Below are 72,089 nucleotides of genomic sequence, written 5' to 3' on the forward strand. Positions count from 1 at the left end.
TCAAGCAACATTTCTGGTCCAGTTCCTGTTGCATTTGTGATGGTAATGGGTGGCCCCTCTGAATTGTGCTGTTTATGAGTGAGTCCCTACATCCAGCTCTTGCTTTGTATGCTAACTATTCCAAGCCCTTTTTATACTAACTATGCCCTGTGTCCCAAGACCTTCTTGAGAGATAGTTAGCAGGGGGGCTGTTGATGCCTTTCCTCCCTCAACTACCAGAGCCATTGGAGCCAAGAAATCTCAGATGGTTACCCTAGATAAAGAAATAGGCCCCAGAAAAGTGATATCCCATCTCTGCAGGATCTTCTTTTGTGACCATATCTTATCTCATTAGTGAGATAACAACTTTTCTCTGCAGAGTGTTTGAGACATCGTTCTTTTTTGGCTCTCCAGTTTCTTACAGGTCCCAATACCAACCCCGGATGAACACCAGTTGACACTGATCTTGCAACTCTTTGATCGTGAACATCCAGCCAGTTTCTTTCCCACTGAGTGGTCCATCCATCAAATCCATGTCTCTCCAATTTAGAAACAAGGATGTCATGCGGGACAGTAGCGAATGCTTTGCACAAGTTCAGCTAGATAATGTAAGTTGCTCTTCCCATATGCACTAGTGCTGCAACCGTATGGTAGAAGGCCACCAAATTTGCTAGGAACAATCTGCCCTTAGTGAAACCATGTTGGCTGTCACCAATCACCTCCTTATTTTCCATGTGCCTTTCCAGGAGGATCTGCTCCGATCTTGACAGGCACAGAGGTGAGACTGACTGGCCTGTAATTCCCCAGGTATTCCTTCTTTCCCTTTTTAAAAATGGCGGTTATGTCTCTCTTCTTCCAGTCATTGGGAACTTCACTGATCTGCAACAACTTCTCAAACATGGTGGACAGTGACTTAACAACTACATCTGCCAATTCACCTCCGTAAACTAGTACATGCAAATACTACTCGAAATTTTCAGAACCCATAGACTGCAGAGAGAGGAACTTCTAAGCATATTTTAATTTAGCACCCTTTAAAACAAAAGTGCATTCAGGAGAATTCATCCTTCTCACAGTAAAGCTGCAGAAAGAGAAGCTGACTTTGCAATAGACCTGTCACAACTACTTTATAAGAGATGATCTGCTTTCCATCTGATATGAAAGCTTACATCAAGGACACTGTCTAGCTTGGCATTTTTCTCAAAGGTTCCAAAGAAAAAATGACTTTTAAAGAAAAGTGAGCTTCTTTGTCAGATTTTGACTTATACTGAACAACAAAAGTATTAAACATTACACTGAGAAAGGTGATAAAAAACTGTCCTCAGTAGGTTTGGTTTTGTATGAGTCAGATAGAAAAACAACCATTGATGTGTTTTTCTTTTTCACAGAAATAAAAAATGAAGTCAAAGACAAATGATGTAACAAACTATACTGCAAGGTTTGAATTTGTATTATTTCTGCAGTTACTGAAATGCAGTGATATGCCATGTCACAGAAGTGTTAAATGCTGATGAGAGTGAACTTTGTATATAAATATATATGTACATGTAGCTAAACTGTCTGAATTTTCAAATCTAAATCATACTGGTGACCAAATTCTGATTTTATGATTTTGAATCATAGAATCATAAATGTTGGAAAAGACTTCCAAGATTATCTGGTCCAACCATCCCCCTACCACCAGTATCACCCATTAAACCATGTCCCTAAACACTATGTCCTTAAGCACCCCCAGGGACTGTGACTCCACCACCAATTTTGTTCAAATAAACAAGCATGTTAGAATCAAATCCTGGATGTAATTGTTCTCTTTTTTTATATTCAGGACACTATTTCAGATCAGGAACATGGCTCAGGACATTGTATCATATTTTATTATTCAAAATTTACTGAGTAGAATACAAATAGTTAAGATCTCTGATTTTTTTACATTGGCAATGTGGTATCTGAAAAACTGACCATATCATTTCAAAACTAATAAATAAATAAAGATAAAAAGGAGTAATTATTGACTGAAATAAGAAAAACAACTTCCTTCTGCGTGGATATATATTGTAGTTTTTCTGATTCTAGAGCCTGAAAAATTCTAATCTTTTCTATGAACATGTGTGTACACATGTCATATATCCATGTTTATGTATAGTCACACTTTAAAGGACAAGAGTTTTTGTTTGTTATAACAATCAGAAAAAAAAAAAAAAAAAAAAAAAACAAAACAAAACTGTATTTATTTTTAATTTAAATCAGTAAAGTATATTAATTTTGTCTCATCAGATCTGATGTTTCATTATAGTTAAACCTTATTGAATTCCATCTTGAATTATGGTCTGAGAGCATATGAAATTTTTGTTCTCTTAAGAGAACAAGGATTTTTGGAATCTGTAATAATAATGCTGCAAATTGGGTTAATGACAGTAATCATATAATATATTTTAATTCATTGATAAGATTTTGATAAGATAAATCTTAGCTCATTTACATGGTGTGTTTGCTACATCCTGTAAAAGGATTTTTGGTGTAATAAATGAAACTGTCATCTTTCCTAGGTATATAAAGTCTGCAGATTGGGAACTTCATTCACAAACAAACTTTAAAGTCAAGAGTAATATGTCTGAACAACTGTTTCTGTGTTCTCCATTTTTATTTAATATTCTATAGCAGAAAAAAATCGAGTAGTTAATTTGCAACTTTATAGTCTTTAAAGGATATTTGTGCTGATCCAACCTAACTTAAACCATCCACAATTCTCTGTAACACTTCATTATCATGGTCACAGGGGCTATGGATCAAATCCTTCTTACATCTCTACAAACTCACATTAATTTTGAGATTAACTGTGGAAAAGGATACTAATATATTCATCTTTATGATAAAAAATGAAAAAAAATGCTTAAGGGCAAGAATTAAGGGAAAACTGGTAGTCAGGAATTAGTCAGCTTTGTTCAAGCTTTGATGTATATCTGAAAAGATTCTCTTACTGTATATTAGAGTTAATCAGAAAATTAATATGCTGGTTAGTCCTCAGGCTTCAGAACAGGAATAACTAAGCATGTCTTGCTTTCTCTAGGCACTGTTTTTTAGGGGCTTTCATAGTATGTTTGATAGCACATAGTTCTGCTCTTGAGTGAGATCAGTATTCTTAAAACTTTGCTTCTGTAAAGCATTAAATACTATTGCCAACTTGGTCAATGTTGAAATCATAAAGAAATCACAGAATCACACAGAATCACAGAATTTCTAGGTTGGAAGAGACCTCAAGATCATCGAGTCCAACCTCACAGCTAACAGTCCCCACTAAACCATATCCCTAAGCTCTACATCTAAACGTCTTTTAAAGACTTCCAGGGATGGTGACTCCACCACTTCCCTGGGCAGCCTGTTCCAATGTCTAACAACCCTTTCGGTAAAGAAGTTCTTCCTAACATCTAACCTAAAACTCCACTGGCGCAACTTCAGGACTTACACTCTCACAGCTCCCTCAGATTAAAAGTAATCTTCTTGATTTAAACCAATTTGCAACTTTCTTCCTACTTCCTCAGAAAGGATGTTGAGAAAACCCCCACATAATTCAGCAAGGACTCACTCAATCCAACTGTAGCTGAAAAGGGAAATTAATTCTGGTTGGACTGTCAGAACTTTATGGACTACAAGATGTACTTTTTTGTTGTTTACATACAACTGCTCATCAAATATTTGAAAGCACTTAACAGACTTGATGACATGCTTTCTTTGAGATGAAGTTAAAACCAAACATTGATCTTCTAATTTGATAAAGAAATATGAGTGATTTTTTTTTTCACTATACATTTAATGGGTTACATGTAGTACCTGATAACTACGTCAGATATGTGATAATGCTCTCTTTCCTTGTATAGTACTATGATTAAGTAGTGTTATTATGAAGTGATATACTTTCAGTGATTTTATTAATATTTTCAAAAACAGTGCTTGAGTATATAAAGTGATTTTGCAAGAATGAAGTCCTATGTCTGCATCTCCCAAAGCTTTATTTTCCCCCTCTTACTGTGCACATTAAAACAGACAAGAATATCCATCTGTTGTGCTCACTGTTTTACATGATTTTACTTGAGTCTGCACATCAAGAAATTACAGTATAAGACAAGACTACAAAAAAATCAGGTATATTTTACAGAAGAACCTGAATATGTCAAAAGGCATGTAAGAGGTTTTCAAAGCAGCTAAGCAGATTAGATACATAACTCCCACTGACTTTAGGACAGTCATGTGTCTTTGGGAACTGTGAAATTGAGAATATGACAAACAGAAAATATGACTCCACCACAAGTGGAGTGACATCTCTAATAAAATATCAGAAATCAGATTTGTTTTCCTGATGTGGAATAAAAGTTGGCTGGAAAGAAGTGAAAAAGCTGTGGAAAGACAGAAAATAGTGGAAAAATAATGAAATCTGTGGAGTGTAAGGGGCTAATCAAACTTCTTAATATTTGAAATATACTATGAGAAATATCATGGCAACTGCATAAAGCTGGGATTCAGGTCCCTGAGAATCTCTTTCATCCAGTAGGATTTACTTCATGAAAGTGTATAAAAAATACCAATAGAGAAAATTAAACAAACAGGAAGAAAAGCTTATGACAGGTAACACACAAGTTTTATTTATTTATTTATTCATAAATAAGAAAAGAAAACCTATATAAAGAGAGCAAATCATACGTGGTGGAACACTCAATCCAAGAGAGACATGAAACACGTCCTGTATGCTAGCCCCACAGTCAACAAATTATATCTTCATTTTAACAAAGAAACCTGTTATTCTTGCAAAATAAAACAAAAGCCTAGGACAGAAACAAACTAGAAATGGGATAAATGCAAGGTGTTGTCAACAAAGAAAGTGTTCCACCTGACTTTGAAAGGACAGACTCTTTTCACTATAATAGGTCTCATTTGCAAGAAAGCTTCAAAGGTATAGCTTTTAAATAAGATGTGGAAAAGAGAGGTTCATTCCCACTCCCTGTTACCCTGCAAATATGTTCACATCTGCATCACCTCATCATGACCAACCTTTCCCTAATCCCATAGCTACTGATATTCTGTGAGTATCTAGGGATATCTGGGAGGATGGAGGTTATCATGATCCTCTTACTTAAAGCTCTTTAATGGCATAGTGTTTCCTGGAACACAATCAGAACCCAGATGTGCTGTAGTTTAGGCAAATATCCTAACTTTAGAGTGAAGAATCATTTCACTTTCACCTCCCCCTCGATTTTTTTAAAATAACATAATAAGTTTTTGAATTTTGTAAGTAAATCCATAGGATTTTGGTTACTGTCTCTCATTTAAAAAACAGGATCCCTGATTTATGCTGTCACTATTTCCCTTAAATAATATCTATCTGTGATGTTTCTATATTGTGTCAAGGTTTGGATACAGATCCCTAAAGAGAAGGAAAGACTCATAGAACTATCTTGGAAATGTTGCCATACATGTTTCTTCGACTTTTATTTTATTTTATTTTATTTTATTTTATTTTATTTTATTTTATTTTATTTTATTTTATTTTATTTTATTTTATTTTATTTTATTTTATTTTATTTTCCCCACCTAGAAACAGTCCAGAGAGAAGCAGGAATTTTGTCATTCACTTGGATTTCATTAGATCTTATTGACCTACCAAAGTCTGTAAACTATACAAAAGGCCATGACACCCACACAGGTCGTCTGTACGGTATGGTGCAGTAAGAGTGATGATGTATCATGTACTGTGGACTTTTTGAAGCAGCAGCTCTGAATTTAGTGTATATGAGCAAAATAACGAAAACATGGTTACTGCAACACTTTGCAATGATGAAGATAATTTCTTTCATGGAAAAAAGCCAAAGGGGCCAGCACGTATCAAGAGCAAGCAGGACATTGTGCTGTGGATTTCATCTTGTCAAGTCTAAGGATGTCCTTCCTATGATTTATATAATTCCTCTTGCCTTTTTTCTGTACTGAGCATGCCCCTCCATATTTTCAGTAGTGATATATATAGATAATGCATTTGAGGGAAAGGGATTCCCCAAATTTTCTTATTCTGTCACATTCTCAACCAATAAAGCATATTAACAAATTCTTAAATACCAGAATATCTACAATCTGGGACATTTTATAGATTTCTTGTCTCTCCTCTTTCCTCTCTCTCACACCACGGCCAGTCAGGGTCTCAGGACCCTTTGTTTACTTTTTATTATTATTATGTTTATTATGTTTTTTTTTTTTTTGTTTGTTTGTTTGCTTGCTTGCTTTGTATTAATGATCCTGATGTAGCCATAAAATTATGTTTTTCTTTGTATTTTTTTTTTCTTTTTTCTTCTGGCTAATTACCTATCCTTAGCAGGCAATTAGGTGACCAAAAAAATGTGCTTTTATACTTAATGGTACCCCAGCGGAGAGAAATACAGATAATAGCTGTTTAACAGTTTAGAGATCAGATGCTATTTTCCAAGTAGAGATTCTGCTAGCAAAGGTAGGAATAAGAAAAAATCTATAGGCTTTTCTTTACAGTTAATTGAGCATCTTCAAAATTTTGTTTTATTTTTTTTCTTGTTTTTGTCTCAGAAAATTCAATATAGCTGTGCAATGAAAAGTTGCTCACTGGTATATTTTTTATTTGTGCTCCCTTCCACCCATCTGTATGAAATAGGGTCACATTTTTTGTTATCCATTTCAGATCCTTCAGACTTCAGAATAGCTCTCTGATGCAATAATTAATAGTCAATTTAAATATAAATATCAGGCTATCTCCAGTTCTGGCTAGAATCATTGATTTAATTTCCTAATGACAGAAGAATTAAGTAATAGGCCCTAAGTAGAAATGCAGGCAACCATGTGAAACCATGTGCCAAATTGATATTTCAGCAACTCTGATAACTTATTAGGATGACGGCCATGGAATGTCACAGAGCTGAATGATAAATCTTCAGTCTGTTTCTTTCATACTTTAAAATTACTTTTGTATTGCAGAATTAATTTGCACTTGTGTTGGCAGTCAGTGTTGTCTTTAGTAACACTTAAACTAAAAAAGCTCACAATGTTACTAAATTCTGTTAAAAAAATTAAAACAAATAATCTTGAACAATAAGCAGGCAGATAAAGAGGCTTGGAATCCATTTAGGATAGGGCTAATCCAACTCTGACACATCATTTAATCTCATTCATGCCAGGATGCAATACTTGAGTAGCACATGGACCTATAGACAGGGAGAATTTCACAAAAGAGGAGTAAATTGGAAAAGTGGTTTTGGAGTTGCAGCACTAAATGCCAATAGGAACAGAATAAATATATATGAAGGCTGAAATAATCTTCTGGCTGCCGTGAGGATTTGGAAGAGGAGAGGTGGAAATGTAAAGTAGTGAATCTCCTGTGAAATACTCACATGTTTTCAAATAGATCAGATCTAAAAGGATCAGTGAGATTTTAATAATAAAAAAGGTCAGTTATGCATATAGGTTAGGTTTTATGTTTTAAATAAAAGAGAACTTATTGAAATAAAATGTATGCAGTTAATAACTATGCAGTTAAATTATCTCCTGTTATACACAGTGGCAGCTTTACACCTGATTTCAGAAGGACCAAAAAATCCTACCTCAGCTTCTTCCAACAAAATATCACTGATCCCATGCAGCCTTAACGGAAATTAACACTCTTCTCCTGTTCTTTCACTGTCCTAAATACATACAGAACTGTAGAGATTTCAGGTAGTAATATCCAACTCACATATACTTCACCATCCTTCCTTATTCTAGATTTTGTTCTGGAAAACTACTAAGGATATTTTTCTATTTCTAAAGCCCAACCAAAAGATGCAGACTGCAAATTGAGTAGCAAACAAGCTAGGAATCTTCCATGGTGCCAAAGCCCTATTCTGGCCCTGGGTTCTTAAAACAGATTATGCATTAGTTGTTTGTAATACTTATAAAAAGAGTAAAAAAAAATAAATAATATAGATAGACAGACAGACAGACAGATAGATAGATAGATAGATAGATAGATAGATAGATTGTACTCCTGAACAAAAATAAGATTCAGGATCAGCACTCTGAAAAGCATTTGCTAAGCAGTGTGTGAAGGCAATACTTAGCAGAACTTTGCTGCTGTTGTTTTTCTTTTCTCTACTAATATTACTAGTGATTTTCCACTGTGCCTAAGGAGTCAGTTCGTGGAAAAACAGATGTCTTTGAAAGTTAACACAAGGTAGGTGTTTTAAAAATTACACTCTCAGGTACAAAAATAGGGTGGATAGACCATAAATGTGATGTGAACTTTCCCTGAAGCATTTCTGACTCAGAGCTCATTTGCAGGTTTACAACAAGCCTTGTGTAAGGGGAACACATATTTGTACTGCTTCAGGAAGAAACCAGGAACCTGAATTGTGAGGATGTACATCTCACTAAATTATAATTGCTAGATTACACAAAGAAAGAACACAAACAAGCAAAAAATGTCACACAAACAAACAAATTGACTCAAGAAATATGAGTTTCTCTAATGCTGAATTTCCAAGAGGTCATGACATTTCAATAAGTTTTGGAAAAGTTAGCCTTGTAATACAGCAATCGGGTATTTTTAATATACCAGTTATGAAGCTTATGCTTTCAGGCATTTTTAAAAAGAGAAAATAATACAATTCAAGATGGTGATCTCCCTATGAGCTAAAAAAGACTTCTCTAGAAATAATAATAATAATAATAATAACAATAACAATAACAATAATAATAATAATAATAATAATAAAAAGATACCTAATGCATCCAAAATAGCTGAAACCATTTGCTGCATTAATTCTCTCCTCAAATTATGAAATGGCTGTATAAGATTTTTCTCTGAATATTAGAAAAGTTTAAGATTTTCAGAGAAAAAAGGACACATTCATTACAAGTGAGGTAATTTTAAATAAGCATAGAATTATTCAAAATGTAATCAAAAGAACTGGAGACTTAACCTTACTAAAAGTTCAAACTTTATATTCAGATACATGAACTTTGAAAGAATGCTCATGGGCAGATTTTAGGCCCTGATGTACATAGTACACATTTAGCAAATATATTATTGAATCTATGATTCTGTAAAGAGATTTCAAAGTCTTGTGTGTTAACTGTACTGCACAGGGAACAGGCCTTTGTGAAAGAACTCAAGAGGACTGAAAATAAATTGCTATTGGAGGTAATGATAGTCCTGAGAATTTGTGACAATTTAAGGCTACATGACTGAAATAATTTATTAGTATATAACTCACAGTTACATTGATGAAAATATTTTTAGTGAGGAATTATATGGAGAGTTGCTGGTGCTCTGATATTGAAGTTGTTCAATTTTCCATTACAACCTACCATTTTAAATTGTGTATTACATTGTCAGACTTCGAAAAAGTGGTTTTAATTCTTTGATACTTTCTTTAAAATATTTTTTGTTTGTTTCTTTTGTTTTGTTTTGTTTTTAGAGTTCAGCAAAACTGTAAGATTTTTTGTTTGTTTGTTTTTGTTCTGTTTTGTTTTGTTTTTGATGTTTTGGGGAGCAAGATTAGCAACAAAGGTACTTTTAAAATAATAAAATAATCAGGTAAAGGTACCTGATTTTTTTTTTTATTATTTTTTTTTTTATTTTTTCCCTACTACTGTGTAGAAAAAGTCTCCTGTGGGAAGGTGGGAAAAATATCAGATTTAGCAATAAAGGTTCTGGGGTCTAAACAGTGCCATTCTAGAAATGCTTCCCTATTCAGCTTTACCTGAAAAACTGTAAACTGCTATTTGAAAATAAAGAGAGAGAGAGAGAGACAGGGAGAAGACAATTGCTCTTTTTGAGTGAGTGTTTCAAAGTGTTTGAAGTGCTTCAACATTGATTTCTGATATGTGTGTTCAGTTTCCTCATCAGCCTGTGAGGATGCACATCCTGAGCTCTTTAGCCAAAGAGCTGCAAACAGTTTTGTGTGTAAGGAACTAAGGAGGAAGAAGAAATGAGTATCTCCATTTGAAACTCTTCCATTGTGCAGTGAAGACAATTTGGTTGACCCTCAGTTGCTGGTTTCTCTTATGAAGAAACCCTGTTTTTTCTCCCCTCTAACACACACACTGAAAACTTAAATGAAGCTATTAAATCACTTGTCTCTGAAATGAAAATTAAAATAGAAGTGTAATTGTAATATTATTATATTCTTTTTCTCAGAATGATCTCTCATCTGAAATTGTGTATGCACTTGTTCATCATCATCCATTCACAGCAGCTAAAGTTAGGTGAGTTAAATATTCTGCTTATGTATTGTGGATGTCACTCACTGTAGTGGTGATACTCAAACTCAGTATACTTTAAGATGCTCAAAATGGTTAGCATTAGGAGAGATTCACCTGCCTGCAGAACTGAAAACTTTTATTCACGCATAGCAATGTCATTATGACTTTTTTTTTTCTTTTTTTCTTTTTTTAAAGTATGTAGTCAATATGTTTTAACAATGCAGCAATGTATTCAAAGCAATGAACAGGTTCAAATAAAATAACACAGTTCTTAGAGCACAAATTCTTCTTTAAAGTATGAAGAAACCAAAGGAAAATTCTCTGTAGAGATCTATGCTTTGATTTAACAAGAGCTTTTAAGTTGTGATGGTTTTTTACCTGCTATGTGATCTTATCAAAATTAAGAAATATTCTTTTCTTCTTTTTTTTCTTGGATTGCATTTTTTTTTCTTTTCAAATCCTCATCAGTGACAAATGGGGGCATAACTAGGTATTAGAGAAGATCTTATGCTATTAGCAGATTCCTACTACCTTACTTTACTATTATCTTCTATCTTGGTACTGATATATTATTTCTTTCCATAGATTCTTTATGTGACAGAATCATTACATCCTGCTTTCATAAGTGTTTATTGATCACACAGAAAATTAAGAAGGAAAAGGTTAATTCTAAAAATTCATTCTGATAATTAATCTATTGAGACTTTTACTGATTTTATTTTAACTTGACTCTGTCCACAATTTGGTTTATCATGCAGCAACATGAATACACAAACACCATCTTTTATTTGGTAGAATTAGAAGCCTCTGGTAGGTATATCTGGTTTCATTCATCATGTTGGAAATTATGTATTACGTTTCCTGGCATAATCTTTTCTCATGAATAATGAAAATATTAAAGGAACCCTAACACACAAACTATTGTGACAGTTGTTTAAGCAAACTTTTCCATATTACTAAAAAATTGGAACCTGATGACAACTAACTCAACTATTGGTGTTTTTCTGTGAACTCTTACATATCATGTAATGGTTTTCTGTATAGGTATTCTACGCATTCTAAAAAGCACATTACTCAGTTTGTCCTCAACATCTTCATAAAACAGTATAGCAATGTGTATTGATGTATATGTATGTACTCATCTTCATTCATTAATAATAATGATTTCACTTTATTTTTTTTCATCACATCATTTCATATCTAAGATCTCAAGGCCCTGGATAAACTCTAGGAATAACTAGTTAAACTTGTTTTCTATCTTTTATAGTTTATGTACAGAAAACAGCTGTAAATATTACTGGAAAGTCTTTTATTTCTTTGTGCTACAGTTGTTAAGAGGCTTAAATAATCTCTGCCTGCTCTACAATAAAACAAATTTTCAATATTTTTTTATTCTACTAGAAGATCTGAAACAAGTGGATTAGCTATAACCGAACCACTCAGTTTCTCTTTAGAATCCTTGTAATATCATCTAACATATTGCATTCATTCTAACTACCAGATGCAAGTCAGAACCTATGTTTATATTTGCTATTTTATGTTATTTTGCCTGAAACATGTTGCCACACTTTAAAAGTATCAGGTATCACGTTGCCTGTCACTCCACTGACTTGCATGCTGAAGGGACATCTCCCCCTTCTTATGTCATTACATTACTGAGAGTAGTGGTTTAGGAGAAAAATACATGTATATTGTGCTTATGCTATAAGCCTGATTATTATTATTTTTTTAATACTGTATGAAAAATATTTTAAAATATTTTTATATGTTTATTCTGAAAATATTTCATTTTTGAAACTTTTGAAAGGTGTTGTGACAGAAAAAAAGGTACTATTACTTTATAATAGCTCAGTCATTTCACAGGAAAAATAAAATGGCATGAACTGCTAGTCATTTTAGTTTACAGAATCAGTATTTTTCAAGTATCTTCCCAGTTCCATGTAATTATAATACATTTTGTTGTACCTGAAAGTTCCATCCCTATATTGTCTGTGAAAAGATGGAAACTCCTCCAGACAAAAATGCAGTCAGTGCTGTTGAATTATGAATTTTGCTTTCAAACACACAAGCTACTAACTTTTCCTGTGTGAGTAATATTAATCAAAAACTACATAAAGATTCAAGTTTCACCCAGATTCACTAATAAAAGAAAATCAATAGGAAGGAACAAAGGAGAAAGACTAATAGATAAACCTTAGGCTGGGAATGTGCATTGCTGTGATTTCAAATCACTTAATTGAAACTTACAAAGTAGCACGTCTGAGAATATATGGAAAATCATTGTCAGTTTTTCCATTTGTCAGTGTAATTGGGGAGCAAATTTGTAGAATACCATTATTCATATAGACTTCTAAATCAGCAATGCAGACTAAACAAAAAACAATTAAAGCTTCAGATTTTAGTTAAAAAATGTGGTTTCCATTGTTTAGTCATATAGAATCATAGAATCATTAGGGCTGACAAACACCTCCAACATCATCTGGTCCAACCATCACCCTACTACCAATGTCACCCACTAAATCATGTCCCTAAGCACCATGTCCAACCTTTCCTTGAACACCCCCAGGAATGGTGACTCCACCATCTCCCTGGACAACTTGTTCCAATGCCTGACTGCTCCTTCTGAGAAGAAATGTCTCCTAATTTCCAACGTAAACCTCTCCTGGTACAACTTAAGGCCATTCCCTCTAGTCCTGTCATTAGTTATCTGCGAGAAGAGGCAGATAACTAATGAGCCCCCAGCTCCCCACACCTTCCTTTCAGGTAGTTGAATTGAAAAGCTTGTGTCGAGGGCTGACTGTCAGTAGATCACAGGAGGGAGCTGCTCTACTACGTACAAAACCCTGACCCAGAATCAGGTCATCTATGAATGATTTAGCACTGCAGTGCATAACATGCAGTATGTGACGGGGAAAAGGCAGCATCACATTCATCTGCACTCAGGTCCCAACCACGAGCGGCACTCCACACCAGCCGCCAGAGTGGCCAGTTATCATGAGCCCTCTGAGTCACCCTGGAACTGCGATATAGCTATGTTTAGGGGGGATTCTGACTTAGAGGTGTTCAGTCATAATCCTACAGATGGTAGCCTCACTCCAGTGGCACCTCAACAATGCACATACACCAAGTGTCTGAACCTGCGATTTCTCTTGTACTGACTAGATGCAACATATCAGTGGGGTAAAACTAACCTGTCTCACAATGCTTATAAGAAGCTATGATCTAAATCCCACAAGAAAAAAGTTTTTTTTTTTTTTTTAAATATATATTATTATTATTAAAGATGCAAATAAGCAATCAAAAACAAGTGTTTCTTTGATTATAGTGTATCTTAAAGGTCATTGTGCTGGAATTCTACTAAAATATGTTGTTTCTTACTTTGATGGGGTTTTATAGATAATTAAAAACAAAATATAAAACTGGGGTTATGGAATATGGCCTTTTCTTTGGTGCCACTTCAAGATTTTGTGCAATGACTATCTACATAAAGTAAAATATATAAATAATGGATCAAGTTCCGACTCTTCTTCCTCCCGTGAATATTTCCTCCCTTTTGTCCAAAGAAAATGCTGATATGATACTTTTTCTCAGTTTTGGTTCAAGGAACTTGACTTTTTCCAGCAGAGTGGCACACATTTAAAAAAGGATGCCCTTTAAGCGCTTCCTGTTATCCTAATTTCCATCCTTGTTTACAGCTTGATGAGTGTACCACACTTTTGGGAAGCAGCAGACTTGGATTCAAATCCTGGCAGACTGAAGTGAGAACAAAATCAAGTCTTCCACTTCCTGCAAAAGTGTTTTAACTACTATAGTATTATGAAAATAAGTTGATGACAGTAGTGGCATTTGAAAAGAAAGCAACAGCTGCTGTAGTATTGTGTGAAATATCTGACCCTGATACCATGTATTAAGGATTCTCTGAAAAATAAAGTGAGGTCAAAACCTTGAACAGAAAAGTGCTAGTTTCTGAACTTATCAGGCACAGATGTGTATGACAACACATATCTCAGAAGTCTCAAGTTTGAAGATCCTTTGGCCTGAATGACTTGTTCTGGAGAACAAGTCCTACGAGGAGCTGTTGAGGGAGCTGGGCTTGATCAGCCTGGAGAAAAGGACACTCAGGGGTGACTTTACCGCTCTTTATAAGTACATTAAAGGAGGCTGTAGTGAGGTGGGGGGTGGTCTGTTCTCCCATGTGCCTGGTGACAGGACGAGGGGGAATGGGCTGAAGTTGCGCCAGGGGAGTTTTAGGTTGGATATTAGGAAGAACTTCTTTACTGAGAGGGTTGTGAGGCATTGGAAGAGGCTGCCCAGGATAGTCGTGGAGTCACCATCCCTGGAGGTCTTTAAAAGATGTTTAGATGCTGAACTTAGTGATATGGTTTAGTGGAGGACTGTTAGTGTTAGGTCAGAGGTTGGACTCGATGATCTTGAGGTCTCTTCCAACCTAGAAATTCTGTGATTCTGTGATTCTGTGAATGCAAAGTTTCAGATACTTAACAACTGCATAAAATTAAGATTATAAAATTGCATAAAAATGGGTTGTGAAATTTAGATGTCACTAGGTGGATATATTAATTTTCAAGATTCCAGTTTTTGACATAGACTAGTATAGATTAGAATTCTAATTTTCTAATTTAGGGTTCTATATATATATTTATTTATTTGTGGGGCTGTAGAGAAAGGCGACAGGTGGAGTTATACCTCTTGCATTATTTTTGTCTGGAAACAGATTCAAATTGCTTGCAGAAGTATTTCCTGAAGTTAACTAAACTCTCAGATTTCATGACCCAGCTTGCAATTTGATGGCATAAACCATTTCTTTGTATTTTAGTAATTCAATTATAGTGACTAATCAAGCAGATATTCACCTAAATAAGCATATTAGTACAATTAATTAAACTAATTATAGACAGAACAATCTTAATTGAGGTCACAAGAAAGAGTGAGATAATGAATGACTATTTTCAAACATCTAAATCTTCAGATAGAACAAGTAATTGTTGAATTATGGGTTTGACATGAGATGAAGATAAGATTTTATACTAAGATCACTTTAGGAAATAGAATTCAAAGTCTTTAAAACTGGAGAAAAAGCTATTCCAGTCACTGCAGTTACAATCTTCTACTGGAGAAAAGACAAAGGAATATGTAAGATGCATGTGTTCTTAATTAAAATGTCTGCTCTGAGCTAAGCTACTTGACAAAAAATTTGATTCTTAATCGAAAGAATCGTCCACTCTTTCCAGCTGTGCTATTTTTTTTGTAGTCACCAAAAAATATTTCCTTCTAAAAAAACTTAAATAATATAATTTTTCAACTCATGTGTCTATTGGTTTATTTATAAACAGATTTATTTTTAGAACACTATAAGTGTTGTTTTTCTCCTACATAAGTGAATTTGTGCATAGCTAAAAAAAAAATAAAACCTGATAAGTACAGAGTTTAAAAGCTGCTTCTGCTTTGTTTCCATAAAGAACATGAACTCAGTTTGTGGATGTTGAAAATTAGTGGACATAGCTGTGACTGGAACTCAAGGAAGGATTGCTATATCAGTCAGATTACTGATACCAGAAAAACAGAACAAAACAAAACAAACAAAAAAATGCATAATAGTTGTTGTATGTTTGTTTCTCTGAATGTTATGCCAAAGAAGGGAAAGAGGGAGCCTGGGTTGGGGTTGTTACTAGAATCACACTAGAAGAGAATCACACCATGCAGCAACATGTCATCTCATATTTATTGACTTGGCTGGATGAGGAATTGAAGTAGTAGGAGAATTGCAATTCCTGGTCCTTAATGCAAAAACACACTGGCAAAACAGAACTTCAGCCATTTCAGGATGGTTTAGCCGAGCACAACTTAGCTCAGAGGAGCAGGATACTGCTTTTTCAAGGTGTCAAGTCTGCCTCTATACATTCTCAGGCTCTAGCTCCTACAGACATCCCTGAATGTTGTCTCCCTCCTCTTAAGTATTTATTAGCTCTTTTTAACTACCTACTCTATTCTGGGTTAGCTGGTCAGCACAAGCCACCAATAGCCTTGTAGTTCATAGAATCATTAACATTGGAAAAGACCTCTGGTCCAACTACAAATATTATCCCACAGACCATGTCCCTGAGTTCCACATCCAACCTTTCCTTAAACACACCAAGGGAATGTGACTCCACCACCTCCGTGGGTAACCCGTTCAAATGACAACCCAAGGCCTAGTTGAGAAGCTCCAGGACAATCTGCAGTTATCACAGTGGTTTCCATCACCCTTTTTGGGTTTCACCAAAAATCCTCCAAAAAGAAAACGTTACCTTTGTTATTCAGCTTCTATGAGATTAATCTGGTCAGTTTGTGCAGACTGGTTTCAGTCCTTCATCTGGGTAGTGCCCGCCAGTTAGCTGCACCTGGGGTCTTTGCTGTCCTGAGAGATCCATTCTGTTATTAAAATGACAAAACCAGGTTTCACCTTTCCAGGTTTAGAGACCAGGCTGCAGCCTGTCTGTCTGTTCAGAGATAGGCTTTTTTAAAAGAATGTGCATGTGCTCTGGGCAAACAGTATCATAAATAGCAAAATGATGGCTCCTTTTACCAGTAGATCCCTAAACCAGATGGCTAGACAATTCCTGGATGAAGAGGAATGGCACAAATCTTTTAATACAGGCTACATGTTATGTGACAGAACAATCCAAAATCATAGCTTATCCCCTCTACTTCACAGAAAAACTAATTATTCAACACTTGACAGGACACTTCCTGACATAAATAAATAAATAAATAAAGATAAATTCAATTTCTTCATTTTAAATATGTATTATATTTTTCTAGAGTCATTTTCAATTTCAGATTCAGTAAACATGAAATATATTTATGCCAACAAAGTCAAGGTTTGGACTTAGATTTTTTGACACCTGTACAGGGTTGGAAATCTATTTAAAAAAAAAAAAAAAAAAAAAAAGTTAAAAATTATTAAATATTTATTTTGAAGCATTCAAATTTAGATGTTGCAAAAGATAATGTCTCTATTTATTGCCATTGTATTTGAAATTCCCTTTAATCATTTTCTGTTTATTAAGAAGTTATTAAATATTTGCCAAATCAATTAATTTAAATATTTATATTATTTTAAATTATTTTCTATTAATATATTAATATTCTATTGGTTTCTTACATTAGAACTGATTGAACCATCAAAGGACTCTGGTATGCTAAGTATTTTGCTAGTCAAATATCAAAGAATTAAAACCTGCAACTACATTTACTATTTCTCATCTAAAGTATAAGCAATTTTAACCATTTAAAAAAACAAGTAGCTTTTCTTAGGGAAACAGAAGCATTGAATTTTCATAAAAAATACATCCAGGAAATTAATTAACAAAATAGATGTTTTTGACATTGAAGAAATAATAATTTCAAGTGTTTATGAAAGAAATCAGTTCTAGACTCCTAGTCTAGAAACTTCTGCCTCTTAGATGGTATTTATTTGTAGCTTACATCTAAAAACTCTCAGCAAATACCTAAGTAACATGAAAAGTCAGCATAAATAATGCAGATGTATGTGCATTAAATCACAGAATCATGGAATTGTACAGAGCAGGTTGCCCAGGTAGGCATCCAGACAGGCCTTGAATATCTCCAGAGAAGGAGATTCCACAACTTCCGGGGGTAGCCTATTCCAGTGTTCCGACATCCTCACCATGAAGAAGTTTTTGTATGTACTACATTACAGAAATTATCTGATAACTTGGTATCTGTACAAATAAATTCTTTGATTTTTGAGTCTCTCAGTGTGTCTCAAAATCATACCCAAAATCTGTACAGATAATGGAGTTGGTATGGATTTTCTACTGGATTTGTATATTTATTTTTATTTCTTTTTATTTTTATTTATTTTATTCAATCTCCACATGGCACATCAGAGAGTTGTTCAATCTAATAAGACAAACTGTAATAATAAGAAACTTAGTATTTTTATCCAAAAAGTCATCTGAATGTAGTTTATACCCAAGAAGTTTATTAAAAGACTGTCAGCTAAAGGCTATGCGGGCTTTTTAGCAGTAGAAGTAGTAGCAGTAATAGTAATTTGTATGTATTTAGGCCTGTGTCTGTTCAGCCTTGAGAAAAGAAGACTGAGAGGGGTAGGCCTTTAGGTCTCCAACCACTCATCTCCCAGCCTGTAGTTTTGGTCCTGCACTTGCGGCGCAATAACCCCAAGCAGAGCTACAGGATGGGAGATGAGTGGTTGAAAAGCTGCCAGGCAGAAAAGGACCTGGGAGTATTGGTTGATACTCGGCTGAATATGAGCCAGCAGTGTGCTCAGGTGGCCAAGAAGGCCAACAGCATCCCGGCTTGTATAAGAAGCAGTGTGGCCAGCAGGTTAAGGGAAGTGATTGTCCCCTGTACTCAGCTCTTGTGAGGCCGCATGTTGAGTACTGTGTTCAGTTTTGGGCCCCTCACTACAAGAAGGACATCGAGGTGCTCGAAAGAGTCCAGAGAAGGGTGACGAAGCTGGTGAGGGGTCTGGAGAACAAGTCCTACAAGGAGTGGTTGAGGGAGCTTGGTTTGTTTAGCCTGGAGAAAAGGACACTCAGGGGTGACTTTACCGCTCTTTATAAGTACATTAAAGGAGGCTGTAGTGAGGTGGGGGGTGGTCTGTTCTCCCATGTGCCTGGTGACAGGATGAGGGGGAATGGGCTGAAGTTGCGCCAGGGGAGTTTTAGGTTGGATATTAGGAAGAACTTCTTTACTGAGAGGGTTGTGAGGCATTGGAAGAGGCTGCCCAGGATAGTCGTGGAGTCACCATCCCTGGAGGTCTTTAAAAGACGTTTAGATGTTGAATGTAGCAATATGATTTAGTGGAGGACTTGTTAGTGTTAGGTCAGAGGTTGGACTCGATGATCTTGAGGTCTCTTCCAACCTAGACAATTCTGTGATTCTGTAATATTTGTGGTGTCTTTACTCATGTGGGCAGCCGAACTCCACTACAACCACTCTCTCACTCCCAATTCTTGAAGGGAAAGAGGGAGAAAATATGGTGAAGAGGGCTCAAGGGTTGAGATAAGGACAGGGAGATCATTCAACAATTATAATGACAGGCAAAACAGACTCAGCATAGGGAGATTAATAACATTTATTGCCAATTACTAACAAGCTAAAGAAGTGAGAAACAAATGAAAGAAACTAAAAACACTTTCCATCCACCTTCTTCCACCCTTTCCCTCCTTCCCACCCTCCCCCCATGCGAGTGGCACAAGAGAATAAGGAATGGGAGCTGTGGTCATTGCCTGATGCTTTGTCTCTTGCCACTCCTTCATGGTCACTATCTGCCTCCTCTCCAGCGTGGAGTCCCTCCCACAGGATGCCGTCCTTTCTGAACTGATCCTGTGGGGGCTGCCCACAGGCAGCAGCTCTTCAAGAACTGCTCCCATATGGGTCTGTACCACAGGGTCCATCCGTCAGGAGAAAACTGCTCCAGCACAGGTCCCCCACAGGCAGCAACTTCCCCCAGACCCCCTGCTCCTGTGGGGGCTCTCCATGGGCTGCAGTCTCCTCCAGGCCACATCCACCTGCTCCAATAGGGGCTCCTCCACAGGGTGCAGCGTGGAGATCGACTCCATGGACTGCAGGGGGACAGCCTGCTCCACCAGGGGCCTCTCCACAGGCCGCATGGGAACAGCTGCTGCATTCCTGTAGCACCTCCTGCCCTCCTTCTGCACTGACCTTGGTGTCTGCAGGGCTGTTGCTCACTTCTCTCTCTCAGATGTTGTTGTCCAGCAGGTTTTTTGCCTTTCTTAAATCTGCTCTCACAGAGGTACAAACAACATCACTTATTGGCCTGGCTCTGAGCAGCAGCAGGTCCCTTTGGAGCCAGCTGAAACTGGCCCTTATCTGACATTTGTCAGCTTCTGGATTCTTCTTACTGAAACCAGCCCTGCAGGCCCACCAAAACTTTGCCACGTAAACCTGTTGTCGACGAAAGGAAGACACAGACGCTCAATATGAGTGAACAGTAAACTTCAACTTTAATGGATAGCTCAGTCGCCTTTTATCTAGTTCGAACATAATCAACTCATACATATTGCAAAAACTAAGCTCAGGATTGGCTAACATTTCCCGCTCTTTTCAGTTAGTTCCTCCTTCTTTTAGCCACCGTCCCGCCTTAGGGACTTTCCCCATCGCTCAAGGCCATCGTGTCCTTGAGCCTGATTGGCTCTCAGCCAGCTGCGTACGTGCCAGACTCATGTGAGTTGAGTACGGTACTTCACTAGCCCATTGCCTCCTAACTGCCCAACATCCACGTGTCCTATTTCACTTAACCATTCCTCCACATAAACCCACTACAATATCAAGAACTGAACCTGCTTGTACCCAACCTATGATTAAATTCTAGCCTCAGCCTGAAGTATAATGGCCTGTATGTTTGTGTCCCAAATGAATTCAGATTTGCTCATCTAACTACATGAAAAATGCTCACTGAGCTTTAACTTTGTTGTCAATGTCCTTCCCCTGAAACATATGTAAACTATCTTAACCCTGATTCCCACCATAAATTAAAATTGACGTTTCAGCTTTCTACCCAGTAATAGAAGAGAGTAGTACAACTACTCTCTTTAAGTACAACTGTTTCTGTGATTTAAGTAATGAGAAAGCTAGGTTGCAAAGTTTTGTAATCACTGAGGTATGTTCAAACCCAGAGCACTAAGTTCTTGGAATGTGCCTTAACCAGCAAATCCCTGGTGACGATAGGGTGACATTTGTTTTCCTACCTCTAAATTAAAATGCATCATTGTGAAAGGAATACAAGAACTAAAAGAATAGAGAGTGAAAAAGCTATTTAGTAATCTAGTAAGGCTGCTGAGGACACTGCTCACTCCCTCCTTCTTTTTCCATCATCCTAACTTCCATTTAAATATTTCCCATATTCTCCTCTACCTGCTCTCAATGAAAAGAAAATGATGACTCTGATATAATGACCTCATCGTAAATGTCACAGCACTGTAGGATTTTTTCTTTTAGCAGCTTAGAAACTGTGTACAACAATTTCCTTTTTTTTTTTTTTTTTTTTTTTTTTTTGAATTTTGAATTTTATCACTATCTTAATGGAGGAACAGTAGTAAGCTTGTGAATTAAAGCTGGCTAGATTAGGGAGTATGTGCACCAGATCTCAAATCTCTGGTGAATGGTTTGCTGCAGCTCTACAAATCATTCTGTCAACGCAAATTGTGCTGCTAAAATACACATTTAAAACAATGCTACCCAAATAGGTAATAAGGAGGTAATTGAAAAACCCACAGTGCTTACAAATAACTGGAAAAAGTGTGTAGTGAGGGAATAAGAAACTAACTGAAAACACAAGTGAAATGTAAATAAACCTTACTGTAAAAAGAATAAATATCATTTACCAATTGCATATAACCCCCACACTTTGGAGCATAACTTCTCACCTATTCTGCACACAGTGCTACTGAGATACGGTGGAGAATCATGGGGAAAAAATAAAAAAAATATGCCTCATAGGCATTCTACTGAAATGCAATAGAATATGTGTAATCTTCTGCAAATGTCCAGAAAATATCCAGCTAGGAGCTCTTTATCTCATTAAATGGTATCATTGATTTCCATGGGAAGTTACAATTAAAAGAGAAAATAAAGGTCCATGAAAAATCCTAATCTTACAACATTTTTTGAAACCAGGGAGTTAAGAAAATAATAATACTTCAACAGTGTACAGACTTAAACCAAATAAGTTTGCAACTTTTATAAACACTGATATAGGTTGTCGTATTTAAAAAGATTTATCTGTTCAAGTATTTATCAAAGTATGATGCATAAATTGATACATGCACATACCTCTGTCATTCATCATAAATGTTAAATAAGAATAAATATTAATTAATTATCTTTTTCCCTTAATTTTAAACCTATGCATTAATAAGGAGAATAGTAAATACTAAAATCAGTTTAAGAGATTTACGGATTCATATTTTTAAGGTTGCAAAAAGTATCCTGTTCAATGCTTTATATAATTAAGTGCACAGACTTTTATGTGAGATACAGATGCTGATTAAGGGTTCTGTTGAATAGATCTGTTTCTGTTAACCATCATGGAACCCTTCTTCATATGCACAGAAAGGAAAACAGAAAACCTAAATTCTTTCTTAATTGAAAGGAATATCACAGTTATCCATAGGTACCAATAAATATATACTGAATTCCTTTCTGGCCTACAGATATTGGTATAATACTATTCTTAAAGGAATAAATACATTGAATTATTTCATTCTTTTGTGACCTTTTATCCACAGAATTCTCAATTGAATGTCTCAATTGAATAATAGGTCTTTATATGACCGTGAGTTATTTTGCTTAGATCTTGTTCTTTTCCACACTTGCTTTTTAGATATGAGTTAAAGCTAGAACATTGAAGGAATACCACATATCCTCTAAAATAAGTCTCATCCTTTAAAACAAGACAAAAGGTATGCAGACAACCTGATTTCTGAAATTTTTGTGACAGTCACTTCAGTAAAATTGTAGGATGACTTTAGAGTAAGATCCGTATTATTCTTTCTGTCTCAATGGGCCCATATGTCACACATAGTTTATATCACACACAGCATAGTTTGTAAAACCAATGATTTTGTTGGTAGAAATGGTGGTTTTTGTCTGTTTGCTTTTGTTTTTGAAGCCAGAAGAATTCCTGAAGTTAGAGGAAAATTTAAGAAAGAAGGGACCAGATCCTGAAAACGTTAGTTTTCATACAAATTACAGCCATCCACTTAAACATTTAATGGTTGCCTGTAACTTTAACATATTTGACCCTTTCAAAGTCTAAACTCCCTTAGTCAACCAATCAGGAACATTTAGTAACAAGAGTGAACAGGTAGAGAAAGTATTTCCTGTAATCTCAATCATATTACTTTGTTTAGAGAAGATGATCAAGAAAGAGACAGCAAGAGTAAACATGCAGGCAGAAGTTTAGTACTACCTACCTGCTCGTCATTCAGACAGGATCCTACAGTGCCTCCCATGGGCACTGGGAGGTACTGGTTCAGGAGGGTATTGAAGGAATTCTTACCATTTCTCACTTGGAGAAATCTTGGAGAAATCTGCTAAATACATTTGATATCTTAGACCATGGTGCATGGGTACAGATAGACAAGTCCATCTGTACCCATCTCAACACTACTGCTCTACAACTAGAGCAGTAGTGTTGAGATGAATGGGCAACCTGTTTGATATTTTTTTTTAATTATTCATAGTATACCTTACATGGCATATTACATTAAGAAAAAATTCAAAGCTGAGCAGCAAAATGTAAACCTTCACATTGGCCTTGTCCTCAGTCCAAGACAGAGAAAGGATAGACAGACTTGCTCAGATTTGAAAACCTTCCAAACAAAAGACAAGATGTGCTAGGCAGAATCAAAGACAGGAACCATAAACATATCTGCATGGAGGGGAGCAGGTTCAATGTCTGCCTGATGAAGTAAGCAACTTTCTCCTGAAGGACCCAGAACCCCAAGAGGAACTGAAAACTGTTGAACTGGAAAAAGAGACTGGAGGGAAAGAATCACACAGCAGGTACTGGGAACATTTATTTCCATGTCTTCATTTTATTTTTCTCAACTGGTCAGTGTTTTCCAAGTTTAAATAATTATATAGCCCTAATTTAGTGTTTTAGTGTTTTAAAAGCCTAGCTATTTACATTGGAGAAGCTTTAGTGTCTTTGAGCTTGCTCACTTCAAATAAAGAGGATTTTATCTTTTCAATGTCCCATCACAGAAATATGTTTGTGTCAAAATGTATACATGCAGACGATGCAGATGGATACAAAACATATACAACCATAAACACATTTATAGTTTGACTGGCACTGATTTTATAAATATATGTATATAGAAACAAAACAAAAATACTGTATTTTAAATTTGTCAGTACCTCTTAAAAAGTAAGCCACTACAATTCACTTTCATGTATAATTGGCATAGTTGGCATACTAGCATTTTCTGTTGAAGAAAAGGGTATGTTTATTAGTTATAACAGCAATTTCAACATATACATCTGTACATATTTCCACTTCAATCATCCTGTAGAACTCCCAGTCTCTCACTCTTAATTGAGGATTGATTCTCATTTATAAATGTCGGAAATAATGCTCTACAAGTTTTGGAACTTTTTGCCATCACAGACAAGAATGGATAAATAAGATGTAAAATATCAAAAAAACATGTCCCATTGGCTTTTTCATAATGAGTGCTTCATTTTTAAAATGACAAAACAAAACTCATATGAAGTTATTTTTATAGAACCTACATGCATATTACACCTACAGTGTAATGACCCAAAATATTAACACTATTAATTGATCACTTGTAGGTGAAGCTATAAACAGGAATATTTCACTGACAAATCTGTTATTACTTTTTTTTTTTTTTTTAAGTGCAATACCTCTGTCTATTTAACCATCTACTGAATTCTGCAAAAGGAGGCAGAGTATTTGCATAACTCATGTAGACCCCCATACTGTTCAGATATTAAGCATATTTTAAGCATGTTTTACTCACGGCAATATAGTTTTGACTCACAGTTCTTTTCTCCTCCTCTCTTTTCTTTTCTCTTTCTTACACAGACCATAACCATGATCACATATGTTTGTTTATTCATGAAAATTCATATTTCTATTTAATGTAGAGGCAAAAAGTATTTCAAATGTAGCATGAAAATGAATTCAAATATGGAAAGATTTGAATGGGATGTGAGAGGAAAAAGAAGTATTTCTATAAATAGTTAACTGATTAATTGATGCATTACCACAGAGGAAAGGAAGCATAATGAATATTTATGACAGTGGCTTATGAATTGAATCAATTTTTCTCTTTTCCAGAGCAGTAAAAATATTTGAAACAATCTTGGCAATGCTTGGCATGCTTTTGTCGTTGTTGTTGCTTGTTTATTTTCTTACCTGTCTTTCAGTGCAATGTACATTTGTTGTATTCTTTCAGATCATTCAGTCTTGAGGTTTTTCTGTAACTGAAGGAGCCAACTTAAAAATACAGTGAACTGATGAATAGAAAAACTAATTCATACAGAAAAGAAAGCACACAAATGTGTGAAAGAACACAAATATTTTCTTTGAGTACCATAAATTGTGTGCCCTGATCATCATACACTGTTTGGGATCTGAAGGTAGCAGCCTTGAAAATGATGTGTGGGTTTAGATAATGATGTGGAACATTGTGGTTTTCACCAAAGTGAAAGGTGATTTGTCTGTTTGTTTGTTTGTTTTCCTGGAAACTGGAAAAGAGTATGATATTTAATTGATACTTAAGTTTGACAGAAATACTGGCCACACTAGAAAGCTCAATGTGTCCACGCTGTAGCAGATAAGTGAGGAATTTAGATCAGCAATGTTATTTTGTTACATATAATAGTGATTGAAGTAAATTATGGCATATTAGTAGTTCTGGGGAAAATGGTCCTCATTCAGATTGAAATCCTGTTTTAAAGTTTTTAATTTTTTTTCTATAATAATAAAATTATTTATTTATTAACAAAAATGAATATAAAGGATGAATATAGAGGGAATATTTTTCATGAGTGTCGTGGTTTAACCCGGCTGGCAGCTAAACACCACGCAGCCGTTCGCTCACCCTCCCCCCTCCCTCTCTGGGACGGGGGAGAGAAATGGAAAGTGAAGCCCGTGAGTTGAGATAAAGACAGTTTAATAAGACAGGAAAATAAAAATAAAAATAAAAATAAAAATAAATAAAAATAAAAATAAAAATAAAAATAATAATAATAATAATAATAATAATAATAATAATAATAATAATAATAATAATACAATGGTGATAATAGTACTACTAATAATAATGTCTACAAACAAGTTATGCACAATGCAATTGCTCACCACCTGCTGACCGATGCCCAGCCTTACCCCGAGCAGTCTGGCCCCCTCCCCCCCGGCTAGCCACCCCTATATATTGTTTAGCATGACGTCAGATGGTATGGAATACCCCTTTGGCTAGTTTGGGTCACCTGTCCTGGGTCTGTCCCCTCCCAGCTCTTACTGCACCCCCAGCCTGCCTGTTGGCAGGACAGAGCAAAAGGCTGAGATGTCCTTGGCTTGGTATAAGCACTGCTCTGCAACAATTAAAACATCGGGGTGTTATCAGCGCTCTTCTCATCCTACGCCAAAACACAGCATTCCACCAGCTACTAGGAAGAAAATTAATTCTGTTCTAACTGAAACCAGGACAATGAGTTACAAGATTTTGTAATAGTTTTGAATGAAATTAAAGTACATTTTGAATGCAAAAGCTTCCTCCAAAATAATAATATAAAAAAAAAGTTGCTCTATTTTCAAAAAGCTTATATTTTTTGTTTTAAATGTTTTGATTATTTTACATTTTGTTTAATCAAACATTCTAAGTGAGTAAATATTTGCTGAAAATATTTCATACTCCTTTCCTTTCCAGTGTGAGCCTCACACTGTAGAGGATCATCCTTGAAAAATGAGTAATAGGGGAAAACATTTCTTAAGACCAATAAATATTTCTTTAATGCCATGGAAAATCAATAGATAAGTATCTATGTTGATCTGTTGTTTCTGACTGCTATTTGGGACTATCTCACAGTGAGCAATTTTTTTTAGCTTTAACATAGTTTAATGAAAAGTCATCACCTATTTATATTGATACAATAAAATCCAGGAAGTCTTGTATTTCAGTTTAGCCCTTAACATAAAAGTTTTCTAAAGTTTTGCTTAATTCATTGGCATTTTTGTTGTCTCCAACTATAAAATGGATATATTCCTTCTTGCTGGGCAAATTTTACTTCTGCACATGCCAACCTTTCTTCACTTGAGAATCTGACTTTTTTGCATATAATATAATGTTTGTTTAGTTATTCTTAATTCCTGCCTCAGAATGTTAATCGGGCCAGACAACAGATAGTAATGATTTTCCATTTTATGGGTGCATCATGAAATATCAAAGTCCATAAAATAAGGACTGTCATCAGCCTCAAAATTTGAAAGGAACTCTGAAGATAAAAAGTTTTCCAGAAGTGAGAACAAAGCATTAATAAGACATTGCCAGATGTAGAGTTTATACAAATGATTGAATAAAATTCAACAGAGCTAGAACCTAGGCATAAAATTTTCCTTTTATATATATATATATATATATATATATTTTATATATATATATTTTATATATATATTTATATATATATATATATATATATATATATATATATATATATATATATATTATCCCTGTTATGCATATATACAGAATGTAGAGCCATCACTCAGAGCACAAACTCAGCTTTCAACCATTTCACAGGACATCATATTTCCACAGGTACCAAGAGTGCATCGCTATGTAAAGCCCAATCCATTTGACAGGTAAATGGGAAGGTATATCAACTCACATCCAAGCCCAACTGGGACCAACAAGCTGATCTCTCTTTTGATCTGGATCCAGTTCTGATGCATGTGGGTTCAAGGTTTCCTCAATGCACAGCTGGCTCCGTGGCTGACAGTAATCATAGAATCATAGAATATCCTGAGTTGGAAGGGACCCTTAAGGATCATCAAGTCCAACTCTTGACACCGCACAGGTCTACCCAAAAGTTCAGACCATGTGACTAAGTGCACAGTCCAATGTCTTCTTAAATTCGGACAGGCTCGGTGCAGTGACCACTTCCCTGGGGAGCCTGTTCCAGTGTGCAACCACCCTATCTGTGAAGAACCCCCTCCTGATGTCAAGCCTAAATTTCCCCTGCCTCAGCTTAACCCCGTTCCCGCGGGTCCTGTCACTGGTGTTAATGGAGAAAAGGTCTCCTGCCTCTCGACACCCCCTTACGAGGAAGTTGTAGACTGTGATGAGGTCTCCCCTCAGCCTCCTCTTCTCCAGGCTGAACAGGCCCAGTGACCTCAGCCGTTCTTCATACGTCTTCCCCTCCAGGCCTTTCACCATCTTCGTAGCCCTCCTCTGGACACTCTCCAACAGTTTCATGTCCTTTTTATACTGTGGTGCCCAGAACTGCACACAGTACTCGAGGTGAGGCCGCACCAGCGCAGAGTAGAGCGGGACAATCACCTCCCTTGACCTACTAGCGATGCCGTGCTTGATGCACCCCAGGACACGGTTGGCCCTCCTGGCTGCCGGGGCACACTGCTGGCTCATATTCAACTTGCTGTCTACCACGACCCCCAGATCCCTCTCTTCTAGGCTGCTCTCCAGCGTCTCATCACCCAGTCTGTACGTGCAGCCAGGGTTTCCCCGTCCCAGGTGCAGGACCCGGCACTTGCTCTAATTGAACTTCATGCGGTTGGTGATCGCCCAGCTCTCCAACCTATCCAGATCCCTCTGCAAGGCCTTTCCACCCTCATTCGAGTCCACAACTCCTCCAAGTTTGGTGTCATCAGCAAACTTGCTCAAAATACCTTCTATTCCTACATCCAGATCGTTTATAAAAATATTGAAAAGTACCGGCCCTAAAATGGAGCCTTGAGGGACCCCACTGGTGACCGCCCGCCAGCCTGACGCAGCCCCATTTACCATAACCCTTTGGGCCCTGCCCGTTAGCCAATTGCTCACCCATCGTATGATGTTTTTATTTAGCTGTATGGTGGTCATTTTGTCCAGTAGGATCCTATGGGAAACCGTGTCAAAAGCCTTGCTGAAGTCCAAAAAATCACATCAGCTGGTTTCCCTTGGTCCACCATATGGGTGATCTTATCATAAAAGGAAATCAGGTTAGTTAGGCAGGACCTACCCTTCACAAACCCATGCTGGCTGGGACCAATGACTGCTTTGTCCCCCAGGTGCACCTCAATAAGTTCGAGAACCATCTTCTCCATGATTTTACCAGGCACTGACGTGAGACTGACAGGCCTGTAATTGCTAGGGTCTTCTTCCTGACCCTTCTTGAAAATCGGCACAACATTTGCCAGCTTCCAGTCTACCGGGACCTCTCCAAATTCCCAGGATCGTTGAAAAATAATTGAGAGAGGTTCCGCGATGACGTCCGCCAGCTCTTTCAGCACCCAGGGATGAATCCCATCCGGACCCATGGACTTGTAGGGGTCCAGGTGGAGTAGCAAATCCCGCAGACGTTCAGGGTCGGTTGGGAGTTTGTCATCCCCACTGTCCCGGTCCTCCAGCTCAGGGCACCCTGGGTCCCGAAGCCCATCATCGGCATTGAAGACAGAGGCAAAGAAGGCGTTAAGCGTCTCTGCTTTGCCTATGTCATTGTCTGTGAGGAGACCTTCCCTATCAAGGAGCGGCCCTATGTATTCTTTAGTTCTCCTTTTTCCATTCACATATCTAAAAAAACCCTTTTTATTTTCTCTCACAGACACAGCCAGCTTCAACTCTAGGTGTGCTACACGAACTTTCTCTCTACAAACACGAACAGCATCCCTGTATTCTTTCCATGACACCTGGCCCTCCTTCCAGTAGCGAAACACTCTCTGTTTCCGCCTAATCTCCATTAGAATGTTCCTGGTCAGCCACGCCAGCCTCCTGCCCCGCCTGCCTGACTTGCGATATTTAGGCATTGCCTGATCTTGTGCTTCTAGGAGGCATCGCTTAAAGAATGACCAGCACTGGTGGACATTGAGGCCTTCAAGAGCAGTTTCCCAGGGGACCTTGCTGACTAGTTCCCTGAGCAGCCTGAAGTCCGCTTTCCCCATATCTAGGGATGAGGTTTGGGTGGCATTTTTCCTTCTGTCACCGTAAATTTTGAACTCAACCACTTCATGGTCGCTATGACCGAGGCGGCCACCAATCACCACATCTCCCACCAGACCCTCTCTGTTTTCTAGCAACAGGTCTAGGAGGGCTCCTTTCCTAGTTGGCTCCGTTAGCACCTGCACCAAGAAGTTATCATCTAGGTGCTTCACGAACCTCCTGGACTTGCTCGTGTCAGCCGTGTGGCACTCCCAGTTAACGTCTGGCAAGTTGAAGTCCCCCATAAGGACAAGGGGAGTTAATCTCGAGGCCTCTCTTAGTTCTGTAAAGAATAATTTATCGGCGCTCATGTCTTCCTCCTCATTAGGCGGAAGACACTCTGGGGGAAAAGCACACAGATAAACTGATGAAGAACTGGAATGAGAATTGTCCCCTGAACACATTTTCTGCAATTTTTGGACTATCCCACTCTGTACATTTAGATTTTTAAATTTCTACTTTCTGTATAAAATCACCTAAGTCTTTGAAAACAAAGAATTTTATTCACTTCTAAGGAGGTATATTAACACTGGGATATTGCCTATAGTGCATTTAACTTTGCTTTGCTGATATTATCACTAGTAAAGCATCTGTTTTAGTTTTTGACAGCAACAAGTGCATGGTTCAACAAAATCTCTCTCATTTTTTATCATAAGGATGATGAGCTCAACTAGAGGGTATAAGTTCAGGACAAAGATTCATCAATAAGATTTTTGAGAAACAGTAACTGTCCAACTGTCATTATGTGACAGACCTAAATACTTTGCCTTCTTTATGGGTAATCTTAAATAACCTGTACAGAAGACTTTGGTAAAGTTTTCAGTTTTGTATCACCTAATAAATACCAATTTATTGCATACTCTGTGTTCCCTAGGGTTGAATATTGAAGTCCCATAGTGGATTTCATTTATTACATTTCTGTAATCATTGACTTTAAAATGAATAAATGGGAATATGAAAACTGCCAACCTCATTCTCTTAAGAGTGCTCAGGATCTCCTTAAGGAGACTATTCTAGAGGTGGGACAGATGTTAATCACTATTTTCTGTGCACTTTAAGCTTTAAGAATGCCCCACAAACAAATTTCATTCTGAAATATTACCTTGAACCCAAGATGCTTGAACTCAAGTATTTACCATGCTGTGATCAGAATTTTTGATATTTGTCTAAAAGGAGAAAGACGTGAAATATAAACTTTATGCTTTAACTTTCTCCTACTAATAAAAGTGACATATCACATCCTTTCATGGATGATGGTGTCAAAGGAAATGATCCTTAGGAATACTTCAGTGATTGGCATTAGCAGGGCTTTGTTACATACTATTTATACAAAAAAACTATTATGCTTCACTTAGTTCCTCTGAAGTCCTTGAAAGAGGTGGCATATAGTTCCCCATGTAGAAAATATGCACAGTGCCTTATAATGAATAGGAACATTTTCCTTTACAAACTGTGGAGTGTTTCATGTGCAGTCACTAAGATTTATGCTGAAGTTTTAGGGACTGCAGCATAAGTGTAACTTTTCAGTTAGGAATGAAAGTAGGCTACTAGTTAGATTGGACCTCAGATCTCCTCGCTCTGTATACACCTATTGTGACAAATATAATAATAGTTATTTGAAGATTGGATTTAACACTGGACAAGTATGATACCTAAGTATTGCATTTATTCTGTGTGTATTAATGAACATTTGTTTGGGAGAAGATGCAAACAACATTTGGAATTTCAACTGTATGTCTCCTAATTCCCTTTGACAGCTGACCAGGAGCAGATGCTAACTTCACAGAATGATCAGTTTTGTTTATTTGCTGTTAATATTTGTCCTCAGCGTATTTGCAACTGAAGAAGAAGAATGTTTGTTCTCTATACACTATGAACTGCCAGTAGCTATCCCCATATAATTTTATCATGTTTTCCAATTTATAAACATTTGCTGATTCACTAAACTGTTTTCCATACAAAGTAGTAGAGGTGACACATAATTTTAAATATCGTGTTATATTATTACTATTTGAATAGACGATGATCAATTAACTGTGCAAAAATCAGCTGTCTTAGAAAGGGTAAAAATAGCATATAGAATTCCAGCTAATTCCCAACAGTCTTTTCTTTCAGACTCCCGAGAATGGACAATATCAATAGTTAAACAGAGACACCATAAATAAGAGGCCGGAGAATACTTAGGAGGCATGCATGTGAATAATTATGCTGTGTTAATGTACAATAGAAGTACGGAGGGTTGATGAAAAGCTGCAAAATATATAAAACTGAAAAAAACTACCACAAATAAGTTTCTCAGTAAGCACTAGAGAATTTCATAATTGGAAGTAATTTTTGTTACCTTTCACTGTACAAGGGGGAAAGCTGTATAAAACATTTTGCTTAAACTATGTTTCGTTTTCATTTTATGGCTAAAATGGTGCTGACTTCATAGGATGTTTCCTCAAGCGATCCCCCACTGTACATGTTTGAGATTACTATGATGGGTTGTGATTTACAGTACACTAAGTTGAGCCTCCTGCATGCTACTGTGTTCTCATAGAGGTTAAATATAACTCAGGAATACAGTTGAAAACATTGTCTGTTGTGGCAAGAAAGCAACGTAAAAAGTAAAGGAGAACTCACCCACCCATCCACCCACACTTGATGTGGTTTATTTATGCTGTCAGGTTGGAGCATGCCTCAAAGGATAGAGGCAGCAGTTTTGGAGTGAGCTTTCGCAAGTGGGATGACAATGTACTGGTGTGACTTGAAATTTTGAACACATTTCTTGATTCTGCTGCACAAAACTGGCTGTTGAAGTAAATGAAAAAAAAAAAAAAAGTTATTTATACTCTCATTTCTTATCTTACTACATTTGGGCTGCTCATAATTAACAGTGGGACACTTCTTATTTATTTATTTTTAACTTAATTTAAGAAGAATCCTACAGTGAGAAAGAAGGAACATTAATTCTTCAATATCTATTCCATATTTCAAGAGAATGCTTTAGAAGTTTACTTTATTTTGTTTAAAACTATACCTATTTAGTCATATAATTTTTATAGATAAGTATTTATTTTTATATATTTATTTCCTTTAAAATTTATTTTCTTACAAATAAATATATATTTGTAATTGCTAGAGTTAAATCAATAGCAGTGCAAAGCAGACAGATGGACTGAAAAATGTCATTCAAATGATTTTTGAAATAAAGCATTGACAGTACCTAGAGAAAAAATGTTGCTAGCACAATTGTCAACTCAAACCTGAATGGCCTGACTCATGTCATCAAGTGATTCACTTGTGCATTATATTTTTATAATTTCATCTGACACTGTTCACATATGTCCTTTGAGTTTCTCCCTCTTATTCAGAAATCAAGGCAAAAAGTTCACTTCATAAAATATTAATAGATGCAAGTGTTGTCTCTGACCTTACTTGATCAAAGTGATTAGTGTCAAAGTTTAATTGTGTTTCATGTGTTTTGGTGACATCACTAAAAATTTCATGGATTCAATAAATTATTGACATCTCAAGAAATCTCAGACAGACATAATACAGGTTGGAAAATTCTGCAAACTACTACTTGAGACCTAAATGAAACTTTAATTTAATCTTAGTCTTTTTCTCCAGTTCTTAGTAAAAGAAGATCAAAGCCTGAGCAGCTCTATGAGACACGGAATATTTGGGGTGTTTTGTACAGTTGGGTTTAGAAAAAGAGTCTAACTTAATTTAAATAGATATATGATAATATTGAGATCCCAGAGATTGTTTACTCCTTTTGCACCAGTACGTGACGAGCAGGCCTTGTCGCTTATAGTCAGAAATCAATTTCTGGACCTTGTACTGATCGGATATGCTGACATGCAGCACCAGTCTTTCTCTTCAGTGAAGCCAATTGTTATTTTATTTCCATCTTTATGTAGTTTCCTTCTCTAAGGATAGTAGTAGTAGTTTTTACCAGTATTGTACTCTCCCTTGTAATATCTTTCTGGATCTATGTTCAGCTATGCAAGCCTTTGTCGGACGGCAGCAGTGTTTGAGGTTACTTTTAAATGTTTCCTTACCCCAAGCTGCTGCCTCCTGGCTGTTCCGAGTAGGGCAAGCATGGCCCAACAGCCTCCCACAGGCTTAACCCCCCAGGGACTCTTGTTTCCTGGGCTTTGCCAGATCACAAGGTCTGCTACAAAGGCAGTTCCAGAGTCCAGCTCAGACAGGGGAGGCAGCAGGCACTTGGCCCCAAGGCAGGCACTGGAACCAGCTCAGCCCAGCTGTGGCCAAGGGGAGCCCAGGCCAGCCCTGAGACCTGTGCTCACAGCTCAGGGCACGGACCCTGGCCCTAGGATAAAAAAAAATATAATCATATATATATATATATAAAATAACATATTTTATATATATATATATATACACATATATATACATATATATATATGTGTGTGTGTGTATATATATATGTTATTATATATATATATAATTTATATATATATAATAACATATTATATATAATTATATATATTTATATATATTACATATATAAATATATATAATTTATATATATACATATATAAAGTATATATATATGATATGATATATATATATATCATATATATATACTTTATATATATATCATATATATGTGTGTGTGTATATATATATATATATGATTTTTTTTTCCATTTGTATCACTGTGTCTGCACAGACAGCCATGTCAGTACAACTGAGGGAGCAGTGAACCATGGTAGATGGGCAGGGATGAGAAACTACAGGCCAGAATATCACCATAGCAGGGAGCTTGAATTTAGACTTGTTTCTGGACAGACTCTTTAAGATGTTGCACACTGCTGGGTTTTTGGAGCAGAGTTCACTGACCTGAGGCATCTATCAGCAATTAAATTAACTTTTTTTCACTTTCAGATACATGAAAAATAATAATTCATGAACTATGCTGATTAATCCTGTATGTTGTGTGAATTGTTAAGTGTAGATACAGGGGATGATCTAGATTCTTTCTAGTCTAACAAAAAACAATGTCTAATATACTCAGTAAAACATCTTAGTCAATCATTCATACCATACAGAACTATTATCTCTTGTACAAGTATAGTGCTCCTCTCCCCCTTTGTTAATGTAATCATCAATGCATGATGGGAACAGCCTTAACCATATAAAAGGCTCACAACATTTCTAAGTATGGTTTACATGTATGTCTTTGGAAACTCTGTCTAAGAGGGCACTGAAGCAAGGACACTAGCATCAGTTACCCAGAGAAGTAAAGTCACTAGTGGCATCCCCCAGGGCTCGGTGCTGGGGCCGGTCCTCTTTAATATCTTCATCGATGATCTGGACAAGGGCATCGAGTGCACCCTCAGTAAGTTCGCAGATGACACCAAGTTAGGTGCGTGTGTCGATCTGCTTGAGGGTAGGAAAGCTCTGCAGGAGGATCTGGATAGGCTGCACCGATGGGCTGAGGTCAACTGCATGAAGTTCAACAAGGCCAAGTGCCGGGTCCTGCACCTGGGGCGCAATAACCCCAAGCAGAGCTACAGGCTGGGAGAGGAATGGTTGGAGAGCTGCCAGGCAGAGAAGGACCTGGGAGTGATGGTGGATAGTTGGCTGAATATGAGCCAGCAGTGCGCTCAGGTGGCCAAGAAGGCCAACGGCATCCTGGCTTGTATCAGGAACAGCGTGACCAGCAGGGCTAGGGAGGTGATCGTCCCCCTGTACTCAGCTCTGGTGAGGCCGCACCTCGAGTACTGTGTTCAGTTTTGGGCCCCTCGCTACAAGAAGGACATGGAGGTGCTTGAGCGGGTGCAGAGAAGGGCGACGAAGCTGGTGAGGGGCCTGGAGAACAAGTCCTACGAGGAGCGGCTGAGGGAGCTGGGCTTGTTCAGCCTGGAGAAGAGGAGGCTCAGGGGTGACCTTATCGCTCTTTTTAGGTACCTCAAGGGAGGCTGTAGCGAGGTGGGGGTTGGTCTGTTCTCCCACGTGCCTGGTGACAGGACGAGGGGGAATGGGCTTAAGTTGAGCCAGGGGAGTTTTAGGTTAGATGTTAGGAAGAACTTCTTCACTGAAAGGGTTGTGAGGCACTGGAACAGGCTGCCCAGGGAAGTGGTGGAGTCACCATCCCTGGAAGTCTTCAAAAGACGTTTAGATGTAGAGCTTAGGGATATGGTTTAGTGGAGGGCTGTTAGCGTTAGGTTGGAGGTTGGACTCGATGACCTTGAGGTCTCTTCCAACCTAGAAAATTCTGTGATTCTGTAAACATTAAAAACAGAAAAAGCTATCTTCGATTTATTTTTGTTGAGAGCAGCTGATCAAAGCAGAAGGTAGAAAGGTTCAGAATTCAATTGGAAACAGGTGTGTCCAGAGACACACTCATAAACACACACCCAAACTTACATGGGTCTTGGCTGCTCTGCAGGATGAACCATAGGTCCATGGAGAATTAAGATTGTAAAATGTGGTTTCAATCCAGTGTGTGCAACAGGACAAATCTCCCCAGCATTTCCTGGATTCTTTCTGCTTTTTAGCTTCAAGGCTGCCACACCATGTTCCCACTAATCTTCTGGGTCATCAGGAGGGTTTCTCCTTGAGGCTTGCTGCCTCAGCCAGGCTCAAACAAGATATTTCAGGAGAGGGGGTTTATCAGAACCAACCTTGGTCTCACTTATTCTTCCTCATTCAAACTGGAGACCTAAAAATTTACCCCAGGCTACACAAAATTGTGGTAATATCTTTGAAAATAATCTTGTCTTAGAAGTAACAGATTAGTTACTTCTGGCAAGTGCCAGATGTCATTTCTGAAGTCTTTTTCAGAGCAATAATGCTCTAAGAGGAATGACTCTTAGTTCATTGATATGATAGTTTGAAATGTACCCTCTAACAGTTTAGACCTTCACAAGACACAAAAAGTAACCCTGGTACATTTTGAGGAACATCATTTAGATCCAGCCTCAGGATTTCTGGCTAATATGATACTTCCTGCTTAAGTGTGTGTGTGTGTATAAAACACCAAACACACCCACAGTCAGATATTCACATACAAAATATGGTGAAAGGAGGAATTAAAAAAATCTGCTCTTGCTTGTGTTGCAATTCAGATACATCAAAAGTGAGACTAAGGTTTGTCTCATCATCATATGAGAAGCTCATCAGGACTGACTCTAGTAATGGACAGAGAGTGACAGCTCTGTCTATCATCACCACCCATAGAGTTGGTTATTTGTCTGGAGTTTGTATGGCGTAAGCTTGAGTAAGGTTACGTCTTCTGAAGTCCTTCAACTAATCAGAGATGAAGACAGTTCTATTACTGAATCTGCTGACATACGAGTTGCCAATGGATGGCAAAGCACATGAAGTGTCACATTAGATATTTGTGATGAGAATAAATCATCCAGCTATTTTAAACAAAAATCTAGTGCAATCAAAAATTCTTCATAAGAGTCTCAAGAAAAATAAAATACAATACTCTTAAAAGAAATAACTCTAATTTCTCACTCTCTTCATAGAGGTGTTGATTCATTAATAATACTTGCATAAAAGTAATTCAGACAAATAGACATAGTTATTCAGTTTCTCGGTCAAACACCCTGAAGTCTGGCCTTATCCAGTCTTCCCTGACACCAAGGCCCACATCTGCAGTGAGAAAACAGTGCTTGCAGCTGTAATGTTTGTATATAAACTAAATACATGATCTTCAAAAGTAATCCAGATTCTACTTTTTTTTTTTTTTTTTCCCTAATCATCTGTTAGTTTTAATTACACTTTAGATATATTTGTACAAATTTCCTCTCATGCAATTTAAAGACAATTACAAAGATGTATGAAAGGAAAGGGAAGTTAAGATTAGAATTGTACTTTTTAACTGGCTTAAAGTACAATGAGATATGTTTTAATTAAAATATGCAGTGTTTGATCATAGACATCTGTACTGCATCTGTCTGGGATGGAGTTAACTTTCCCAGCAGTGGCCCATATAGTGCTGTGCACTATACCTAAACCTTGCACTTATACCTAGAACAGCACTGGTTTCACACCAATGTTTTGCCTATTGCTGAGCAGTGCTGGCACAGAATCAAGACTCCCTCGAAATCCTCTAGGACCAGTAGGCTGGGGGTGGACAAGAGGTGGGGAGGGGACATCATCAGGGCAGCTGACCTAAAATGACCAAAGGGATATTCCATGTGACATTCAGCAATAAAATGTGGTAAAGGAAAAGAGAGGGGGGGTTCTCATTATGAAGACAAAAAACAACTCCCAAACAACTGCTACATGTATTGAGGCCCTGCTTCCTGGAACATGGCCAAATATAGCTCGTTGATAGAAAGTAGATAATTTATTTATTTTTCTGTCTCTGCGTCCGTGTGGCCTTTGCTGCTTCTTCTTTTTTTTTTTTTTTCTTTTTTTTTTCTTTTTCCTTTTCCTTTTTTTCTTTAATTAAATTATTCTTATCTCAACCCATGAGTTGTTTTGTTGTTGTTGTTGTTTGTTTGTTTATTTTTCTTTCCAGAATACTTTGTTCTCCTCCTCTTCTGATGAGGATGATAAGTGAGAGAGCAGTTGTGGTGGAGCTTATCTGCCCAGCAAGGTAAAACCACCACAACTTCATTGCTTGAAAAAGTGTTTGGGTATACCTCACTGTTCATCCTAAACTTGCATATGTAGAATTTTAAGACTCTTTATTAAGCTGAATGCTGATAGAACAATATCTAATTTTAGTTTTATCTCCAAATATGTATGGTAGTTAATCTTAGGAATGTAGACATTGTATTTCTGCACAAACTTCCAGTAGAAGCAGGGTATGCCAGCTGTGGGAAGAACTGTTTTTCCACAAGTACAGTGGAAACTTTCTTGCACAAATACAGTGCAAGAGGTTGGCATAAGTAAAACACCAAAGAGATACATTCAATGGGCCCAAGAGTAATCGTCAAGAAATACAAATAAAAAATCCTACACCATTAGTAAGAAAAACATGCAAAAAAGACTGCATGTCATGAAAAGGATATTAGAAAAGACTGTCCAAGAATATATTATTTCTAAAATTGAAACAGTTTCTAAAATTGAATCTATAATTAAAATAAGTGTTTGGACATACCTTTGTTATAAGTCATACATTTTGTGAGGCTGGCATATAAGAAAGAACAGCAATGCAAGGAAAGTAGAATTGATTAAAATAACATTATTTCTGTTGGATGCAGAAAAAAAAAAAAAAAAAAAGCAAATTGAGAAACATCATTCCCACTTGAATAATAAAATCATGAGTAAGCATTTTAAACTCTGCAAAGTGTTACCCCTCCCCCAACAGGTAAGTATGAAATGGGGAGAGGAAGTCCTGGTGACTGACATACTGTGTTATGTTTTTATTCGGTCAAAAATTAGCTAAGCATTCAGTGAAGGCACCCATAACAACATAGGCTCAAACAAAAAGTCATGATCTGGCTTGAGGAAACAGAGAAATTCACGTTTTGGTAGAGCCAGTATCCTTGCAAACATATCCTGTTTGCAAGGATATGTACTCCTGGGATGAAACCTGTGTTTCCTGCTATCTTGGTCTCTGTGTAATGCAAAATTCCCAGGGCTTTCTGTTCCAGACAAGTCTCATTCAACTGCACCCAGAAGCAGGCAAAAGAGAAAGTCTGTTTACCAATATTGGTTAGCTGAGTTGTTCTGCTCCCTAAACTTCTGCTTATGTCTCTTGACACACCTGCACATGCATTTAAAAATTATATTTAGTAGCAATACACATTAAGTCACAGCTTTATATTTGTCAAAAGACTTTTTAAAATTTCACAATACATTGTCTTCCCAACTAGTTACAGCTTTCTCAGTCAGTGAAATTAGAAAGCAAGTGGATTTACATTTCAGCAAATTCATTAAACCTCTTGCAAAAATATCTTTTTAACTTACCCTTAATTTTGTCCAAACTGATCTATAGTCATTGATCTAATATCATCAGTCAGCAGATGCTGTAAAACTGCTTGACACATTGTTGAAATGCAAAGAAAAAGGAAATACACCCTCTGCATCATATGGGAGATGAAGTATGCATATGTACAAAGTGAGACTGCAAGATACATGTATGTCAGGATTGAAATCAGTACTAGACAACAGTGGATGATGTATATGGAAAGAGCACAGAACACAAAGTAGGTAGGTGCCTACAGAGGATACACATGCTGGAAATGTTTTCTGTCACTGAATCCTAAATCATTTATAGCTGGATTGAGTGTCTGTGTTTCTGTCTCTCCCCCTGTATCTGTCTAGCAGTTGCATAGACTGTAAAACAAAATTGCAAAACTGCAAAACAAAATTGGAGGAAAAGGAAAGTATCCATATTTAAGCACACAAGATAAAGGGATATAAAAAGAGATATACAAATAAGAGAAAAATTATATGAGAAAAAGTGAGTTATTAAAAATTGATTAAAAGAATTCTAAAAGGACAGTTACTTACATAGTTAAGATATCAAATATAAATTTTAAATTAGCATTTAACATGAAAAAAAAAAATTATGAAAGCATTTTGCAAGTCATGAAAAGCTCAGGAAAAAAAAAAAGGCTTTTCAAAGAGTCATGGAAATTATTAAAGGGATTAATGGACTTACTTATTAGAAAAGATTAAAAGGATAAATACAAATAGTTTAGTGAAGTAATTAGGTTAGGGAGGAGAGGAGGACATAATAAACAACTACAAACATCTGAAGGCAATAAACACGAAGAAAAGAGAGGAATAATTTAGCCTGATACAAGAGAGTATAATTAGAAGTAAAGGAATTAAAATTTAAAAGGAAAAAAAGAAAAAGAACAAAAAATACACTCAGCAGCAGAAAAAGTCCCCTGACTACGAGATGAAAAAAGGCAGAAATGGTGAGAGCCCATAGCTAAGGGTAAATAAATAAGAGGATTGGAAAATAAATAAATTAATTAAAAACAAGCAAACAAAAAAAGTCAACTCTCCATGCAACTCTCTGACCACAAAATTTTCATTTTGTGGACACTTTTTAACTTCTAAAAATACTAAATGTTTAAAAATAACTGGAAACAATATTTCAAAGATCATTTTATCAACTTCTGTGTAAGTCTTCATCAGTCCCTCTGATCTTACTGAGGCTTTGTTGACTGATTGGCTTTGAAAGCCTTCTGGGAGTGTGAAAACAGCTTCGTGCACAATCACAGTGAACATCTTCAAGGCTTCATCTTGCTTAGCAGTAATAATTAGGGCTTTATGAAGTAGCAGTGTCATGCTTAGAGATTTAGATTCTGCCATTCCCTGACCAGATAGATTCTACAGTTCTTTCTGTGATTCCTTACTTTATACCTTATCCTCTCTGTGTCCAATTCTCTTTATGAAGTTCTATCACAATCCTAGTTGTTTTCTTTCCCAGCTCTCCTCTTTTCATTTTCTTCTTGTCTCTCCTCACAAACCATTTAATGCAAGTGTCTCTTCTTTCCTTGCAAGCACACTAACCTTTCTCTGCTCCCTTTCTACCATTACTTCCCATTATAATCCTTGTTCCAGCTTCCATTCTCCACTCCGTTTCCCTGAAAAGCTCTGCTGACATTCCACAGTGAAGTGGAATAAATATCTCAGGCATGCACTCTGTCCCCTGAGCCTCCTTCTCCTTTAGAATTTTGTCAAAGACAAGCACTTGTAGTAGGAGGAAAGCAGAGGCCAGTGCATATTTTTTAAATGTTATATGTAGGAATACTGTACTAATCTATATCATTCCTAGCCCAATATAAAACTCTGCTTTTTGAATTTTTTAGATATGTCCTGAGACACTTTCTAGGATTTGTTTTTTTCTTTTTACTTGGACAAAGAGGAAGACAGGGTAATAAGGTGAAGAACTTTATATTACCATAAGCTTTAACTGAAAAGCAAATAGAGTAGCTTAATTATTAGAGTACAGTCATGCACTGGCGTGGGGATGAGCTCTAATTTGTCTTTGTGTCTTTAGCTTCTGTTCCCAAGATGTTTGATCTGATGTTAAAAGCAGCCAAATACATCTCCACTGTGTGTTGTGGTTCCCCAGTGCTGTCCATCAATGCTGATGCTTTCTTTCCTAGCAAATTGAGGCTGTTGTACTTTCTATCACTATTCAGACTTGCATTTATATTTTAAAAGTGTACTAGGTTGTAGTGTTTTTAAAAACTGTAGTGTTTTTAAAAATTTAATGCACACAAAAAAAAAATTCATTTCTTATCTTCCTATTGAGAGATTTTATGGATAAAATCAGCTATACAAATGTAAAATTAATTATCAATTTAATGATTCCTTTTAATCTCTCAGAAACAATATTAAGAAATCTCCCCAAACCTAAAATCCTAAAATGCACAGATTCTGTTGAAAATTTTTGTAATTGTTTTCCATTCCAATGCAATCTGCATTTCTCTTGAGTTGCTCAGCAGAGGTCTATTTGGGAGCATTAAGTTGTTTGTATTGATAGTTTAAGATCAGACTGTAAGTCATGATGACACGTCTCAAATCTGTTCAAAATTCTATTTACTTACTAAGAAGTGTTACTAAGGTTCTTTTCTGACTGGACACATTAGCAGATCACAGGTCATGTGCTGAAGGAGATATTACTGTGAAGTGTCACCCACCTGCTTGCTTGATTTGACACTTAGAATGTAGTGAACTGTGAATAGAGTTATCAACATCAGCTATTCCAGGTAGAACCAAATAACACTTGTAATCATTAAAAAATAAGGTGGTTGCAGTACAATGAAGCATCAGACTGAGTCTGAAAATAAACAGAGAATTCTAGTGATGTGATATGCAGGAAGCAGAAGTTCTGTATTTAGTTTATAACAACATAACATTTATTTTTTAATTTCTGTCATGAATACACTTAAACGTTAATTGGATTCTTGTAACTCAAACAATGAGTTTTGTACATCCCTGTGCTATCAGAATAAAAACTATACATGTTCTATATAACCAAATCTATGCCCTGTGTTATCCAGCAGTTCCATACCATCTCCATAAGCCAGGTCACAAAGAAAGTGCTAATAAATACATATAATAATACATATAATACATATAATACATATAATAATTAATATATATTAATTAATATATATAATATATAATATATAATAATTAATATATATAATTAATAATAATAATACATATAATAATAAAAACATTTATTCACTGAACCACAATATTCATTTCTAGACTATTTTTACACATTTATGTTTTCATCAGCATACAGGGGTCACACCCACCTATATCATGTTGATCAGAACACCTTCTGGGGGATACAATTTGTCTTAAAACACTTCTAAACACTTCAAAGATATTTTCAGGTTTGGGCTAACCCTTTCACAAGTCTTTCCTGGTGCAGGCAATACATGTAATTTAAAACAATAACCTCAACAAGAAGAAAAACCCTTTCTACTACCATGATAGTTCTCAGTTATTGCAATGGCCTCTTGAAAGGCCTCTTAGAACTTGTGTCTGACAGTCATATGAACAGCTGCAGAATTCAGAGGCCAAAATGTCAATTTAAAGGCAGATATTGGCAGCTACATATCATTGTTCTATCATTGTTCTCTCTCTTTTAATATTTTTGAGCTAGTAGCAGGAAAGCCAGAACATGTCAGAATCTATTTATGAGTGGCTGCCTCTTTGTGACCTTTTTTATCTGGAGTGTTTTCTAATGAGTCAAGAATTAGCACCCAAAAAGTAATAGTTTGTAATTTCCTGTCTTAACAGTGATATGAGTATTACCCTTTTGAACTCTATCATTACCCTCTTACTCATCTGAAAATGATACGTAAAATTAAAATCAGTAGCTGAGAGTATAATTTGCTCTATTCAACCCACAAGCACAAAATAAAATATAATAAATAAAATTTAAAAATCCAGGAGAGGGGTTTGCTTTTTCAGGCAGCAAATTTCAAGAACACATTGCACTCAGGTAAGTCTGGACCCGTCTAACTCAAAGTGTTAGCTGTCTAAAATTAGTGACAAGGAGTTATGCCAACATGATGCACATTAGAAAATCCCTCTGTCCATGTCTTTACAAAATTAATCCGACATGACCAAAATGAAAAAACATACAAAGGTAAAAAATCTTTATATTTGTGTATGGCATATGCTTTCTCTCAGGGACTAGGTTCTCTTGCAGTGGTAATAAAGTCTTAATTCTGAAGCAAGATAATATAAAAATTCCTGTAGGGTGATTTTTTTTCAATATTTGCCATAGAATCATAGAATGGTATGGGTTGGAAGGAAATTTAAATATTACCTAATTCCACCTCCTCCCCTGCCATAGGCAGGGATACCTTCAGATCAACTAGATCAGGTTGCTCAAACTCCTGTCCGATCTGGCCTTGAACACTTCAAGGGATGGGGCATCTACAACTTCTCTGGGCAACCTGTTCCAGTACCTCACCACCCCCACAGTAAAGAATTTCTTCCTTATATCTAATCTAAACCACTCCTTTTTTAGTTTAAAACCATTACTTTTTGTCCTATCACTATACTCCCTGACAAAGAGTCCCTCCCCAGCCTTCCTGTAGGCCTCCTTTAGGTACTGGAAAGTTGTTATAAGGTCTCCCCAGTTGTTATAAGGTCTCCTCTTCTCCAGGCTGAACAACCCCAACTCCCTCAGCCTATCTTCATAGGAGAGGTGTTCCAGCCCCTTGATGGTCCTCTGGACTCATTCTGATGCATTCATGTCCTTCTTGTGCTGTGGACCCCAGAGGGTAGTGCTCCAGGTGGGATCTCATGAGAGCAGAATAGAGGGGAAGAATCACCTCCCTTGACCTACTGACCATGCTTCTTTTGATGCAGATTACCATCTGTCATTTTTGCCTGTATTAACCAGTCTGATTTGTTAATTATTTAATTTTCTTTTCACTAGAAAATTTTAATATTTGCTTTAACGTTATTTAAGCATTCATTTTATTCAAAGTTTGTCTTCTTATACTTGTAATATTTATGCATGTAATATAATCTTTAAAAGATCTTCCCCCTCTCTCCCCCAATAAAAATATTCATCACATTATAGTCCTCTATCCTGCCATTCAGTCAGAAAAATATACAGCTGAAAAGCATGTGAAGAATTCATGATATCCAAACTTGGGCCAGGAGTCAGGAACAAATATAGTTATGTTATGCTGGGGAATCTGTGCTTTCTAAACAGACTATTACATGTAGAACTGCTTCTAGTAGCTCAGTTTTCAGATGTCTTTCTCCAGTATGGAACTCACTGCAAGGTAACCTAATCACAGTGGCTTTCATGGATTGATTGATTTATCTTGAAACTTTTGCTATAACCCTCCAAAGAGCTTAGAGCATTTCCATATTGTTGTAAAGAATGGCTGTCAGTCCTTTATATTCTTGCATTCATAAATCCTTTGAAAATAAATTGCACATGGAAAAATGAAATCATTTGCACTTTTCACTAATATATATATAAATAATTTAAAATCCATCAAAACAGTTTCAAAACTGATGTAAATCAGCACTGTTTCATTAACAGATTATACATGAAGATCTGGTATATGATCAGGGTATATGTCTATATATTCATGTATATGTAACGAGCTTCATACAGAATAACTACTGATAGTTTTATACAGTATCAATCCCTGTATCAAATATACTCAGGGGTGTGTATTGTATTGAGCTCCAGAAGTCAATAACTCATCCCTCCAGCCAATAATCACAATAAAAACTACCTATCAAGAGTGCCAGAAATAACTCCTCTTTGCTCTCTCGGGAGAAAACTAAACTTTTTCAGTTGGATGAGAAAAAAAACACAGAGGTCAGTGCTACAGATAGGTGATAAAAACACAGCCTTCATAAGCAGCTGTTGTAAAATGAGAGAGCTCTTGGCAGGATCTTTTAGTTTCAAAATTACAGCATGGCAGTAAAGAATGAAAGATCAAGACAAGATTTAAAAGCAGTGAAGAAAATAATGCCACTCACATAAACATGCCTAAGTGGATAGCTTGGGATTCTTAGAAGAATTGGAGATTGTCACATTAATTCTAGAATTTATTATCCAGAAGCATTTTGAAATCCATTTATCTCAGGAGTATGTAGTATCTACACACTTTTTGGCACCTGGGACTATACTGTAAGTATTTATGATGTTTACATTTCTAAAGTATGGAAACAAAATCCACAAAATAGTTTCTCAATTTGTAGATCATGACTATGCCTATAATCGCATCTTTCACCTATATCTATCTCTATATAGAGAGATATAGATATAGATATTAGTATTATTAACAGATTTTAATTAATTATGAAACCATGGAATTCTTATTGTTGTTATTACTATTAGTAGTAGTAGCAGCAATAGCAGCAGCAGCACAAAGTGAAAGAAAAATCCACTGTCATAATAGGTTTGGTTCTCGTTTTGACAGAACACATGATGAGGCTGAAAGAACCTTTGTACTTTGTGCTAACGTTAACCAGTAAATGTTATTAGAAGAATACTATAACATAAAACAAGTAAAGGGGAAAACAAAAACAAACAAAAAACTTTGCTGTTCAGATGGACATGTAAAAATGTACATACAGACATTGCAATGAAGTTGGAGAAGGAATAGAAACCATTGTTGCATCAGTAAATCTGGCGCTGAAATTCCCAAGATTACTTTGTCAGGTTCAGCACTGGCAGCAGTAGGTGTCACTGCTACCTGTGGTAATAGCACTGTAGCTGTTTCTCTGCCAGCTCATATATCTGCTTGAATATTATGCTCGCCATAAGAGGTTGCATACAGTCTTTCAGGAAATACTGTGCTAGAACAAAGTAAGATGTGTCCAGCTGTTGGCATTCACTGCTTATTTTTCTTTGCAAACAGGCTGTCTTTGGAATGCTGTCCTGGTTTCAGTTAGAACAGAATTAATTTTCTTCCTAGTAGCTGGTGGAATGCTGTGTTTTGGCTTAGGATGAGAAGAGTGCTGATAACACCCCGATGTTTTAATTGTTGCAGAGCAGTGCTTATACCAAGCCAAAGACACCTCACACTTTTGCTCTGTCCTGCCAACAGGCAGGCTGGGGGTGCAGTAAGAGCTGGGAGGGGACAGACCCAGGACAGGTGACCCGAACTAGCCAAAGGGGTATTCCATACCATCTGACGTCATGCTAAACAATATATAGGGGTGGCTAGCCGGGGGGAGGGAGCCGGACTGCTCGGGGTTAAGCTGGGCATCGGTCAGCGGGTGGTGAGCAATTGCATTGTGCATCACTTGTTTGTACATATTATTATTAGTAGTACTATTATCATCATTGTATTATTATTATTATTATTATTATTTTCCTGTCTTATTAAACTGTCTTTATCTCAACTCACGGGCTTCACTTTCCATTTCTCTCCCCCGTCCCAGAGAGGGAGGGGGGAGGGTGAGCGAACGGCTGCGTGGTGTTTAGCTGCCAGCCGGGTTAAACCACGACAAATGCTGACTTAAATTAGGCCCATGTTTTGTACGTTTTGTCACTTTTTCATCTCATCTTTGCAGATCTCTCCTTTCTTGAGATAGGCTTTATTTATTATTTTATTTTATTTTATTTTATTATTTTATTTTATTTTTATTTTATTTTATTTTATTTTATTTTATTTTTTATTCAGAGGTTTTTTAATTATAGCACCTATCTATCTGAGGACACAGTATTCTTTAATCTTTAACCTTTCTCTTTAGTCCACCACATTGACGTACAAGATTCCTTATTTATGAACACTTCTGAAACCTTTATATATATAAATAGTTCTTACATGGTCAGTTTCATCAGCTTCTTGGACATCCTGAAATACTCATTACCCATGACTTGTTTAGCAACTTGACAGTTTGAGAGCCCTTGCTAATTTTAACGTTCTCTCTCAGTAGGCTAGCATTAACTTGCTCTCCTCTGACCTTCTGATGTTTATTCTTCTTTTTAGTCATGTAGTGTATTAGCAGAAACTGAAATAATATTGACTGATATAATTTCAAGTTGGCCATTTTACAAAACACTGTTCTTCTCAGGGTATAGGTAATTACTTTAGTTTCATTCTGTAGTATTAGTTTTATCATTAACAGACAGATTTTTTGTTGTTATTGTTGTTTTTGGAATTAAAAAGTAATGAAAAAATCTCTGGGGATGATTATTAAAATTGTTCATGATAAGTAATTAAATTGTAGGGCAAAAATCATTTTAATTGCATTTATTCTACCTTACATGTAGAGGTTGAGTGTTTCCCATCTCTGGAGGTCTTCTGTGAAGTTTTGTATAACATCTCTTCAATTATGTTTTACCATGTTCTTCAATCCTCAGTTAAGCTTTCCTCCTAGTAGGAATTTTAATTTTAAACTGTGTTCCTGTGTTGATTTGATTACAACTAGAAGAGGAGTAATAAAAAGCATAAGAATAAAAAAAAAAAAAAGAAAAAAGAAAAAAAAAAAAAGGATAAGAAAACTACGAATACATGATCAAAATTCTCTGTAGCAAACAAAATACTAAAATAGATTTGTTGCCAAGAACTGCTGTATCTAGAGCTCACATACTGAAATTATATATTCTCCAGGAAAGATATATACTCATATACCACTGGTCACAAAATAAAAGTCATGAACAAGGAGAATGCACTGGTCATCCCAAATTTATTTCTACCCTCATGTTCATCATAATATATTTGTATGTTTCACATTAAAAATATATACATAGTAGCTGACTGTTGGAAAATCAATTCATACATAATGGATTAATGGACTGATGCATTTCAGAATATAGTGGCATGAGAGTTACTAATATTTTGCCTCAATTTTGCAGCTCAGTGCCTTGAGTGAGAAAGGATTTTTTTTTCTCTTCTCTCATTTCTCTGTAGTAAACTGTCCACATTCATGTTGTTGTAGCTGATTTTAAACAGTGGTTTCCCAGCAGTGGTTAATTTGGTCACAAATGTCTAAATGGCAAGCTCTATTTTTTCCTTACAAAATGACATGTTAAATAAAGATAAGCACATTTGTAACCTGTAGGCATTTCAAGTTAAAACAACCAATAAAAAGGGCAAAAAAAACAACAATTTAGAAATAATGTAGAATATATATACTACAAATAAAGCCCTCATTTTCTTTCTTTCCTCTTATATTTTATTTTGGCTTGGAGGCTTTACTTACATCAAGAAGATGATGCATGTACCTCAAGTAACAAGATAAACACCAATTTTCATCACTTCTTTGCTTAGCAATCATTTCCACACAGAACACAAAGCTACTGATTTTTAGACTATGAGAAAAAAATAAATGGCTTTACAGCAAACTGTTTCAAGCTTTGTTCATCCTTGTTAATTAAATAAAGCTAAAAAGTAATATATAACTAGATACTCTGTGAACGTGTATATGAATGCACACATCTGCTGATGTGTTGACACACTTTGAACACTAATATACTTTCTCTATGATGAGAATGAGGAACATTTGGGTCCGAAAAGTTTCTTTCATGAGGAGGAAGCCTCATGATTATAGATTCTTATACTTGTAGGGGGCTTTAACCAGCCCAACATCTGCCATAAGGAAAACATGGGACACAATCTAGGAGATTTCTGGAGAGTGGATTCATGACCTTAGGTAGGTACTTTTTTGCACCTGATGAGGTCACAGGTTTTTGCATCAGATGATGTACAGAGATTCAAACTTTCTTGAGAAGACTCATGATAGACAATGTAATGAACTTGCTATTTTGTGTTATCTAATTAAAATGTATGTATGTATTAGAACATAAATTCAATATCTGGAAACATCAAGTAAGTAAATTGGATTCTACCCTTTCCTCTTTTTTTTTTTTTTTTTTAAAGTTTTCATCATAGGATCATAGGTAGTATTGGGTTTGATTTAATCTTTACAGACAAGTTTAATTATTTTGAAACACAATTTACTATATTTTGGTGCCTATTGTCCCTTATCCTGTCACTGGGTGACTAGGAAGAATTTGGATCTGCCTCCTGTATACACTCCTATCAAATATTTATACAGATATTTATAAATTAAATAATATTTGAACACTTTATTGTAGAGATATATGTTCATTCTATTTGAAAGTTTTACATTGCAACTTTTACAAGAGGTTTTTTTTTTCATTTTTCATTTTACAGCTTTTTTTTTTTTTTTTGCATGCTTTTGGTTTAAAAAAAAATGACACTGATGGGAAACAGATTCAGAAATTCAAACCCAATTATTTCAAATCCTTTCAGTTAATATGACAGACTAGATTTCATTGGGGATGGTGTGGAAGTATTCTACATATATTCTGTGTACACTTATGCAGAATTTCTTGCAGAATCAAAAAAATGCTATTTCATTTCAAATAGTATATTCCAGACAGCAAAACTCATATAGAGCAAACTCTGTGTTCTTTGGTAATGTACTGTGAAGTTTGAAGCTAGTGTTTCAATACAGAAGTGACAGGGTCAATGTTACTACCTGTAATGAATGCTAAAAATAAAACAAGTATGCAAACAAACAAAAACAACACTCTTTTAATCAAAAGGTAATTTGTGTAATTTTATAATCAATTATTGTTGTATTACCTTCAATCACAAAATCCTGTCTCTTCATAAAAATCAAACTTTTCTCAGAACTACTAGAGCACTCTGTGGATAACAAACGTTATGGCTCTTAAGACATTTCTGTGCTTCCAAGAGAGTGGTTGTTCACACTTAGTATCTTTATTATTTGAAACTTTTTTTTTTCACAGGATGCTAAATAGGAACAAAAAGCATCAAACTATTACACAGAATAGATCCACCTGTTTTATTCCTCAGATCCCCTTGAAAAGCTGCATCCTAGTTCCTACAGAGAAAGTGATTGCAAAGCCTCATTTTCCCAAGCTATGAAGTCTTCTGGCACAGCTTATATTCAATTTGGCTCTCCTTAAGCACTGAGAATGGTCATTTACTGTATCCAGGCATCCCAAGCTTTTGTTGGACTCTAATTCCAGAAGCCTCCCAAAATGCTGGCACATTTATTGATAATCTGTTATCTGCTAAACCCACTATTAGGCATGAGCCTGAGACTCCTGTCCCCTTAGGAACATAAACCAAAAGATCAAACAGAAACAAATCCAACAAAAGAAAGTAATATCTTTAAAATGATATGCTCGCAATGCTACCCAAGTAAGTAGCCTCCATCAGATTGAGGCATAAAAAAATTGATTTGCATTAAATTTTATTCTGCTATGACTGAAAATCAGTATTTCTCACCTACATGCCAGAAGATTTTACGTAACTGTCTTTATATCCTAAGAAATAGAAACAATGGCTTAAGTATCTGTAAGTAGTGTGGTCATTTTTCAAAATGTAAACACTGGTTTTGCTCCCTTTTAAGCACAGCAGACAGAATATGTACATCCTACTGACACCGGCATTTAGCTTTAAAAATACATCTATTAATTATAATAAATATTCCACATATCTTTTTAATAACCACCACATTGCTATACCACTAACTACCTTTATTTTATAAGAAGGTATGGTTTCTAATCAGATACTTTAATTGGAGAGCATTTCAGAGAAAAAGTCTTTCACCTGATAGTTACTAAAAGGATGGGAGTAAGGCATGCTGTTTATCTAATTCTTATGTTACAAGCTTGTAGCCTTACTTCACACAGTAAATGCAACACAGTCATTTTCATATTATGAACCTCTTGAAAAAGACAGCCAGAAGTCTGCTAATGTGTTGGTGATGGATCTCCTATTTATTATTGATCTTTGAATTCAGAACCAATCCATTCTGAACTAGCAAACATTTTTCATATATTTTTAGAAAATATTGAGTGGCTCTTAATCAGTGACAAGACTGTTTTGTCTACTACTACTCAAAGTAGATTAGCAGCAACCTACTGCATTACACCGGGGGGAAAAAAATAAAATAAAAATTGTAGAGTCTGAATCTTGTGTGGTATAGCTTCAGCAAACTGACTCCACATTCAGCTACTCTTGAGAAAAGACGGCTCCAAGTAATCAATTCAGATGTACTGAGAAAAGTGTCATAAGTGTTATTATGTACAGAGACCTACATAGTCTCCAGCAAACTGGCTAGTAGTTGTTTTCTGTATCATCTGTTTAAAGCAGCTTGTTATATCTCTCTACCCACTGATGCTATATTCTCTTTCACAAACCAACCCATTCTGATGACCAGTTTTCTCTATCGCACCTTGTATATTTTCTCCTCTTCAAGTCTGGATGCAGCAATCCCCATTATAGTAACCTAATTACATCACTTGCTCCTTGGCTATTGGTCTTGATTTTTTTTTTTTTCTTTCTTCCATCTTCACAGGCAAGAGCTCTAGCCACATACCCCAGGCCTTGGAAGGCAAAGACAGGGACTAGAAGAATGATGAACAGCCCATCATACTAGAAAAGCAGGTTCAAGACCACCTAAGGAACCTAAAAATGTGCAAGTCCATGGAACATGATAAAATATACACTGAGGGAACTGGCAGATGTAGTTGCTAACCCATTATCCATCATATTTAAGAAGTCATGGCAATCTGGTGAAATTCCCATTGACTGGAAGAGGAGAAATATAACTGCCATTTTTAAAAAGGAAAAAAAAAAAAAAAAAGGAAGACCTGGAGAACTACAGGCCAGTCAGTCTCAACTTTGTGGCTGACAAGATCATGGAACAGATCCTCCTGGAAACTATGTTAAGGCACATGAAAAATTGGTGATTGGTGACACCCAACATGTTTTCACTAAGGGCAAATTTGCAGATGACACCAAGCTGAGTGGTGCAGTTGATACAACAGAAGGAAGGGATGCCATTCAAAGGGACCTGGACAAGCTTGAGAATTAAGAGCAGCCCTGAGGGGAAGGACCTGGGGGTGTTGGCTGATGAGAAAAAAAGAAGGACATGGATGTAATAGAACAATCTCAGAGGAGGACCATAAAGTTGATCAAGGTCCTCTCTTATGAAGATAGGCTGAGGGAGTTGGGGCTGTTCAGCCTGGAGAAGAGGAGACCTTATAACAACTTTCCAACACCTAAAGGAGGCCTACAGGAAGGCTGGGGAGGGACTCTTTGTCAGGGAGTATAGTGATAGGACAAAAAGTAATGGTTTTAAACTAAAAAAAGGAGTGGTTTAGATTAGATATGAGGAAGAAATTCTTTACTGTGAGGGTGGTGAGGTACTGGAACAGGTTGCCCAGAGAAGTTGTGGATGCCCCATCCCTGGAGGTTTTCAAGGCCAGGTTGAACAAGGTTTTGGTGTAGCAACCTGGTATAGCAAAAGGTGTCCTTGCTTTTGGGGGGAGGGGCGGAAGGTGCAACTGCATGGTCTTTGAAGACCCTTCCACCCATACCATTCTATGATTCTATGATACTGAAAAAACAAACAAACAAACAAACACATCCGGTCTAAGCATGTATGGAATGCAAGTGGGAATGTACTAAGCAGTATTTCACAGAATCACAGAATCACAGAATCACAGAATCACAGAACTGTCTACATTGGAAGAGACCTCAAGATCATCAAGTCCAACCTCTGACCTAACACTAACAAGTACTCCACTAAACCATATCGCTACGTTCAACATCTAAACGTCTTTTAAAGACCTCCAGGGATGGTGACTCCATGACTATCCTGGGCAGCCCATTCCAATGCCTAACAACCCTCTCAGTAAAGAAGTTCTTCCTAATATCCAACCTAAAACACCCCGGCACAACTTTAGCCTGTTCCCCCTCGTCCTGTCACCAGGCATGTGGGAGAACAGACCACCCCCCACCTCACTACAGCCTTCTTTAATGTACTTATAAAGAGCGATAAGGTCACCCCTGAGCATCCTTTTTTCCAGGCTGAACAAACCAAGCTCCCTCAACCACTCCTTGTAGGACTTGTTCTCCAGACCCCTCACCAGCTTCGTCACCCTTCTCTGGACTCTTTCGAGCACCTCGATGTCCTTCTTGTAGTGAGGGGCCCAAAACTGAACACAGTACTTGAGGTGCAGCCTCACCAGAGCCGAGTACAGGGGGACAATCACTCCCCTAGACCTGCTGGCCACACTGCTTCTTATGCAAGCCAGGATGCTGTTGGCCTTCTTGGCCACCTGAGCACACTGTTGGCTCATATTCAGCCAACTATCAACCAATACTCCCAGGTCCTCCGCCAGGCAGCTTTCCAACCATTCCTCTCCCATCATGTAGCTCTGCTTCGGGTTGTTGCGCCCCAAGTGCAGGACCTGGCACTTGGCCTTGTTGAACTTCATGCAGTTGATCTCAGCCCATCAGTTCAGCCTATCCAGATCCTCCTGCAGAGCCTTCCTACCCTCGAGGAGATCGACACACGCACCTAACTTGGTGTCATCTGCACTTACTAAGGGTGCACTCGATCCCCTCATGCATATAGTTTTTGTACTAAAAGCTTTCTTTTCAGAAGCTTTTTCCTCTTTCTCAAAGCCTTTTAATTTCTCCTTTTCATCTCCTTAACAATCGTTTCCTGTTAAGATTGCTATTATACTCCTACAAGACTTACAAGAGACAAACAATAGAAAGCACGAATACAAGAATACAATTCAGTTAACTGATTAAGGACTCTATTAATTAATTAATTAAGATTAAGGTATCTACCAGCAGACATCTAGTTGTGTGGTAGATATTTATGCTTTGTTTATAATCAATGGATGTTGAGTGTGGGACTGAGTCCTGTAAAAACAGCTATTTAGCACCATGTGATTTTCCTTAAGATGTCCAAGACATCCAGACAGGACGAAAAAGTAAAAAAAATAAAAAGAAAAGAAAAGAAAAAAAAGAAAAAGGAAAAGAAAAAAAAAAGAGAGATATTATCCTATAGGTGTCTATCTTATGATATACTAAAAATCCCCCTGATGCATCTGGGGAAAAAAAAAAAAAAAAAAAAAAAAAAAAAAAAGGACAATAACAGAAACCAAACAACCGAACAAAAACAATTAATAAAAATAATGGGACATTAGCTTCTTTCCCAGTTTTGTATAAATGACATAAATCATATCATAGAACAATCTTGAGAATTGTCACTCCTTCCAAATTCACAGCACAGCATATTAGGATAGACAGAGTCCACTCTTATCAGAAGATGTAAAAACGAAAAACAATTCAGCTGGATACTTGCACAAGAGTATAATTTCATACAGCTTTGTTTTTGCTATTTTTACATATACACTCATATCTTGGTGACATGTTAGGATTAAATCACTAAAAAATACAGCAGTAATACTCAGACAATTCAGTCTGTTTTTCAGATCATCCATAATGGCTCGAGCCATGCAAACAGCCTATACAAATTAGTAATAAGAGCTTGAAGACAGGCAAATGGACAAACTGCATATTCTGAGAATGCAAGATGTTCTCTATCGTCTTACTAATATTTTAATTTGTTCATTTCTAAAACAAACAAAAGAGAATAGTTTTGAAAATCATGCAACTAACATATGAGAACCTTTTAAATGCCAGACTTTTTTTTAATAAATTACAGATATGCCAAAATTATAGCTTCTATAATAAAAAGCTTATAGCTTTTTTTTTTTTCCCCTTAAAAAATATCATGCTCACAAAAAGCTCTACATTCTTAACATTTACATTAAGTCACATGAAATAAACAGTACTGTTGCTTCATTGTCTATTTCTCTATATTAGTCTATAGAGTTCTCTATGCTGTTAAATAGCTGGGGAAGAAAGTTCCTTCTGTTTCCAGTAATTCACCTATGCTAAAAATAATGCTAGTTAATAGCACTGTCTTTCTTCTATGTTCCAGTCACTAAGCACTGAAATAAAGGTTTCAGCATTAATGGATGTATGTACACTAATAATCTGTGTTTTCATTTTTTGGGGAAACTTTTGTATCTTTTTTCTTTTTCCTACCTTGACGAATTTTTCTATTTATTTGGAAATTTCCTCTGAAAATAACTTTCCTGAAAAATCATACACTCACATAGTTTTGTTGTCATAGAATGAAAACATTCAAAGTGTTTAAAAGTAGTTTGTCAAAGTATAAACAGGGATATAATTTCAAAAGTCATTTAGAAAGAAATATATATATATATCTTTTCCCTAATATGACAAAGGGGGATTTTTATTGCTTTTCATTGTTAAAGAAAATGGATGTTTTTGTGTTTCTATTTAACATGTGATTATCTCCTTACAGAACAAATTTGACACAGCTAAACCAATTTATCAAAAAGTTTCACCTAGACCTATATGAAAAATATGTCAAAGCAGCATGTGAAGATTACAGCCTAGCTACGATGAAAAAAAAAATTAAAAAAAACAGTTCAAATAGGGATGTGATGGATCACAAAAGATAGTTATCCCTTCTGTTGTGGCTGGGTATATGTCAAAAGCTGCCACCACAATTGCTTAATGACTTGCATGAAAGTTATCAGGAAGTAAGACTTGGCTCATTCCAGTCAATTCTCAGCAGTCAGCTGGTCACTTTTATCTAAGATTGCTGATCTTCAGTGTCCTACAGAACTCTGAGATGTCTCTTTTGTGAAAGGCTTCTTAGAAAGTAAATAATTATATGCAGTAAAATGAGACCACCATACACCAATTACAGACATGACAACAGGCAGTTTAGAGCTCCTAGTTCAAATAAAACAATGGCAGTATCAGTAGGGAGAGGAAAATGTTCTACAAAACTCAGAAGACATTAATCAAACACTTCTATTTTCATTATAAAGGTAATAGACATTTAAAGGGTTATTGAGCCTATTGCTGGACCATGAAAAATAAACACATAACTTTTTTCTCCATTATATGTCCTCTGTGGTAGAGACTTTTTTCACCCATAGTTTAAGATACTAAAATGCCATCTGATGGAAATAACACAGAAAGAAATTGGAAAGTCTGCCTATATAGTATGTATCAACCCATCTTTGAAATGATATGTAGAAGAAAACACTTTAGTAAAGCTCTACCTGATTTCTTAGGTTATCCAGGATTTTTAATCTGGATCCCAAAAGAGTACAAACACCTACTTTCACACTTAAATCAATATGCCCATCAATCCATTCAGTTTACTAAAATTTAAAAATTGAAGTAGGTGTTAGCACTTGATGGAAGCTGGGCAGTAGTTCTAAATTATTATGCTTGAGTTTTCCTGTCTTTTCAAAGTATCTTTGTTCATAGGTTATCAGTGATCAATACCTTCAGGAGAGATGCTGTTTTTAATTTGTGTCTGGATATAGAACGACATGATGTGTTAAAAGAACCTAATGTTACAGAAAGACACTATCAAACTTTGAATTGTAATTCTTCATAGGGCATTTCAGGAATCATATGACTACACAAACCTCCTCCACCTCGGTGAGCAATAAATAAATATAAAATACCAAATTGTTTCTGAGTTTGGAGGAGGCAGGAGAGTCATAATAACATAAAGAGTGGTTGGAAGGAACCTCAAGGATCATCTTGTTCCAAACCATCTCATTCCAAACTCCCTGCCATGGACCTCCCAATAGACCACGTTGCCCAAAGCCCCATCCAACCTGGCCTTGAACACTTCCAGGGATGGGACATCCACAGCTTCCCTGGACAAACCATTCTCTGAGTGAATTTTCTTCCTTATATTTAATCTAACTCTACCTGGTTTTGGCTTAAAATCATTATTCCTCATCCTGTAACTATAAGGAGTCCCTTTCCATCTTTCCTCTAGCACCACTTTAGGTGCCACTATACGGTCTCTCCAGAGCCTTCCCTCTTTCCTCTAGACTAAACAGACTGAACTTTCTCAGCCTCTTTTCATAGGAGAGGTATTCCAGCATACTGGAATCTTATCTTCACAACTCACCTCATAGCCAGATCCATGTCTTTCATTTGTTGTGTGCCCCAGAGCTGAATGCAGTGCTCCAGGTGGAGTCTCACAAGAACAGAGTAGAGAGGGAGAATCACCTCCCTCAAGCTGCTAGCTACAGTTATGTTGCAGCCCAGGATATGGTTGGCTTTCTGGGCTGTGAGCGCACAATGACAGCTATTGATTTTTTTATTATGATTATTTTTTATTTTTTAATTTTTTTTGGTCCATTGATATCTCCAATCACAGGGCTGCTCTCAATCCTCTCATCACTCAGCCTTCATTTGTCTTTCAGACTGCAGAATTGCATTTGGGAGGAGCATCCTTTTTCCTGCCCAAAAGCAAAACAAGCAGCTCCAGAAGATTTCATTTGGGGTATTTTACAGGATGCTGTTCTAAAAAAAGGATAGGATAAGAAACCTTATTGCAGGCTTTCAATATCTAATGACGGCTTATAAGAAAATTCAAAAAAGACATTTTTGGCTGTGCCTATAGTGATATGACACAGGGTAAATGGTTTTAAACTGAAAGAGTGTAGATTTAGATTGGATATAAGGAAGATTTTTATTTTTATTTTTATTTTACATTGAAGGTAGTGGGAATCTGGAACAGGTTGCCTAAAGAAATTATGTATGCCCCATCATTGGAAGGGTTCAAAGCTGCATTGGACAGGGCTCTAAGCAACCTAATCTATGATCTCATGAAAGATGTCATTGCTCGTGTCAGGGTGATTAGTCTAGATTTTTAAAGGTTCCTTCCAACCCATATTATTATAGAATCATAGAATCACAGAATATCCTGAGTTGGAAGGGACCCTTAAGGATCATCAAGTCCAACTCTTGACACCGCACAGGTCTACCCAAAAGTTCAGACCATGTGACTAAGTGCACAGTCCAATGTCTTCTTAAATTCGGACAGGCTCGGTGCAGTGACCACTTCCCTGGGGAGCCTGTTCCAGTGTGCAACCACCCTATCTGTGAAGAACCCCCTCCTGATGTCAAGCCTAAATTTCCCCTGCCTCAGCTTAACCCCGTTCCTGCGGGTCCTGTCACTGGTGTTAATGGAGAAAAGGTCTCCTGCCTCTCAACACCCCCTTACGAGGAAGTTGTAGACTGTGATGAGGTCTCCCCTCAGCCTCCTCTTCTCCAGGCTGAACAGGCCCAGTGACCTCAGCCGTTCTTCATACGTCTTCCCCTCCAGGCCTTTCACCATCTTCGTAGCCCTCCTCTGGACACTCTCCAACAGTTTCATGTCCTTTTTATACTGTGGTGCCCAGAACTGCACACAGTACTCGAGGTGAGGCCGCACCAGCGCAGAGTAGAGCGGGACAATCACCTCCCTTGACCTACTAGCGATGCCGTGCTTGATGCACCCCAGGACACGGTTGGCCCTCCTGGCTGCCGGGGCACACTGCTGGCTCATATTCAACTTGCTGTCTACCACGACCCCCAGATCCCTCTCTTCTAGGCTGCTCTCCAGCGTCTCATCGCCCAGTCTGTACGTGCAGCCAGGGTTTCCCCGTCCCAGGTGCAGGACCCGGCACTTGCTCTTATTGAACTTCATGCGGTTGGTGATCGCCCAGCTCTCCAACCTATCCAGATCCCTCTGCAAGGCCTTTCCACCCTCATTCGAGTCCACAACTCCTCCAAGTTTGGTGTCATCAGCAAACTTGCTCAAAATACCTTCTATTCCTATGATCTATCCAGATCGTTTATAAAAATATTGAAAAGTACCGGGCCTAAAATGGAGCCTTGAGGGACCCCACTGGTGACCGCCCGCTGGCCTGACGCAGCCCCATTTACCATAACCCTTTGGGCCCTGCCCGTTAGCCAATTGCTCACCCATCGTATTATGTTTTTATTTCTATGATTCTATTCTGTGATAGCGTAATGTTCTTTAAAGTTGTTATACTTGCATCCACAACATTATTACTCTAGCTAGAAGTGACATAAACAAGTGGAAAATGAAGGTTTTATCAGTGCTATGAAACCTATAAAACCATGAACAACATCAATTACTTATTTACTTACAAAGTATGTATATAAAAATATTTCTCCTTATATGTTCTATGTTTTGTTTGACCTTTATTCTACCTCCACTCTTAGTGTTCTGGAAAATTATTTCTAGGTCAGAAGTAGGTCATGAGCTATAGCTTTAATGAGCAATAGACCTAATGGAATGACATTTTATTTGAAAGAATGGGATATCAGGTTAATAGGAACTGCATTTACACACCATTGCAAGAATAAACCCCTCAGTTTGCTACCTGATTGTCCCTTGATCATAGATTACTCAACCAATATAAGTTGACATGGTGAAATGTTTTACTGACTCAAAGCTGGTAAACAGAGTGGTGTTTGCTATTAGAACTTTTCCTGAAAGGGATGAGACATTAAAGATAAAATAGTATGAGCAGAGATATGAAAGGTGATGAAAGAGAAAATGGAATACAAGTTTAATTTAACCTCTTAGACATCATAAAATAAGATATTTAGGTCAGAAAACACATCCTGATATTCCCAAATGACAGTATTATAAAGTGACAAAAGTATGTTCTCTTCAATAATGCATAAAGTGAATTTGACCTGTTTAGAAAGAAGTGTTGCTGGGATATGTCAGAAGCCAGTTTCAAATAGTTAAGAGAAAAAATCATGTCCAAAAAAAAAATATTTTTTTTTCATAGTTGGTTTTGTTGTTAATTTACAAATCAGAGTAAAATATTTTGGAGTTTGCCTGGACATTTTAAAAATTTGGTTTGTTAAAAAACTGCAACCAGTAGCCATTATGTCTGCAATGCACTGTAGCTGATTTTGTGAGAGGTTACAAGGCCTGAAAGACATAAAGAGATAACAGAGAAAATATATTCCAATATTCAGAGAATTTACAAATCTCAAATCATGAAATATGTTATGTTTATGTCATCCAAGTAAAAACTATGTTTTGTTTTGTTTTGTCGTAGTATCATTAAAAATAAAAGAAGTAAAGTAATTATTTCTGTTTGTTCATATGAAATTTACACCAAATCTGAGAAACCTATAAGAAATGTTTGTTTCTCTGTTCTGCTCCTATCTTTCCAGTTCTCAGAAAAAATTCCCACTGCTTTAAATGAGTCGCTCTGAGAGTACTACATGTATATGAGACCTAGATATTTGTTCCAATAATTTCCTTTCTTTCTTTACTAAAATTAAGTTGAAAAACAATTTTATGGGATATAGTGGGCTAGGTATAGGCCACAGCGACAGCTGATCACAAAAAAAAGCTATTCTCAGCTTCAGAACTGATATTTTCTATGGCAGTCAAAGCCAGAATCAGAAGCGTAAGTTCTCTTGAATTGTTCATGGCACCTGATTATTTTTCCATTCCATAGAGGCAACCTCTACACTAACCTAAATAAAGTCCACCCTTTAAAATGGTCATGGGAGCTACTGAGATTCTTTCACAAATACCGAATGAATGATTAAAATAATAATACAAAAAGAAATATATGAATGTCATATAATTTAGTTTTCCAAATATTACTATTGTAACACCTGTTATATAACTTGATTTGACCATGTTAATCCATAGTGGTTTGAAAATCTGTGATCTAGGGACAACCAGTTAGCAAACTGAGGGCTTCATTCTTGTGACAGTATGCAAGTGCAATACCCATTAGCCTAACAAGTGCTGTGTAAGCAGGTCAGTTGCTGAAGAGTCCCCCTGAAATATTAACAAAGGACAAAACAAACAAACCAACAAACAATATGATTGCAGTTACAGCTGTTATTCTATGAATAAAAATTACTATTGCAAAACTGAATAACTGGAAAGCATAGCCACATAAAATCAGAGTCCAAAATCATTTTTTCTTTCTTTTTAACATCACTATGACTGCCTGTGCTTTTCATAATATAATTTAATTTTTGTGTACAAAATTTCCTGAAGGGCATAAATGCATTTTGGCTCTATGCAGTGGTAATTCAGTTTTAAACCATGCATAAAAACTCAATAAACAGCAAAATGCTAATAGGTTGCATACGGGCTGTGACCTTTCCCAGTTTTTTTTTGGTATTTTTTTAACAGTTAAGATATATTCGCTGAAATAAGTTGAGAGAATCTTAGTCTACTATTTACTTTAGAAAAATGAATGTTTATCAAATGGACTTGAATGGATAATATGATAGTTCATGCTTGAGAAGCATCACAATTGCCAACGTGAAGAAACGGATATTGTCTCACTAGTATAATCATGTGGAGAGTGGATTGCATTTACACTTTTCATGACCTTGAAAACAGTTTCCCAGACCAACATTAGAAACATTTTTTAAATATTGTTGCTGTTGCCACACATATAGCCTAGACAAATGAAAATAAAAGTATAAAATAAAAATGTGTCAGTGTAACACAAGTGAAACATTTGTAATCTTCTTTCAGTGTTTAGGAAGAAATATATATATATAATTATGGGATATACTTTAAAATACAAATTTGGTAAAACATTTCACAAAGAGGATTTAACTTTACTATATTTCTTATATATTGGAAAACAAAATTTGAATGGCTAATGTTTCCTGGTGTGCATTTAAATATTCACTGATATTCTAGATTCCTTAATTCCATAACCCAAACCTGCAAAGATGCAAGCTTTGATTAATAAATTATGGTTGTACGTCAGATTTATGGAATTCCTTTGTCTTCTTTGTTGAACTCTATTGTCTTAAATTTGACTTTACTTATTTATTTATTTCATGGAATTTTTCTCTTGAGCATATTCTATATGTTAATATTTTTATCATTCTCTGGATAATTTCCCACAGCTTAGTATAGACATTAATACAACTATTTTAAAGTATAAGAATTATGTTTACTTCTTACAATAACCATTTCTTTATGCTATATTTACTAACCTGTTACTTAGTGGTGTTAACATCCTTCTTTGAAGACCCAGAGAGGTATTTCTTAGTGTGCCATTCTTACCTCAACTGTACTGTAATCCAGAATTTTAAAGTATTTGTTGCAACTATAGCAAAGATCCAGGTACATGTTCCATGTACATGTAAGAGAAATTCTGCTTCCTGATGGAACAAACAGTAAGGCTACATTTTTATTTTTATTGTTATTTTTATTGTTATTGTTATTTTTATTTTTATTTTTATTTTTATTTCTATTTCTATTTTTATTTCTATTTTATTTTTTTTTTTTATTTTTATTTTATCCCCTGGAACAAAACAACCTATTAAATGTTTAACCCCTAAATAGTTATCTATTTAATCTTCCAATTTTACCAGACTGTTATCCAACCAGAGTTTGGATTTAATCTTTTTAGAATCATAGAATCATAGAATATCCTGAGTTGGAAGGGACCCTTAAGGATCATCAAGTCCAACTCTTGACACCGCACAGGTCTACCCAAAAGTTCAGACCATGTGACTAAGTGCACAGTCCAATGTCTTCTTAAATTCGGACAGGCTCGGTGCAGTGACCACTTCCCTGGGGAGCCTGTTCCAGTGTGCAACCACCCTATCTGTGAAGAACCCCCTCCTGATGTCAAGCCTAAATTTCCCCTGCCTCAGCTTAACCCCGTTCCTGCGGGTCCTGTCACTGGTGTTAATGGAGAAAAGGTCTCCTGCCTCTCAACACCCCCTTACGAGGAAGTTGTAGACTGTGATGAGGTCTCCCCTCAGCCTCCTCTTCTCCAGGCTGAACAGGCCCAGTGACCTCAGCCGTTCTTCATACGTCTTCCCCTCCAGGCCTTTCACCATCTTCGTAGCCCTCCTCTGGACACTCTCCAACAGTTTCATGTCCTTTTTATACTGTGGTGCCCAGAACTGCACACAGTACTCGAGGTGAGGCCGCACCAGCGCAGAGTAGAGCGGGACAATCACCTCCCTTGACCTACTAGCGATGCCGTGCTTGATGCACCCCAGGACACGGTTGGCCCTCCTGGCTGCCGGGGCACACTGCTGGCTCATATTCAACTTGCTGTCTACCACGACCCCCAGATCCCTCTCTTCTAGGCTGCTCTCCAGCGTCTCATCGCCCAGTCTGTACGTGCAGCCAGGGTTTCCCCGTCCCAGGTGCAGGACCCGGCACTTGCTCTTATTGAACTTCATGCGGTTGGTGATCGCCCAGCTCTCCAACCTATCCAGATCCCTCTGCAAGGCCTTTCCACCCTCATTCGAGTCCACAACTCCTCCAAGTTTGGTGTCATCAGCAAACTTGCTCAAAATACCTTCTATTCCTATGATCTATCCAGATCGTTTATAAAAATATTGAAAAGTACCGGGCCTAAAATGGAGCCTTGAGGGACCCCACTGGTGACCGCCCGCTGGCCTGACGCAGCCCCATTTACCATAACCCTTTGGGCCCTGCCCGTTAGCCAATTGCTCACCCATCGTATGATGTTTTTATTTAGCTGTATGGTGGTCATTTTGTCCAGTAGGATCCTATGGGAAACCGTGTCAAAAGCCTTGCTGAAGTCCAAAAAATCACATCAGCTGGTTTCCCTTGGTCCACCATATGGGTGATCTTATCATAAAAGGAAATCAGGTTAGTTAGGCAGGACCTACCCTTCACAAACCCATGCTGGCTGGGACCAATGACTGCTTTGTCCCCCAGGTGCACCTCAATAAGTTCGAGAACCATCTTCTCCATGATTTTACCAGGCACTGACGTGAGACTGACAGGCCTGTAATTGCTAGGGTCTTCTTCCTGACCCTTCTTGAAAATCGGCACAACATTTGCCAGCTTCCAGTCTACCGGGACCTCTCCAAATTCCCAGGATCGTTGAAAAATAATTGAGAGAGGTTCCGCGATGACGTCCGCCAGCTCTTTCAGCACCCAGGGATGAATCCCATCCGGACCCATGGACTTGTAGGGGTCCAGGTGGAGTAGCAAATCCCGCAGACGTTCAGGGTCGGTTGGGAGTTTGTCATCCCCACTGTCCCGGTCCTCCAGCTCAGGGCACCCTGGGTCCCGAAGCCCATCATCGGCATTGAAGACAGAGGCAAAGAAGGCGTTAAGCGTCTCTGCTTTGCCTATGTCATTGTCTGTGAGGAGACCTTCCCTATCAAGGAGCGGCCCTATGTATTCTTTAGTTCTCCTTTTTCCATTCACATATCTAAAAAAACCCTTTTTATTTTCTCTCACAGACACAGCCAGCTTCAACTCTAGGTGTGCTACACGAACTTTCTCTCTACAAACACGAACAGCATCCCTGTATTCTTTCCATGACACCTGGCCCTCCTTCCAGTAGCGAAACACTCTCTGTTTCCGCCTAATCTCCATTAGAATGTTCCTGGTCAGCCACGCCAGCCTCCTGCCCCGCCTGCCTGACTTGCGATATTTAGGCATTGCCTGATCTTGTGCTTCTAGGAGGCATCGCTTAAAGAATGACCAGCACTGGTGGACATTGAGGCCTTCAAGAGCAGTTTCCCAGGGGACCTTGCTGACTAGTTCCCTGAGCAGCCTGAAGTCCGCTTTCCCCATATCTAGGGATGAGGTTTGGGTGGCATTTTTCCTTCTGTCACCGTAAATTTTGAACTCAACCACTTCATGGTCGCTATGACCGAGGCGGCCACCAATCACCACATCTCCCACCAGACCCTCTCTGTTTTCTAGCAACAGGTCTAGGAGGGCTCCTTTCCTAGTTGGCTCCGTTAGCACCTGCACCAAGAAGTTATCATCTAGGTGCTTCACGAACCTCCTGGACTTGCTCGTGTCAGCCGTGTGGCACTCCCAGTTAACGTCTGGCAAGTTGAAGTCCCCCATAAGGACAAGGGGAGTTAATCTCGAGGCCTCTCTTAGTTCTGTAAAGAATAATTTATCGGTGCTATTGTCCTGGCCAGGCGGTCTGTAATAGACTCCCACAACGACATCCCCTTTATTCGTTCATCCCTTGATCCTTACCCAGAGGCTCTCAACTTTGCCACTGCCGACCTGAAGTTCCACACAGTCCAGCCCCTGCTTCACATACATCGCCACCCCACCACCTCGCCTACCCTGCCTGTCCCTCCTGAAGAGCCTGTAACCATCTATCGCAACACCCCAGTCACAGGACTCATCCCACCAGGTTTCGCTTATGCCGATGATGTCATAGTTGCGGGACTGGGCCAGGACTTCTAGCTCATCCATTTTATTCCTTGTACTGCATGCGTTCGTGTAGAAGCACTTCAGGTGCATCTCCTTACACTCAGCACCTTGTGGATCTGACCGAAGGACCTCACTGGCACACAGCCCCTCTGATTCTAGCGTACCATCCCTTAGGTCTTCACCGGCGTGCCTGGTTTTAGCCCCTTCCCCCTTCGACTCTAGTTTAAAGCCCTATCTATCAGCCCTGCCAACTCCTGACCAAAGATCCTTACCCCTCTCCGAGAGAGGCACATCCCATCCGGTGCCATCAGGCCCGGTGTAGCATAGACCTTCCCGTGATCAAAGAACCCAAAGTTCTGCCGGTCACACCAGTCTCGAAGCCATGAGTTTATGTGAACAGCACGCCTTTCAGCTTCGATCCCCCCTATCGGAAGGACAGAGGCAAACACAACCTGCGCCCCTGATAGATCCCCTTATCTATATTTTATTATTGTAAGTATTATTTTATTTTTAAAGTGTTTAAGTGTCTTCTCTACTGGATAGGTGGCACCATGCCTATATTGCCTAATCTTTAAGTAAGAAGCCCACAGTTTGGAATGCGGCTGCCCACATTACAAAGAAACCTTTACGGTGTGTCAGGTTGGTAAGCATACTGGGCTTCTTAGTTTTCATTTGCTTACATACTTTCTCAGCAGAAACTCTCCATTATAGGTGCCACCATATTACCCAGTAAGAAAAATCTCAAAACTTGGGGGGAAGTACTGTGTTTAAGCATACACAGAGCATGTTTTGTCTCTAGCTTCATTCTGCTGCCATCTTTGATAACAATCACACAGTGTAGCATTTTGCCTGTAAGAGAGGACTTGAAGATGAGAATAAATGAAATCAAGCAGCCATTCTATTCATTTAATTTTAGGCTGATTTATATCATGAAAAAGGTGTTACTTAGCAGCTGAGTTTACTGGATTTCAGATAGTATTGATTTTAGTTAAGAATATAACAGTCTAAGCCATTGCTTGAATGCCAACTGATAAAGGATTAAATTACCAAGAATTTTCTGCAATCATATTCAGAACAAGCCCATTCAAAGCTGAGAAACCTGAGGGAATGGAGAACTGCCAAGGTTGTGAATTCCAGTAGGGTATTATTTGCCAAAAGATGTAATTGGTAGTATATTTTTTTTAAAACATACACATCTCTAGAACAAATGCACACAAAATGCATACACGCTTTGTAAGAGACCAGTGGGTTTTTCGAATCTCAGGTTTTAGCTGACTGAGGATGAGATTTTGGTACATAAAACTGTGAACGATAAGGAAATCTGAAAATATTTCCTGAAATGAGGATAGCTTTATTTATTTATTTATTTATTTATTTATTTATTTATTTGTGTAACTTGCTTTCATTTACACAAAGACACTTCTATAGAATGGTAAAAATGATGTCTTGTAGTAGTGTCAGCAATTTCTTATTTATTATTTGTTTTTGCATTCTATTCCATGTCTATATATTTTCAGGTATTTTTTTTGTGACATTAGTGTTGTGTTTATTCAAACTCTCCACATTTTGTTCAGCTGTAGAATAGCTCCACTGTGTTTTAAAACAACAACAATAACAACAACAACAACAACAACAAAACATTACCTTTATTATTAAAGAAATAATCTTGATTCAAAATAGGGCTTGGAGTTACTGACCTGTTTAAGATTTGCCATTTCTGGACAAGACCCTTAAGTGGGTCAATGCTTCTCAATTATATCACCATTTAGTGGGAAACAGACTCTTTGAGAAACAACAATCTGCTTTTCAATCATGTTACAACACAGAGTCTGCTATAGTTACAGTTTATAATGATTTATTAATGCAGCCCTGCTTTGGTTGCTCAAGCATTTTAATTTTGCTTGATCTGAATGCTGTTTTTGACACTGTCAATTATAATATTCTGCTTGATCGTTTATGAAATTTTGTAGGATAAGTTGGCACTACTTTGAGTTGGTGTCAATCTTATTTATCAAACACATGTCAATATGTATCATTATAGCTTTTATCTGTACTACCATGGTACATTGTCAGGTACTTTAGTTTTTACACACACTGTTACTTAGTACATGGTAAAGTATTTTTTTTAGGTAACATTTTTCATTATTTATTTATTTATGCCATCATCTGTGGTAATCAAGGAAATAGGATGTCAGCTGTGTACAGCTGTGTACAAAAACATCAAAGGAACTTAATTTTCTTTGAATGTGCATACCATACACACAGGCGCTAACAAATATGCATGTTCTATGGCAGTGGCAAAAAAGTTTCTCTTCTTTAGATGAAGTTAATCAAGATAATGCTATGACTGTGTGCTATGTCACATTTGAAAAAGAGACTTTATTGTGGAAAATGACAAGAATTCTAATTCTTGTAATTCAAATTCTAATTCTATCCTTATTTAATGCTTCTGGATTTTTTTCATTACAAATAAAATAATTATTGATAATAATGATAAACTCAGTTGCTACAGAAATATACATGGAACAGGACACAACAATCCTCTAGTTTCACTAATAATATCAGAGCATTTATTTATAGAAAACTCTGGATGTAAACCCTTTAATTTTGTTTACATCAAGTAGCTCCACTGATTTCATTTTAAGATGCATGTTTATTTTAACAGTAATATTAATAGCTGAAGTCCAGTGTATATTCTGTGTATATTTCAGAGGAAACGTGATCTCTTTTGTGGTTCCTCTTGAGCAGTAAAACGCTTAGGATTCTTTAGAAATTTATTTTCACGTGGTAGTTTTTTTCCATTGTGTAGCTGACATATGTTAATAGGAAAAAACACATTTGTACTCATAATGAGTATAAATATGAATCAGAAATACATTTCCCTCATTTCAGTTTAAGCCTTCTTCCTATTTTTGAATTGGGGTAGAACACTCAGAACACCATGCTAAGCCAAAATGTGTACAATAACCAAGATAACTCCAAGTTGCCTTGGTAACTATGTTTTGGGTCTACCCTAGAAACTTTGTTCAGTGCAATATTGTCAGATATAGACATTTTGGATATTTTTTTTTTAACGATACAGTAAGACCACCAAAGATCCTAATGTAGACATAGCAATTTTTGAACAAAAATGTGCTTTTTCATACAGCTTATTTTGTTTGAGAAACTAGCTTATACAACACCCAAAGAAACAAATTTTTATCTGTAAAAGCTGTATCTACTTTCAGAGCTTTTGCTGAAATAGATGTATTAGCAATCCCTCTCTAGTTTAAACTAGCTTTTAGCAATTAAAGATAATTCTGAACATACCATGAAAAGATAATGCTTTCTATGGCTCCTTTGCTCATGATTCTCAGGTTTGTGCTTTTCTCTGCCTCTCCTTCAGATCTGGTCATATAGATTACATACTGATGCAAACTGTTATCTGAACAATAATAACATATCTGTTATTATTTAGGTGGCCCTAAATAATAAACAGTCCTTTATTACACCTTTCCATACAACTAAGAAGCAAGAGATGGTTTCAGCCTCTTTTTTTTTTTTTTTTTTTTTTTTTTTTTAACAGAATAACTTGTAAAATTTCTAAAATGGAAGCCTAAATCGAGGCTTTAAAATCCAATCTTAGGCACCTAAAGGTGCCTTTCAAGTCCCATTCATGTCAACTTCTAAATTATATTCAGTCCAAAAACGGCCATCTTTCTCTGGACCAGATTGTTCCGAGACAAGCACAGCTGTCTGTCCTGATGCTGCTAGGACCCTTACCCATAATTTCAATCCCCTTTACGCATAATTTTCAGACCCAAACCTAGGCAAAGCATTCTCTAAATGTCCCTATCTTACATTTCCATATAAAACAGTCATTAAAAACCTAGATTATAACACACAGGGAAGCACATTTTACAGTCTTGAGAGCATGTCTCCATCACATTGTAATAATACTTATGTATGATCACAGCTTCCTCAGGGAATTACTATGATAAACCTATGCAGTCTGTTGGGCTGGTAAGGGTAATGAGTTTCTTCTCACTTTTTGCTGTATCTACTTTTTCAGAAGAAAGTACCGTTCTATTACAGGTACTACAATGTACACTGTATGGGAAAACAGGGGAATGCACTGTTTAACAAAACATTTTCTCCCTAACTTCAACCTACTACCCTTTTATTTGTTGCATCAGTGCAGCTCAGATGTTTCTCTCAGACTAATTGCTGGAAAAGCTGTGTTTACGCTTCTGTTTTGTCCTTTATTTTAAACTAGGTTGCAACTCTTTGTAGCCCTTGTTTAACTGATCCACATCTAACAGAAGACTTTCCTCACAAAAGTCATACTTGCAGTGACTTAGATTCTGTGAAGTATTTTTCAAAAGGGAAAGCAGTGTACTCTAAATGATAGTTTGCACAATTAGCAACTAAAGACCAGAATTACTACGAGCTTGAATTCACCAATGATTATGGCATCACTGTTTTTACTTGTTTGATTGTTTCTCCTATAACTGTGATTCTGGGAAGATATACATAGGAACATAAAGAAGGACATAATGTTTTTTTTCTTTCTTTTTTTTTTTTTTTTTTTTAAACAGTCTATCTATCTCTATCTACCTCTATCTACCAGGGGAATTATTTCAGCATACCCTTAGTCATCTTGGAATTGATTTAAAAGTTCTTCTGGGTGATCTTAATGGATTTCAGCATACCTAATTGGTCCTTTTCTCTGCTTCTCTTAGATGACACATTTAAAAACACAAGCCTTGATGACACATTTAAAAACACAAACTACTTTTCCAACTACCTTTTTCTTTAAAAAAAAAAAAAAAATGCAATCCATGTGTTGTTGGTTTTTTTTTAATTTTGTTTTTGAAAGAAGCACCTTTAACAGAGACAGGTCATTTGGTTAGAGTCAACTTACAGTCTGTATACTAAAAGGAAACAAAATGAAGTATAAATGAAATATAAATAAAGGAACTACAATCTCATAACAATAATTAAATAAATAAATAAAATACCAGAGAAAGAAATCAAAATGCCACCATTTTCACCATATATCCTTACTTTTACAGGTTCAGTATTCCATGTTAAAAATTCTGTAAAAAAATAAAACTTGGCTTATGAAATATGAAATTTCAGTCTAGAAATTAGTATTATCTCCTTATATATATATTTGGAAAAAAAATAACTTGTAGCATTTTATTAATATTATATGGTTGAATGAAAAACAGTGCTGCAAGTTGGAATCATTTCGGCCTACCATTTCAAGAAATTAGATACATATTGGTATAAAAGGTATGTGTAAGAATAAAATAGCATCTTTAAGATTCAGGATTTCTTAATAGCTTTTGTTTTATATATGTCTGGAACTTTGTAGTATCACTTGTTGTGCTTATTATTGCTATTATTCTATGCTAGCTTTGGACTAGTCTTTCTGTGCTTTATAATTAAGGTCATCCTCAGGGTTAAATGAAGCATGTGTTTGTACATATATGTTATGTTTGTATATGCGTCTGTGTACATGTGTGTATATGCATAGGCTTCATAAATATAATTTTTAAAATGATATTTTTAACTGTAGTGTCACTTTAATTCCTTTTCATTTGCCAATAATCTTGTATTCAGGTGCTATATTGTTGAAGAGAAACCTGGATATCTAGAAAATGTTCTGGTACGTTAAGAACAGAGCTGTCAAGTCTCACACAATGATCATGAGACTCAGACACATGGCATTGGGTTTGCACCTTCTTATAGCAACATGTCTGTACCATACGTTTTTACAGTGCAAAACCAGATCATCTGTCATATTTTGTGATCCCACATGCCAATCACAACTGCATGCGTTAGCTGTGATCTGTCAGAGAGTTATGCCTGTTAAATGAGGGTTAGAAGAAGGAGAAATACCTTGCTTCTGTGCTTCAGCTAGAGTAAAGAAGGAAGGTTAATGCAGCAGAGCAGCAGCTTCAAAGGAACTCCACTACAAGGTAACATCACCCTTCTGCATTCACTGGTTGTACTGGGAGGGTGGGGAGGTGGGTGGAGGGGGGTGAAGTAGGGAGTGCTGCAGATTTGGCCTCTGTGAGCAGAGCCCAGAAGCTGCCCCACAGCCAGCTCCAGCCGGCTTCAAGGCTCCAAAAGGAACCTGCCACAGGCCAAGCTGAGCCGATGAGTGATATTGGTTGGGCCTCTGTGAGAACAGGTTTAAGAAAGGGAAAAAAAACTGCAGTGCAGCAACAGCTGGGAGAGAAAAGTGGAAAAATTCAGAGAGAACCAGCCCTGCAGACACCAAGGTCAATGAAGAAGGAGGACAGGAGGAACACAGCAGAA

Source organism: Netta rufina (genome assembly GCF_964035555.1).
Source record: "Netta rufina genome assembly, chromosome: 1".
In the NCBI taxonomy this organism is placed as follows: Eukaryota; Metazoa; Chordata; class Aves; order Anseriformes; family Anatidae; genus Netta; species Netta rufina.